The sequence below is a fragment of the Anser cygnoides genome, chromosome 6, assembly GCF_040182565.1.
Source record: "Anser cygnoides isolate HZ-2024a breed goose chromosome 6, Taihu_goose_T2T_genome, whole genome shotgun sequence".
Lineage (NCBI taxonomy): Eukaryota > Metazoa > Chordata > Aves > Anseriformes > Anatidae > Anser > Anser cygnoides.
The window spans coordinates 41617180-41680166 of NC_089878.1; the positions used below are offsets into that span (position 1 = coordinate 41617180).

At 52.7% G+C, this 62987-nt stretch overlaps 2 protein-coding genes and 1 long non-coding RNA gene across 4 annotated transcripts; 1 reads left to right on the plus strand and 2 right to left on the minus strand.

The window, feature by feature from the left end:
- Positions 1 to 18416: 18416 nt before the first annotated feature.
- Positions 18417 to 33134, minus strand: LOC125185027 (uncharacterized). Of its 2 annotated transcripts, XR_010832558.1 has the most exons (6): positions 24845 to 33134; positions 24441 to 24735; positions 23656 to 23851; positions 22673 to 22784; positions 21577 to 21709; positions 18417 to 20232 (listed from the first exon to the last, which is right to left on the minus strand). It is a non-coding gene; the product is annotated as an uncharacterized lncRNA (long non-coding RNA). The 2 variants fall into 2 exon arrangements; XR_010832557.1 differs by having other exon boundaries at positions 18417 to 21709.
- Positions 33135 to 34387: 1253 nt separating this feature from the next.
- GALNT5 (polypeptide N-acetylgalactosaminyltransferase 5) lies at positions 34388 to 51117 on the plus strand. The gene is given in 11 exon segments (XM_066999905.1): positions 34388 to 35037; positions 35039 to 36030; positions 39878 to 40044; positions 41440 to 41559; positions 42058 to 42193; positions 42570 to 42689; positions 43163 to 43280; positions 43833 to 44156; positions 46303 to 46383; positions 46902 to 47063; positions 49403 to 51117. Coding segments are annotated over 11 exon segments (2724 nt in total). The 5' UTR covers positions 34388 to 34674; the 3' UTR covers positions 49544 to 51117.
- Positions 51118 to 53400: 2283 nt separating this feature from the next.
- On the minus strand, positions 53401 to 58410 carry ERMN (ermin). Its single transcript, XM_048081044.2, has 3 exons — positions 56860 to 58410; positions 56445 to 56531; positions 53401 to 54261 (listed from the first exon to the last, which is right to left on the minus strand). Exons 1-3 carry the CDS (start codon positions 57104 to 57106, stop codon positions 53846 to 53848), a joined length of 750 nt encoding a protein of 249 aa, XP_047937001.2. The 5' UTR covers positions 57107 to 58410; the 3' UTR covers positions 53401 to 53845.
- Positions 58411 to 62987: the final 4577 nt, after the last annotated feature.

Here is a 62987-nt window from a genome sequence, read left to right on the forward strand (position 1 = left end):
GGCCGGCGTGACACCTGGTGGCTCACGGGACCGCGCCACCAGCACCCCGGCGTCTTCGCATCGCCAGCTGTCGGTGCGGCAAGATTTGTTCCCTGGCTGCGATGCTGCGGAGTTGAGCAAGTGAGAAAGGCTTGGTTGCCATGGCATGGAACTGCCCTGACATGGGAGAGATTTTTCTTAATTTAAAAATAATGTTTAATTAATTGTAATTCTTTTACGGGCTTAACCATGCCATTAAGGCAGAGCTGCTGAGGGCCCCGCAGGGAGGAAACGCCAGGGATGTGTGGGCCCCTCGCGTCCCCTAGCCCCCCGGCACCCAGCCCCGTGTCCCTTCGCCCAGCCCTTCTGCCGACTGCAAAGCTGCAGCAGCCCAGCCCCAAGCACTGTCCCCTGGTGCGGGGACGGAGCACACAGCTGGGGACCTGCTGCTCCACCAGTGCCCGCCTTCCCTGCACGCTCACTAACAATAAAGCAGGCTAAAATTATCATCAATATGTTATTTTAATTTCACACACAATAATGAAGCCATTGCAAAAGTGGTGTGTACACATGAAATATACCTTCTGCTATTTATATGTGTTTTTCTAAATTAAAGGGAATATAAAACCGGTGAGAAATCAACTTGGAAGCATTCCCCTTTCGGGTAGAACAAAATACATCGAGCCAAGCAGTACTAGCACAGAAAAGAGAGCCCACTGAGCGGCAGCTTCATGTCTTGCCACCATTCGTGCCGGCAGCAGGGAAGGTGAGGCTCTGGGCCCTGCAGCCTTGGGTGCCTGGCAGGCAGAGGCAGCACCGGCCGTGTGGGGACCCTGGCACGGGAGCCCCCCGGAAGCTGTGCCCTGCTCTGCCTGTGCTCAGCCAAGGGGATGGAAAATGAGCAGAGGGTGCACTGCTGAGCTAGAAACCACAGAGGGCTGGAGATCTTTATGAAACTCAAAATAAGCCAATAAGCATCCGAGGTGGTGCCAGAGGTGGCTTCAGCACCTCCAGAAGTCAGAACTCACAGGCAGGCTCACGGGAGCCCAGGTGCCCAGCACGCCGTGTGGTCTGGCTGCAGCAGGCTCACATCGGCCATCAGCTGGGAGACTTGTGGCTGAAGGGGGGTGCCGGGGACACAGGTGGTGACATTGGGGGTGCTGGGGACATCGGGGATGCTGAGGATGCTGCAAGGGCTTGGCCAGCCCTGTGGCGTATGCTGCTGCTCCCTGCGCTGACTGCACTCAGCCAGTCCTTCCTGAACGCGTCCGCAACCGATCCTTTTTGGATACAGAGCAAGAGATAAGCAGTACTTAGTGTGTTTGCAGGCCTAAGCTGGAGCTGACTGACAGATGAGAGCTGTTGCACCTTTCCAGCTGATTTATGCAGCAGGAAATCAAGTCAGCTAACGAGGACTTGGCTACCACCTTCTCATTTCACTCTTAGCCTCCTGAGCGGAGATTTATGTTTAAAACTACTGTGCTTTGCTTTATTTGAAAACTGGTGTTGTGGTTTTTACATACATACAGTTCATTCTGTTCATCAATATTTTACATATGCAGGTGTACATAATCTTCATTTTTATGCAAATCTCTCTGCAGCCAGACAGGTGCGTTTTCTGATCTCTATTCATCATCAAGAAATCCAATAACTTGGCTGTGTACTTACATCTGGTTAGGGGTTGACCCAATGTGCACTTAAGCATGGATTTCAAATATGGGCAGCAGGGAAATAGCTTATTTCCCCCCTGGCCTTTATAAAATTAAATGCAAAACCCCCCAGTGTTAATGCAATGTTAATGTTGCAAGATCAAGCATTTAAAAGTCAGGGAATTCCGTAACTTGTGGTGGCTCCAGCGATGCTGAGCTGATACATCACCCATCCCATGTCTTTTGTGGCATATGATAAAGAGTATTAGAATATTGCTAGTACTTCAGCTAATACCAAAATAAAGGAAAGCTTAGTAGAAAACGCCATGTCTACTAGGAGGCCCTTCAAGATGCCCTTCCTTGCTATAGATAATGGTCTGACAAAGCGGTTTTGAGGAGGTAAACTGGAGTTTTGACAAAGCAGTGTGCTCGGGGCTGAGAAGTGCCCTTTCACCATGGTGATTTTCCAATTTTCTTGCACGAAAACAGCTCAAAGGCAGAGGCCTGGGGAAGGTGCTGGGGTGCTGCTGCCCTCCAGGCAGCCGTGCTGCCTCCCGGCCTCCCCCTGCCCTGCGCGGCGCCGCCTGTGCCACCGCGGGGGGACACCTGCTGCACGGCTGGTTCCAAACACCCTAACTCTCCTTTCTCCCTTTAACGATATAACAAAAAAGAAAACGAAACAACAACCCAAACCAAACTTTTCTATGGGGGAAAAGCCCTGAGCTGTTTTCTCGCCAGCCCCACTGCCGGGCTGTGCCTGAATCTCTTGAAGCCTAGTGCTCGCAGGCGGCAGTGAGGAGTGTATCCACACGGCAGTTCAGTGCTGTTCTCTGAATTGTGATGCTATTGTTAAATCAAATCTGTTCAAATTCAGAGAAAGGCATCTGTCCTCATTGGGGGCTATAATGGAGCATGCCAAACCTCAAGCATGGTAATGATTCTGCTATCGCTGTTTCTTCAAAACACGTCTCTTTGTTTTTGTTTTGTTTAAGTGGGAAGAGTGTGTTTCCTTTATTATCTTGGAAATACATGAAAGAAGATCAAATTAATTCTTTGAAAGAAGAGGAGCAAAAGGCCACGTGGCTTTGGGAATGGGCCAGGTATGAAGCCCTTCAACCTAAAGGGGGAACATTTCCTAAAGACAGGCTTTAAATCCGCGACGGGTTGGCTCCGCTCCTCTCCTCTCCTGGGGGCTGAGGCTGCGTTGCTCGGCGCGGTACCTGGGCTGGGGCAGCTCTGGGGACACCGGAGGTGCCAGGGACTCTGAGCAGCGGCAGGTGGGCTCCTGCCCCCAGCAGGCACCGAGCGGCCCTTTGCAGACTGCGCCTCGTCAGCCCCGCTCACACCCAGCAGCAGAGCGGGTGCCTGGTTCCGCAAACCTGGGGGGCCTCAGGCAATGATTTTGGCAAAATCGTGCAGAATCATGGCAAAATCGTGCCACGTGGTGACCGTGTCTTCATGTACAAGCCTGCACAGGTCTCAAACGCCGCTCTTTGGCACTCCCAGACGCCGGTGTCAGCCGGAGAGCAGCAGGCGCTGGCTGCCAGCTCCGTGGGCCCTGCGCCTCCTGCGGGGAAGGGGAACGGCTCCGGCCCCACCGGCCTCTGAGAGGTGTCAGCAAGGTTTCGGGTCGGTTTTGAGTGCAGCTGCTTCAGAGCTGCAGTTCCTATCGGGCTGCCACATACAAAGTACAGGTCGCATGTTACGGCTCTGATATCTTATTAACTTTTACAGGTTCCTTTGAATAACCAAAAAGACAGAACTGCTTTTGTTTCCTGCAATTCACCAACTCCTCCCCCACAAGAAAAGAAGGGAGGGAAGAAAACCCTTATAACTATACAGTGGTCTACTGCTCGGATTAATGTAGTTCACCAAAACAGTGACCATTGTCAAATGCCTTGCATCTCCATGGAAACAGTTGCCTTGGCCATAGACAAAGGTCTGCCTACAATACAATGCCATAAGAGTTTCTGAGGATGTGGACCCCATGTTTAAATCATAGTGCAAAGGTATAAGGGTATATCTTATATTATTCCTGCCTGTCTGCTGCAGCTGCTACGCCTTCATTCCAAAATAATATTTTTTCAAATGAAGTAGCAGAAAACAGCTTTACATTTTTGTTATCCCTTCAAGCACAAAATAAAAAATGCCTGTGCTGCCACTACCTGATTCAATCAAGTGGAGTACATTGGATACCCACAGGCTACGAGTACTGGAAAAAGCTGACTTGTATTTTAATTAATAATGCGATGCAGTGTCTCAACAACTAGGCCTTTGGCAATATGCTGTGCTTTGTTCATTATTTGCTGTAAACAATTTCCAAGCAATGCGTAGACAACCCTATTTTTTAATTTCTGCTAATTCATAACATTATCAGAATGCAGGATTTTTCTTGTGCAATAAAGCAAGTGATTAAACCTCCTTTCTAGCATGTGAAAGATTTCAGACTGGTTCTCTGCGTGACCAAAACACGGAGAGCTGCTCAGCCCAGTTCCCAGTACCCTGCAGGGCGGCTGCTTGGCGATGGCCAGAGTGGGGAGCAGGCAGCGGGGAGCGAGCAGTGGCTCTGGCCCCAGCGACAAGCTCAGCCCCAAGCTGGGCAGGTCCGGGGGCTTTGGTGGCCAGGATCTGTGAGCAGGCCCCCAGCCTCCAGCGCCTCCCTGAGCTCTGCCTCTGCCGCACCTCCACGTCACGACCTGCCCGGCGCGGGCACAGCGGGCCATGGGCTCAGCAGGAGAGCCTCTCAGCCACGCTGACATTTTCTTGCAGAGAATAACTCATATTTGGAAACAGGCTGCACGCCTCCTAGTCTGCTTTCCCTGCTATTTGGCAGGCAGGGAAGCCCCTTCCAGCTTTTGCTGTTCTGCAAATCCTCGTGAGCACAAATAGCAGGCTCCCTGCGCACGGCAGAGCCCTGTTCTTAATTAACGTCTCTTTCCGGGGCCATCTGCTCAGCGAGGATGGGGCTCAGCCCCCCCAGGCCCCACGCATGGCCCAGCCCCCGGGCAGGGTACCGGGGGTCGCACACCACGCGCACCAAGCACACCGCTGCCGCTGCCTGCCCCGTGCGTGCCCCTTGGCGCGGTGCACGCAGGTGTGCGCTCCAGGACAGCACGACACGAGGCCGAGCCGCCCCTGCCTCCCGCGGTCCTGCCCCACACCTCGTGCGGCCCGCTCCGACGCGAGGCACGTCCAGCCCCACGTGCGCTCCGCTCTCCCCAGCGTGAATCAGCCCTTCTGCAGGCTCCCCGCTAACGATTTGGCAGCAGAGTTGCTATCCGATGCTACCAGGTAAGAGGCAATTGGTCAGAGCACAAAGTAAAATGTCACCCAAATGTCACAGCAATTTCCTAAGTGTCCACAAAATGGCAGATGCTCCCTCTCAGTGGCACATGGGCTTCTTGGAACAGCAGCACCTTGCTGGTACCTGCCGTCCCCGTTGTCATTGCTGCGCACTAGCAGTGGGTGCTGAGGGACAGAGCTGCCACCGTGCTGGAAGGAGAGGCATTATCCCACCAGGAGAGGCCCCTTCTGCTCAGCGGAGCAGCTGTGTCCGTCTCAGCCCCCGCCTCTCCCAGCTTGGCTGGGGAGCCGCTGGTGTCCACTCGGCAGCTGATGCAGACTGTTTCTTCTATCCTTGCTTTTCTTCCCCAGCTTGTTCTGGGCTGCCAACACCCTTCACCCAAGGCTGAACGAAGAAACAAGTCCAAGCTAATTTTAGCAGGGTGAAGCTGAAAGGTAGCACGCTGACACCAGCAGCAAGCATGCACAAACTGGTGCCCGCACTGGCCTCCGTGGGGCTGGGACACTTCACTGCTGTGCACTCTCATGTCCATGAATCTCTCTCATCTCCTAAGCCAAAGGCAAACCCTAAGGCACTCCTAAGGCACTGGATTAAACACCGTGGTCACCAAAAACAACCCTGGAGCCTCTTAAGCATTTCTCATGCTTCCTCCAGGATGGTTGCTCCCCAGCCTCTGCCACAGCTGTGGAGATGCTCTCTGAGGTGCACTGGAGTTCAGAGCCACGTGAAGTCCTTCCTGGAGGCTTCCAGGACCTGCTCACGGTCAAGGACCAGGATCTGCTGTACTCGTAGCACCACTGCCCCACACCTTCTTTGGACACCTGAGGTTGCCTGGGCTGCAGGGAGGAATAGGTGGGGAAGAGGGGAATTGCCTCCAACTTACTCTGTTCCCAAGCCCCGAAGGGCTGTGAGCAGGCAGTGAGGTCTCCCTGCCCCGGTCCTCGGACATGGGTGACATTTTTGTACTTCTGACTGGTGCAGGGCTGGCTTCCACTGAAGATGACTGGGCCAACCCTGTAACAACCAGGGCTCCTGTTAGAGAGCTAGCTCTTCCTTTTGGTGCTGTGCCTCCTGACTAAAGGTTTCCCAAGGCAGCAGCATTCACAGAGTCCAGGTGGTGACCTGGGGCAGGGCTCCAGTTCAGTGTCGCCTTCTCCTGTGCCTGGCCACCTTCATACAACCCATTTCTGGTACTGCACTTGCTTCAAAGGACCAAAGATGCACTCCAACAAACGTAGCCATGATAGCATGCTTGTGAGGTGGAATCATCTCTGTAACTGCTACATTCATGGTGTCTTGCTGTGCCTAGCACTCCGGGTACAACGCGCACTGCTGATGTCTGAACTGGAATATTTCTGAAGGCGCTGGCAGAGCTGCCCAGACTGCTCTCTCCTGGCAGCACACTTTCTTGGACATGACCTCATACGACTGAAAACACGTTGCACCAGGAACACCTCTCCTTCTATCCTGCTCATCACCAGAACGTATGCAATACAACACAACAGTGACACATGCTCACAATGTAAGACAAGTGTCAGAAGCAGCGAGCTCTGACTGCTCTGATGAATATGTAAAAATATCACTAAGAGCCACATAGGAAAATGGACCAGAAATAAGAATATGTATTCTGAAATAGCACACCATCTGCTGCATAAAAAATCTTACACAACCACAGCCAATCCATTGGTACGTGGTGATGGAGACAGATCTCCTCTTCCCAAACTTCTCCAGTGGACTACTCTAAAGCCTGGAGGAAAGCTACATCTTCTGCATGAGCAGAAGACCCAGCAGAACGTTCCTGCCATAAACGTTTTGTTCTTTCATCTGAGCCCTGCACTCAGCTGACAATGACCACGCTGTCACTTCCACCGCAGCATCAGCACACAGCTATAGACTTGGTGGGGGTAAAACCCGGGTCCTGTCCAAGTCCTAGCAGAGATCCCATTTATGTGGCTAGGAAGATGCAAATTCTCAAGCCGAGGTTGAGGCCAGCATGTAGAGCTGCAGCTGAGAACCGCAGGCAGTTGTTGTGCTGTTGTCTTGCCTGTGATCACCCCATTACTTTGTGCCATTAATTCATCAGATCCCTTCGTGCTTGTATGTGCATCTAATTCTTGTAACTTCCGGATCAGTTTTCTAAATCTCTCTATAAAGTATGCATAAATAGCTATACTTTCTATTTTGCCTGCTTAGCGTACTAAGGACTCCAAACACTGCTTTAAATGATTTGTCAGACACCTACGAAATGTGCATTGCCATCAGAGCGGGTTTGATGAGCTGCAGTTTGATGAGAGCCCCCACCACCGCAAATACAGGAAATGGTAGTGTTACAGAAGGCACAGCCCTGTGTGGCAGTGCTGTAATTACACGACTCCGAACAATTAAGTGCTTACTGATTATGTGTTGAGAGGAAGCTTAACACCATCAGATCATATCATTGCTGATTTATTGAGTTGTTATTGGACACATCCTGAAGCTCTGACTGTCCTTACTTGATCAAAACTCCTCATTTACCTGAATAAAGATGAAGAATTTTGCCCTACAGTATTTCAGGCAATAGTGTATAATCTCAGAACCTTTTCAAATGCTATTTATAATCCTGAAGCATATTGTTTTATGCTTGTTGAGTTTTATAAACAACTATTCTTCCTGCAAGGATAAAAATAAAGTCAGCCAATGGCTTCTGCATTTAAGTCAGGTCACCACAAAGTGCAATAGGCAGGATTTTAAAAGGTCTGTTTTTAGAATTTATTGAAGACGAAAGAAAGATGTCTCTTGAAAGCCTACTGATTTTGTGTGCACCACAGTACATTATGTATAAAACAAGGTCATGTATGTATTATCTTTATGTCATACATTGGGAATGAAATGAAACAAGGCTGACAAGCCATTTTCTGTGTGTTTCTGTTAATATCACAAACTTAATTTAGGTGCTAGAAGACTCTTTGCTTAGAACTTGTCATTGTCAAAAAAAGGTACTAGACAATTGTAAAGAGAACAAGGTAAGTGATCTTCATTATTATTATTATTTATTCCATCTCTTCTCTTTTTCCCCATTAAGCATTTTACTTGGAAATTCACTGGGGAGAAAATGGGAGGAAATGCATTCTGCTTTCCCATCTGAATATCCTTAAGTCACATATGTTATAATATATTTGCATTTTTAAATAAATACCCCTCACAAAAACAAATTAGAAATGATTATTTATGTCTTATGAAGCTATGTTACCCTGCAGTGCTGTCAAAAGGTCAACCATTGCCTCTAACTTTGCTGTGCATACAATGACCTGGAAGTACCATTGATAATGACCCTATGGCTGCAAGTCTTGAAGACTTAATCATCTGACATACAAGGAGCCCTAAGGCTCTTGTACTTGGCATTTGCCTTATTGAAATGTACACAGACAATATGCATTTTAAACAATTCAAAACTGCGTGCCTAAAATAGTCATTGGGCCACAGATCCCTTTCCGAAGCAGGCTTCTCGCTATTTCAGCTCTCTCACTTTGATGAGCAAGTCAGCTAACGAAACAATCTGATGCATCTGGAGCTAGAAACTAGCTGCATTTATTATTGGCATTTGCTCCATATTGCAAGGGAAAGTTATCATCTGCGTCATCTGGAACTTAATTACTATCTGCCACCAGCCAAATTTGATTTTAAGCCTCTTTAAGAGAGAGTTCATAAAACACAACAACAAAAGAGGGGGGAACCAGTGGGGAAGGAATTCTGCGTTAAAGAAGAAACCCAACCAAACCCCAGCAAAAGCAGCCGCCCTGGAAGCCTGCCTTAGCTTTGCTGGGTCAGCGGGTTCTGCCCGCGGGGCTTGTGCCAGGCATTAAAATGGATCAAAAGAAAAAAAAAAAAAAAAGGAAGGAAAAAAAAAAACCAACTACAAGGAGGGAGATGAAAACTCCCTTGAATACAAAAGCTAAAGTCAGCATCAGCCATTACGATCACGAAGGACATTATTTAATGATCCCCTGTTTGGGGACACTTTTGCAGGACCACCGTGTGTTGCTGAGTGAGGGCCTGGAAGGAACAATGTCCGAAACACAGCCATGGGCAGGCTTTGCTGGAGAGTGTGACCTCACCTGGAGAGCTGGCAGAGGCACAGGGGGGACTCCCCACCACCTGCTGCAGTTTCAGCCCTCCCACCAGATAACCAAAAGCTTCTACGGCAGAAGCCGGACCCGCAGGCTCCCCTTCTCTGCAGGTCCGTGCCAAGCCCTCCAGGGGCACCTCCGCCATCCTGACGAGGCCGCAGCCTGCACCCAGCAGGGACGAAGCCCCTCCTGGCCGCCCGGGGCTGTGGGAGCTGCCCCCACCCCGCCGCCCGCTCCCCACGCCCATCGCAATGCGCAGGAGGACGCGGAGATGTGCGGGAAAAGAGGCAGCATATGTCAGCGGAGTGGTGGCTGTGTTCTGTTACATGTTTACCCTCCTACATACCTTCTCGGAGGCTTGAAGGAATTATTCTTAATGCAGAAAGAGACGCGAAAAAAGTCAGAAAGAAATCTTCCCTGTTCTACCTACCCTTGAAAAATATGCCAAAGCGATGTCTCTTTCTGGTATTTCACATCGCTGGGAGTCAGGAAAACTAGCCCATGCACTTGCCATGTCTTCTGTTTTAATAAACTGCACATTAGTTTCATTCAGCAGCTCCAGCCTCTGGCTATCCATTGTACTGTATATTAGTTTTAAATACACATTGCTTGCAATAACACTGGAGCAGGAAGCTGTGCCTCAAGTTAAGAAATGGTTAGGATTGGTTTACATTTGCAGTCTCATTGAAAACATTTATTCAATCAAAGGGAAAAATAAATGTGGTCCCTCCGCTCTGTCAAGTATAAACTGTTATTGATCCCCTAAATGAAATTTGTCCATGCTGATCGATCAAACACATTATCTTTTTTTCCCCAGTCTATTACCAGCAATTGGAAACTCTCAAGCATCAATAGCAGCTTGCCCACACAAACTGCAAACTTAGCCTATCAGCTCCCAAAATGTGAGTTATTCCGGTCCCCCTCCTTTCTCTGCAAACAGCTGGACCCCTGCATGATGACTATATTTTTCCCGAGCTGAAGGTTAGAAAAAATTAAATTTAATAAAGCGCTGGAAATCATTTGTGTCGTGTTAAACTCCAGCCTCATGGTAATGGCTGGGCACCGGCTGCAGGGCTGGCGCACACCCTGGCTCTCTCCTGCAGCCCCTGCTCGGGCTGAGCTGTGCGGGGCTTGGCTCAGCGGGGCTCAGCCTCTGCTCCTGTGGCCCCAGGAAGCCGCTCCTCAGCCGCGGCTGGTTGCATTCCCTTCCAGTCCCTGCCCTTGAGCCAGTCCCCTGTGAGTGCCATGCGGCTCCCACTCCGCCAGAGAGCAATGGGATGGAGCACATCCAGTGTGTCTGGGCTGAAAATGCAGACACAGAGCATAACAGCACTTTAATGGGTCACAATGTTACCTACCAGCCCTCTACGTGGTGCTCCTCATCTTCACAACCTAGAGAAAAGCTGGGGAGGAGAGGAAGTTCATACATGCTTTTCTGACTAACGGGCCTTTTTGCCTAAAGGACGGCTGTGCAGACAGCGGTGCTCTCTTGACAAGGAGAAGACCAGGGACAAGGGGTACAAGCTGCACTGGGAGAGGTTTCACCTTGGTATAAGAAAGGGACGTGGTACAGTCACCATCACTGGAGGCTGTTAAGATGCGATCGGGCTGGGTGCTGGATAATCTCATCTAGGCTCCCTTTTCCCATGAAAGGTCAGACCCGGTGACCTTTCGAGGTCCCTTCCAGCCTGGGCTGCTCTGTGGTGCTATGATTCCATGATTCTATGAATTAAGTAAGGATGAGGAAATATCGTGCCACGTGAGCTGGTTTATTCCAGGGTTCGACAGATTCCTCTCCCAGCAGCAGCCAGTGCTTTCTGCAGGGGAACCTCCGCCACCCCAGGGTGAGGCGCATCTCACGGTGCTCTGGTGGGCAGTGCACACGTGTGCACGTGTATCTGTACCCACGTGCTGCGGGCAGCACTGCTCCCACGTGTGCACGGAGAGCACCGGGCCACCCCACTCTGCTGGTGCTCGCAGCACCACCACCACCTCCCGAGGACGCAGCCTCGGTGCACCTTTCTAAATCAATTTGCTTCAGAGACATTTTGAGGTTGTCTGAAGTGAACTCCCAGCAGCTCAGCTGAGCACCGATCTTCAAAAAGAACTTAATTTCAGGTAGGCTGTGAAAAAAAGGTAACTCTTGTCTCTTAATAGCCATCACGAGGGGCTTACTCTCTGCTGCTGTCAATAGCTCATATGTTTGTCTTCTGTCTTGCTGATAGGTAATAATTTCCCAAGCAAGCTTAGGGAGCAGTGACTCTTTATTAAAACTAATAAGGGTGAGAGTCACGGGTTTTTAAAAATCACTCAGGAAATTATTACTGACAACTCTTTCTTGACTCACCATGTAGAAGGAAAGCAATGAGTAGTTAAAATGCCTTTCAAGAGGTAAGCTCATGGTTTTGCTGCCACATACACTCAGGACATAGAAAACTTTATAATGTAATTCCTTGCAACAGTGGCAAACAAATACATTGTGAACAAAATCATCCTGAAATTTCACCTGGAGTAATAAAAGCTTTGAATGCAAGTTTTGTTGCAAGTGGCTAATTTCAATTAAATGACAGAAACAGCACATTAAGGAAGTAATTAACAGCGAAATATTTGGGGTGCTTTTAGCATCTGCTCAGGTACTGAACATTCAAACACAGAGAAGTAGTGCCAGACGGCACCGACAGCGTGAGGTTGGGCAGAGCCCTCGGCTGGGCACGCAGCGGCTCCTCGCGCCCAGGGGCAGTGGGAAGGGGGCAGCTGCAGGGCCTCGTCCTCCCTCGTCCCCCTGCTCTTAACCCAGCGTCCGGAGCACGTCTCCTCTCCAGATCCCAGACCAGTGACACCGCAGTGAAAGGACGCCCTGCCCTGCTCACGTGGGGGAAGCTGCCCCCGGCCTGCCCTGCGCAGGATGCTAGCATGCAGTCAGGGCTCTTTTTGCTCCCAGACTGAAAACTTCAGCCAGTGACTCCCAAATCAAGCTCGTATCTCCCGTTTCAGTGTATCTTGCATATCTTTGTAAAAAACAAAGAAACAAACACTATCTTGCCACAGCACAGGATCGGCTCCGTCCCCAGGCAGCCTGACTGTTAATTGCCCTCACAAACCTGGGCTGTGTTTCAGCCCGCACCGACCCAGCTCGCATCCCCCGGCTGCACTCCACCACGCGCTCTGCTCCCCAGGGAGGCACAAAAGCCCTGCCGGGAGGTTGCTGCTCCCCACCCGTGGAGCAAGCCATGGCAAACCTGCCCTGCCATGAGGAGCTTGTCTGGAGCTCTGGCTACTCCCACAGCTGTTTTCTGAGCTCTTTCATGCTTCAAAATCTCCTTCCCGAGGAGCAGAGCCCAGAGCTGGACACCGCCCTGCTGTGACCTCCCCGCCACCCCCCGTCCCCCCGGGCGGACGCCCTCACCCCTCACTGAGCTCCCGCTCCCCAGGTGCCCACCTTGGTGCTGGGCACTCCTTGGGGCAGCATTTAGCCCAAAGCTCCCTGCTGCTCTTTCAGAGCTCAGCAGGAGCCTGTGTGCCAAACCCTTGCCTTCTGCAACTGTACGAGCTGGTCTAATAAAGGCGATGACCTCTGCCTGTGCTTCAGCTGGGAATGTGATCTCAATGAAGTTACTTTTATCAATCAGACTTTTAACCTAATAAAAAAGATGGGGAAATGACATAAAGACCAGTTTCTTGCCAATATTGTTGCATTACATACTATTATAACAATCTTCTGTGAAAAAAAAGAACATGAACACGTGTGGCAACATCCATTTCTGTCCTGAAGGATGTTGGCCAAGGTGCTGCCTTATTGCCGCCCGGGATCGTCCCTCCGGAGGCAGCCATCCTTTGCTGTTACTGGCCAGGGCTCGCCTTGGTCACCTGCACGGGGCTCCTCTGACCAGCCCCACAGCGGGGTTTTCCACCTGTGCCATTTCATAACCAGGCTATCATACAAACAGCGGCATGATTTCTACTTCACTCACAGAGGGAAAAAGAGCCATTTTTTTCAGAATATTTTAAAATATTGATGTTGCCCTTGGAACAGCAGAAGCACATGGTGGTTCATGTACACACTTCTAAGCCACTCATGGTGCCCCCCCAGCATGGAAAATGGATCCCACAAAGCAGCTCAGCCCACTTCTGCCCAAGGGCCGGGCCATGGCACCCCAGCTGCTCCAGGGAAGAGATGGGGGAACACACTCAAACCCGAAGGGATGTTTCTGAACCATCTTTGAAGACCAAAACTTGCTCATTTGTCAGGAGCTATGAAAGGCTGCTGAAATATGGGGAGCAAGAGGCTTTGTGGCAGCAGCATCTTCATCCCCAGTCATCAGCCTAACAGGTTCAATGCTTTCGTGCTCAGTTGTATCTGCAGGCTGGGCAAGGGTGCCAGCACCTGACATTAAAACTACTTTATCTGCACCGCATGCTGTCAGGCGCTTCATTTAGAAAAATGCATGGGCTTTTTCTGCTTTCTTATTTTTGCACGCCTAGATGCAATTACTTTGGAGAGACAGCAAGGTGTTCCTGCTGTCAAATGGCTGGGGCAGGCCCCCCTGACAGCGCTGCCTCTGTAAATTATAACTTACCAACCGGAGCCCCATACCAGCTAATTTGCGGTGGGACTGACTGGGAGCGTCTCCAGTGCTGGATTCACAGGAGGAAGGAGGACAACGGAGAGGAGGAGTAGGATGCACTCCCTGCATTTCACTCAGGTGCCTGCACTTTGGAAGTGAGCAACATGACAGTGCAATCACAGTAATTCGCAGTATCAGCCCCACAATCCTATAAGGGTTTTGCATTAGTATTCCACTTTTCCACTGCCTGCCTTTTGTGTTTCATTTCCAGGCTATGGGAACATAAGTCCCCCGGGTTGGCGGCAATGCTAGTAGCAGCCCAAAGCGGAGAGGTCAGGGGCATGGGTTGCCACACATCCCCAGAGGGCAAAGAAAAGTGGGCTGGAGCTGCTGGAGGCACTTGGCTCTTTGGGGAAGGAGCCCAAGGCTTGTTCTTGGTGTCATGTAGGTTTAGGGGCACCTTGTGACAAAGTCCCCTATGTCCCACAGATGCTCCGAGTTTCTGCTAACAAAGACAAAAGGAAAACAAAACTCCCACGGGCAAGGTGACACTCGTGGTGATGCTGGCCTCGATTTGCAAACGGGCTTCCCCAGCCCCTGTCTCTCAGGGGGCAGCGGGGACAGCGCTCAGCAGCACGCAGCAGGTCCCGGACCGCTGCGGGTCCCCGCTGCCCCGAGTGACGGCCGTTGGCTCGTTCTTAACCACAAAGCCAAAGTGGCGTGGACTAAGTCCTGAAGCTGGACTTAAAAAACAAAAACTTCTAACTTTTCATATGCCTCTTGCTTTCCTCCAGATTGTCCAGCTATGTAAAACAAAGGGAAGTGATTATATTCCTGTGCCCTTTTGCTTGTGACCGCTTTGGCTTTTTAACAAATTGTCACAAAATGTGGACCTTCTTCCCCAGAACACCCCCTTTTCTCTTTACCTTTATTTTTGGCCATGTGCCTGTTCCATTTCCCATGCGAGTGCCAAGTCCTTTTACCTTGAAGCATTGCACAGCTCTCAGGATCCAAGGAGCAACAAGAGGAACCTTTCTCCCACCTGCATCATTTTTGCGGGCGGATTTGTGGGGTGCCAGGTGCCCGCAGCAGCTCCAGCAGAGATCCCTGGGTCTGGATTTGCAGAGGTAACATTTATTTATTCATTTTAAATTCTAAGCAAAGAGAACCATGCAGCATGCCGTGAACTCCTCTCGTGCTGCCAGTTTTGCCATCCGGGTGCGCACCTCTCGCTCCCAGCGCTCCGGCTCTGCCTCCCTCTTACACCCTGGGCTCGGCAGAGGCCTCACAGTGCTGAGAGCCAGAGCACACCCAAAAGAGACTTGGCGTTACCGGGCTCCCAGCATCTCCTAATTCCATAACTTATAATTATACAAGCTCTATAATTACAGAGTTAGCTTTGGAAAAAAAAAAAAAGAGAAAGAAACCCAGCAAAGTCAGTCAGGTTCTATATATGATATTTGCTGGTAGATAATTCAATTATTGTAAAAAATTATTTTAAACATTAAGATGCACAAAGTTCAGTTTTTCCCCGTTTCTACTACTATCATACAAGCTATTGATAAGATGTCTAAATTTATTGCAGAATAATTCTGCAGGAAAAGAGATAAAAGGTTCCTGAATAAAATATGAGGCGAGAGCTGTAAATTGTAGCAATGCATATCATTTCATTCAAATGTAGGAAGCAATTACCATCTGCTATACTCATCAGTTCCCTCCTTTATGACTTAATTATATGTTTAATGCTATCAGATCAAGGAAAGGGCACAATAGATGAATGAGTGAAAGAAATAGAAAAGATTCAGCAACAAGACAAAAGGCAGATGAAAAGTAACCCAAGAACAGAATTGATTTCATTTGTTGGGAGAGAAGTTAATTTAAATAGTATATTCTATCATCTCCTGTGCTGTGCCGAGATAATATAAATCATGTGTTTGTGAATTTGCTTCATACAATTTTAACAAAAGCATTCAAGTTTCTGAAAACCTAGGGTCTGCAGGTTTTGATTTATTTATGAAACGAGTAACATTTACAAAGAAAGAGCAGTGAGTGACAACCAAAGCATTTAAATTATTATTAACAGTACTTTGCTGTACAAGTATCAGATGACAGCGGAAAAGCTGACAAGCCCTTCTTGTTCCCTCCCTCTCCGGGTTAAATACCCGGGGCTCACCGCCGGCCCCCCCCCCCATGGGACCTCCTGCAAGCGGCCGGGTGCCGCGGCGGCTCCTCCACGCTGGAGGGGGTGCCCACACCCTGCACCCTGTGCTCCTGCACCCCCTACCCCTGCTCTCCCCACAAGTACAAAGTTGCCCTCGGTACCACCCTTTCCGTCCTGCTCGTTCTTCCCTTCCCCAGGCCCTGGCGCTGCGTTGCAGTCCTGGTCTCCCCAGGTTAAGACAGACCACATCTCCCACCTTTATCAGCGGAATAACCATTCACACATTGCAGAAACCTCCAGCACCACATGTTTTGCACTTACACACTTACAAATCATCCTACCTTTGAAGATCCCGGTAGTTTAAAACGTTTACCAGCAAAGCCCGACAAGGTACGTGCCTGCTAAATGTCCCTGCGCTCAGCAGGCTGCATACGCACTTACAGCCCGGCTCACAGTGCTGCCTGAATGAGGCAGGGTGACCTTGGAGGAGGTGGCGCTGCCCCAAACCCACACCTCCTGTCCTGCAGCAGCCCCCGGAGCACCGGAGAGGCCAGACCCCAAACCCTTGCTCGTGGAAAACCTCGCATTTCATGTGCCATGTGCCAGGGTGGGGCAGTGGTCCCACCTGCAACCGGGGCTGCTGATGGGGCTGGCACGAGCAACAGGTGTGAGTGGGGACCCCACCAACACAGCCCTGACTGCTCCTTCCCCTCCGAAAGCTGAAAGTGCCTTCTCCTGACATTTAGAAAGGATAAATGCTTGATTTAAACTAATCCACTTTAGCCAGACCTAGTCTGTAGGAGATTGTTTTGACAAAACAGCGTGGCACCCACCAAAAGCCCGGTAAAGCGGTCGGAAGGAGAGCGCCTGGCTCCAGCGCCCAGCCTGCCTCACAGGGTGCTCGCTGTGCCCCTGGGCCTTGCAGCACATCCCCTGCGCTCAGGGGAGCGGTTCCCAGCCCCGCAGCCTGCAGGGCCTCTGCCGGGCAAACCCTGCCACGGGCAGGGGCTGGGGAGCAGGGGGAGAGCGGCCGCAGGGGGTGCTCAGGGGGGACTCGATGCCCGAGCCACTCGCGGAGGGCAGGCGTCTGTTTTCTGGTTATCCCCAGAGCAAGCAGTTATAAGTGCCTCTGTAAGACAGCTCTCCCCGTGCTGCCGGTCTTCTTGCTGCTTCTGCCAAATTCCAGTCCGGGGGAACTGTGGCTGGTGGTGCTGGAAGAAGACAACCGTGACCAGGTCTGAGGTCCTCTTGTCTCCCTGGTCTTTGTCAGAAAAATTGGTTGCCTTCAGATGCCCTTGTTTTCACACCAGTTATCCTTTGAACCCATCTGAGTACACTTTGAATATCCAAGGCAAGGCAAGGGTACCACAACGGGCAGCCCAGAGCATCCAGAATCCCAGGAGAGCAGCCACCACCGGGCTGGTTATTGTGGTATGCTTCATGTGGACGGAAAGTTAAACAGGTTCTCTACTGCCTGCTATAGATAAACATACAAAGGCAAACCCACGGATGGTTTGAGATGGACAGAGGGGTGGGAACATGGGAAACCCACGAGAAACCCAAGCAGAAGCCATCCGTGCGGCACGGGTGAAGGCAGCCCTGTGGGTCCCGCCTGGGCTCCCACCTGCAGCTGGCAGAGATGGGAGCACGGCTGCGACGGCCCCACATGATGCTGCCCCTAGCAGAAGGGCAGCCGCCGCCTGCATTAACTTCATTTCCCCAGGGGTTTTACGGTATAGCCCCACGTTGAGCCTATTGCATTAATCTGTCCTTAATGGCGCTGCACACTCAGGTATTTCATTAAGTGATTTCGCTTTATGTATGTGCTCTCACTGATGCTGATGGGCCTGAGAAACTTGCCATTGATTTCAGCGGGAACAGTCTGCTCCTCTCCGTGTGAAATGCAGTCTCTTTTCCAGCTGCTATTGGAAACAAAAATTGAGGTACGGGTTCTCTCTTCCCACATTTCCAAGCATTTACAGAGCTGTGCTGGGGCGCAGCAGTGAGCTCCGTGAAGGGGAGGCTGTGAGACAGCAGGGCGTTTTTGGAGGGGTGATGTGGAGGGGTGGAGAGAGAAAGGCGTAGTGCTGAGGGATGCGAGGGGGCCCAGGGTGCTGCGGCGGGGATTGGGATGCCACGCACTGCTCAGCTGGAGCCTCGGCCAGCCCATCCCGTCCTCCTGGCTCTGAGCAGCAGTGGCAGCAGCAGCACCTCCTGGCCCTTGCCCCAGGCCCGTGGCTGCGGTCAGCACGGGAGCGAGCAGGCGGCTTGTGCAGTGCTGCCGCCCAGCAGCCTTCCAACCGCAGCCGGCCACAGAGAGAAGCAGTCATGGAATCGTGTCATTTGCTTAAATATCGCGTGGTGGGGTTAAAACACAAAAAAGTGTGTAGTCTTTTAACATACTTTCTGATGCCTTTAATTTCCCTTACTGGTTTCAGTAATGTGCAGGTGGCAATTACACTGCTGTCTAAAATTATGGGGTTGTGGGAAATAAAGCAGTAAGCCCTTTTAGAAAACCCAGGCAGAGCTGGAGTTAGACGCAGTTACAGGCACAGAAGCAGCCCCACGGGCTGTATCTAGAAGTGCTCATCCCAGGAGTTAAACATGATGAGCTCTGAGCGTTCCTTCAAAAGAGTAAAAAAATAAAAAATCAAAGTTTTTACTAGTTTTTATTTGAAGTTTGAATTCAGGTTGCACTCAGATCATAGCATCACACTGTTCCTTGCAAGCTCTAATGATACGGTGTTTGTCTACAAGTGATTTTCTCTCTGGAGTACATGAGGTGTGCATGACGTGTACCTTCTTCCAGCAGCTGATGGCCCCCCTGGGGTCTTCCACCCTGACAGACCAGACCTACAAGCAGCCAGGAATGCACTGGGGAGAAATTACGCCTCCCAGGGGACGCGTGGCGGGGCCAGCCCTGCCTCCCTCGCTGTTGGAGCAAGGGGCAGGGCCCGCAGGCGCCGTCCCCAGTGCCTGGCTCCAGGCTTGGCGCCCACGCAGCCGCCCGGGTGTGCGGGACACTGGAGGTTTCCCCGGGCCTGGTTCCTTCTCCAGGTTCTGCCCAGGCAAACTCTGACGGCTGCTGACAGACCACATCACGGCGCCAGCACCTCCGGGGTGATTTCCGTGTCTAAAGTCCAGGCTGGCAGGTGCTCTTGACCTTAATCCCCACGTGTCCCACTTCCCCCTCTACAAGGTGCCAATACTACTTTATTCCTGCTGTAAATACTTCGGGTGCTTAGCCCCGTGGCAGAGTGCCACGCCAGCCCGCCCTCGGTCCTCCCAGCACTCGACCCCGCTGCGCTGGCAGCACTCTCCTGAGCGCAGGCTTGCGTGCAGGACAATACATCCGTCACAGCTGGCACCAAGGCTGTGTGGTGGTGAACAAAACCCACATGGAGATGCTTTGGCTCCAGAATCAGGTCAGGGCTGGCTGAGCTGGAGGTAGGGGATAACATTTAGTGAAATGGCCTCGGTTTTGGACCGTCCCTCCACTAGCACTGCTTTACTCTTCTGTATTCCCACGGTACAACAGAGCACTGGTGGGTTTGGCTGCCAGGAAGGGCAAAGGTCCAGAGGACAGCTAAGCACAGACAATCCCGCTCTGCACTTGCGGCTGCGGGGCTGCCCTGATGCTGTGCTCTTGTTCCTACATGGACACATGCAGACCATTGCCTTTGCACAGGATGGCCTTACAGAAAGCACATGCATGCAAATATGCGCTGGGAAGTCTACGAAGAAAGAACGCAGTTTTATACTAATTCCCTTAATTTATTCACACCAAATGTCAGTGCGGTGTCATATAAAAATCTTTAATGATTTTAAAACAAATGGTCCCTGAGGCAGGAAAATAGTTATAGTGTCATTTCTAAAATTAATTTAATTCCTTTGGAATAGAAATAAAAAAGAGTGCCTGCTCAATTGCATATGCATTACAAATAGCATTAGAAAATATCTGAGGACTCACCCAGCCACGACCGAGCAGGGTTTCCCAGCCTTGCTGCCGGTCCCCTCGACACGTGGCCGCCGGCCCCTCGCTCTGCCCGCGGGCACGGGGCCGCGTGCTGCAGGCACTGCTCCCGCTGCCGCTCCGCACGCCATAAAGAGCACCCGGATTAATTAGTACCTGTTATTTTCTTTACACAGTAGCAGAACCTATTTTTATTACATTTCTAAATGACTCATAATTGTGTATCTTCTTGCCATATGTGCACAAGCTCAGGACAGCATTGCACTGATATTCTGGGCCTGGAATCCTTCCTCTCCGAGCTCATGGGATGATCATATATGGTCCCGCTTTGCTGCCCACCACCCCGCTCAGATGCTGCCGTACCTACTCACCATATGCTGTGCTGGTCTCACGCTGGGGCGCTGCTGGCAGCGGCTCCGACGGGCAGCCAGCCCCCTGCCCCGGGGCCGGTTCCCCGTCCTGGCTGCAGGCTGTGCTCAGCCGGTGGCCACGTGCCTTCCCGCAGGCACCAGGGCAATGCAGCAAAGGGAAGATAAGCAAATGTGGTTAGAGCTGAGCTCAACCCAAGAAACCGGTAGCAAAACCACAGTTCCTCAGCTAGAGCTGCCATACAAACCCGAGGTTTAACCGGCTGCATGGCAGCTCTACCGATCAGCTGGGACCTCTGGGGAAACACGTGATAAACACAGCATGGGCACCAAATGTTCAGGTCACATCACCACCCCCAAGCCCATGAGCTTATCTCAGAAATCAAGCACTTTTTTTAAAGATCACACTATGATACTGATTTTTCACCTGCATTTTTAGATGCTTTGTGTGCCTCACCAAGTCAGACCTTGCTGCCAGACCTCCTAAATGCCCTGAAGGAGATGGATTTGGAGCTAATAGTCCTCCACGCTGCTTATCTGTGCCAATTGCCTTCCAGCCTCTACCCAGCCTTCCAGATCCTAACTAGGATCTAGATTTTTCCTCTTCCCCAGCCCTGAAATTAATTACATATGCCTTGGTGGTCCCTCACCGAGAAGCAAAGTAACCCTGATATTTCCTAAATGTAAAGAGTTTGTCTTTGCAACCCAAAAGAACTGATTTTCTAGCTTTTAAAATGATGGTTTTAAATAAAAGCACCATTTATCCTCTGCAGATTGGCCCTCTGAAGTCAGAAGCTCTTCTGTGCTGCCACTGTTGAAGCTGCTGATTCACCTGCTCCTTTCCTCCGCTGCTCCCACGGGCTATCTCCCCTCAGGGAAATGGTTAACAGGAAAACTAGGCGAAGGAAAATTGCACTTCGCCAGATTCTGGACAGAAGCCTAGAAGGGGCAGCGTGAGATGGCACTGCAGAAATCAGCCGCCCCTCCCCGGCAGCAGTTGCGGGGTGGCTCTGAGGGCAGGGACACCTCCCACTAGACCAGGTTGCCCAAAGCCCCATCCAGCCTGGCCTTGAACACCTCCAGGGATGGGGCATCCACAGCTTCTCTGGGCAACCTGTCCCAGTGCCTCACCACCCTCTGAGTAAAGAATTTCTTCATCATATCTAATCTAAATCTTCCCTTTTTTAGTTTAAAACCATTCCCCTTGTCCTATTCCTACACCCCCGACAGGTGCTCCAGCCCCTTGTACATCTTCATGGGATCAGTCAAGGATATCCCTGCCTGAGATCTGGTCCTTGCAAGACAAGGCAAAGCTGTCTGCTAGGGAAAGCAAAGGGAAGTGTTGGCTGTAGTAATTTTCAGCACATTGAATAAAGAAATGCTTCTGCTGCCTAGGAGGCAGCTTTGCTAAAAGGCTCTGTTAGTAATTCCACAACGCCTGTAACTGGAGAGTTTGCTAGGGTTTTCCCACCTGTAGCTGAGATGACAAAAATGTGCAGTGCTTTCTTCCAGGCACAGAACAGTACCGTTATCCATGCTGCTGTTACACGGAGACTGAAGCCTTCATTTCATGTCCTACATGCATGGTTGCAGCATTAGACCACCTGTAAATGCAGACTGATATTAAATATAGCAACCCGCTTAGAGGAAGGTGTCTGTGATTAATAAATTGGATATTTGTTCCATAATTTCACCTTGTAAGTACATTTCTGGGAAAGCACAGGCACAGAGTACTGAAGGGTAAATCTCTTCCCCAGCCTTGCCATCATGGTTGTGATCAACCCATGTATCGGGCCAGGAGAGGAGGTGGGCTGCTGAGTATTTTCTGTAAAAGTATGCTAGTAAAAACAGCAGAGCTAACCCATACCTCCCATTGACGCGAGCATCGTTATGGGCACTGACAGGGAAGCATTAGGAGTAGTACAAAGGTGGGAGATTTCCTGAAAATTGCCAGCGTGGATAATTAAAAAAATACCCAAACACATAAAATTATGTTCAGTGACTCAGTCCACACACTCCCACTCTCTCCTCCCACATGCCTTCTGATGCTCTGGGAGAAATTAAGCGCTTAAGGTTTTTTCATGTTTTGTACTTACAGCCTTGCATTTTCTCTCTCCTTCTCATCTAAGGCTACCTTCAGCATGACAGTGAGTTTGCAAACCTACTGGAGATGCCTTCACCCATCCCAGCTAACCCGAAATGCTTCTGCAGAGAAGACTCACAGCAGCACAGCTGCATTTTTAAGATAATGACTTTACATTGCTTATGGTTTTATTTACAGTACCCAATTCACAATGGGCTTTTTAAAAAACCGAGCGATCATACAATTACCAGTTCCAAGGTTCTGAACAGGGCTCAAATTTATTGTGAATTATGCTCATTATGATTTTGATGGACTTTTTGCAGAATAATGTGGAATCCTTTTGCTTGTCTCCCACCTGTGTGGTTGAAGTAGTTCACAAATTGTTTGTGTTTTTGCAGTCTGTTGCTGAATGCTTTGTTAGTGGAGATATTTTCCAGAAATGTTCTCATGGTTCTCCTGGAAAACCTGAGAAAATCACACACACCTGACGCGATGCGAGGCTCCTCTAGCTGGCATGCTGGCCTTCGCCCGGAGCCAGCTCTTCCCATAGCATCCAGAGGCTTCTGTATGAGAACAATCACATTAAAGTCAGGAACCTAGAGGGAAAGAAAAAGGGAAAATTGCTCTTAAGTACTTTAGTTTGTTTTTATTTCTTCCAAATCCATTACAATATATGCAGTTTTATTACGGAGGTAACACTATGTTTAAAGAAAAAAAAATCCAAAAGCATAGAAGGCACAAGGTGCCTACATCTCTTTTGCTTTAATTAAGAAAAAGGTAAACAAATCTGCTTAAATATATATATAAAAGATCTGGTGTCAACAATTCAGTGTCCTTATTTCCAGCATTGCTGTGAAGTAAGTTAAATACCATGACTTTGAATTAGTGGCTGCACTTAAACTGAGGTGCCAGGTTCTAATTATTAACAGATTCGATAGCATCCATATGACAGTAGATTACATTTCAAATGGAGATTTGACATTTTAATTTCAGCTGTGCCTTTAAATTTATTCAGGTGGAAAATAGAACAAATGACCATCTCCAAATATATCATTAAGCCATATGTTCTTAGCCTGACTCTTCTTTCCTTTTAGTTTAAAAACTGGGCTAAAACGCAAGAGTACTCAGAAAAAACTCCAATCCCAGCGAGCTAAAACGCTTGATTTCACCCAAGGTGGCCACTGCACCTGGCTGCTTATCAACAGACAGGAGTTTCTGAGCTTTCGGGAAGCCTGGGGACTGGACAGAGGTGTCTGTATGCGGCAGCACACCTTGTAGCGAGGGCATGTGTGACATGAGCCGCCGTGGTGCCAGGAGCTGGACATCTCCCACGTGTCAGGCACCTTGCACATCTTCAGCCTTCAAGAAACCTGTCTGCATAGGATGGGGCTTTCCAAGCGCTGCCCAGCTCTGAGGCACAACCTCTTCTGACTCACAGAACTCCATCGGCGGTGTCTGCGTACTTGCCTGCTAAGGACAACTGTTCCTCAGTCACAACTGTGTGATTCGCTAGTCCTTGGGACAGGCCTCAACAAGGATTTTCAAGCTCATCACCACGCTGCAGTGAATATGCCTTGCAACAGGTCTTGTGTTCCACGATCCTTTAAAGCATTCTTAAAAATCTGTCCCTGGGGTCATCAACTCCTTCCACACTGGCAGACCTCTGTAGGATGGGAATAATTCTTCAGACATGAACATCAGGAAGATTTGAACAAATAGCATGCTGGACAGATGATTGATTATCATTTCCAAAGCCACCAGTTCCATCTACAATATGTGCAATTCAGCAAAATAATGGGGTGATTAACAGGTCAGGGCATTAAGTGCAGGTAGCATATTAGCTGGTGACACGTGGAGGGTCAGTCAAAGACATTTGTCTGTGCATTGGAATAGGCTATTATGGCTCCACACACACAGAAGCACATAGTTTTAGCTCTCAGATCTCTCTTGAAAGTAACTTTTGCAAAAAGTCTGATTCATTTTAACCCACTGAAAAGTGGTACTAGTACTCACCCAGGAGAGCCCCCCAATCTGTCTCCTGATGGAGCCGGAGGCGTTGTAAAATTAAAACAAATTTATACTAAACTCTTAGAAAAAAAAGAAAGCTAGCTAAACTTGGGACACGTGAAAAGAGGAAAGCAGTGTCGTTTCCACTCTGTTTAACATTTTTGGACAGAGCAAGCCAACTGTTGGAAGCGTGCCCAGCCACGACCTGGGAACTTGTTTTTTGCCGTAGCACAGCCCTTGCTGACCTGGTGTGGGGCTGGCTCAGGGCCGGTGGTCACGGCGGGGAAGGGGCACACCGTGGGGGTCTGCTCCCACCAGGACTTGTCCCTGTGGCCGTGGAGCAGCCAGGCTCTCAGGGAGTCCTTGCACCCTCGTGCTGAGCGAGTCTGAGCTCGGCCACGAGCGGCTCTTGCTCCAGCGCAGCACCGCACGCTGCTGCCAAAGGACAAGGCACGGGATTGCTGGGCTTGTGCCTCGGTGCCTGAAACTCCGCTGGAGTTGAATAGGAAATGACAGCGCTGGTGTAGGTACTTCAGTGTCCTGTGGAAAATAAATAGGCAATTAGAGCCGTGTTACAAAACATTCTGGGACATCCAATAACACAAATGGAAAATGTATTTCATTTACGTGTTTGCAGAGCACGGCTCACCTGGGCTGAGTCACTAGGAAATCCCGACAGACTTTCCCACACGGAGCAGGCTGCGAGGATTCGGAGTCGCTTCACTTGTTGTTTACACAGAAAGGCTGCACGGCGGTGACCAGCGCCCCGGTGACCAGCACCCCGCGCCAGGCAGAGTGCGGCCTGCGAGCCCTGCCGAGCCCCGGCCTGCTGGCACGGCCCGGGCAAGCGCCTCGGCCCGGTACCGCACCGCGCGGCGGGGGCTCTGCGGAGCCTGAGGACAACTGCTTTGGTCCCTAATGATTCTTCTAAAATTAAAGACTTTCGTCAACAGTTCCCGAGCTATTTTTGCTGTACTGCCAGGCTATAAAGAGGGCAAAAGCACCACCCTGTGGCTAGAGGAGAAATACTTTTCTCGACGAGGCACTCGGTTGGACAATCGCGTTTGTTCTTGCAGCAGCTGTTTTCTGAAAACACTGCCCATGTTCCTCGCTAAAAAGTGCGCGTACCTCCCTTGCCCAGAGCAGCATCAGATGTGCCGGGGGATGCCTGCTGGCTCCTCCAGGCTCCTGATCCTGCAATGGAAACGAGGTAAATGCATCGCGTTACTCTACGATAAACAGTATTTTCAGCGTAAGCCCTTAAATCCGGGCTCTGTCGATAGTCCACCAAAGACGTTCTCCCAAGAAGGCCCAGGGCTGGTGCCAATCTCTCAGGCTGATGCAAGCGGGTGTCCCGTGGGCAGCCCCTGCCTGAGGCAGCTCACACCAGCACCGACGGGCACGGCTGCCTGTCCCGTCATCAGCCTTGCTGGCTGCCAAAAAAAACTCGTTGCAGTGGTTTTGCATCAGTTTCCCTGTATGTACAGCTATGGAAGATCTCGCTCTGACCACCCTCAGTAGGAAGGACCAGTTTCTCAGTTTACTACCCCTACTGCATTAAAACAACTTTAAAATATCAGGCCCTGGTTATTTGCTTCTTCCTTTCTATGCAGGGTCAGCAGAGGTGGCCTGGTGTCCCAGCTCCTTGCTACAGGCACCCGTGTGCAGTGGGGACACAAGATTTTATTTTGGATGCAGCAGAAACAAGATCAGGAGTGCATTTTCAAATAACCTATGGGCTTTTGAAATTGCTTAGGAAACCATTTTGATTGGCAAGTCTAAACAGTACATTACGTATTACTGATTACTTTCCCCAGCTAGCAATAGATTACTGATTATTTTTACTTTCTTATGCATCATGCATGCGAATCGCTCAGCAAGACAATGACAGACTGCCTTATGGCGATCATGCTGACTATCTTTACATGACATATCGTTTCATGGCCATCAAACTACCAAAACATCGTCACTCATTCTCAGGACAGGACTGTCAAGTACAATGACCGCCTGGTTACCCCGGATTTCATGGCAGGTTTTTTTAGATCGATCCATTCCTGTGACCACTCTCGTTAAAATATTACATAAGGAACAGGCATTTCCTGCTATTAGCTCTTTTAACATTTAGAATATTTTTAAAATATTAACATATTGCACGAGCAATTGAGGACATGTAGCATGCACTGCCTAGTGTCTTCCAGGACAGATGAAGCTTAGCTCAAAGGAGCCACCGCAGCGGTGCACTGGGGTGACGTGCTGCTACACATATTTAGGGAACAGCTGGGCCTTTCTCTCCCACCTGCAGAAACTTCCAAAAGACTTTACTTCCTAAGTTACTTAAACGATTTTGCAAATTTTATCCAACATCACTCAGAGGGCAGGAGAAAAATCAATCGGTGGAAGCAGAACCTCCCAAAGCGAAACTCGGCTCCTGCGGCTCGCCGAGACACAGGGCAGGCAGGAGACGCACGGTGAGGCGGCACCTCCATTCAATTCAGGTCGCTGCCCATGGAATGAAATACAGGAGCGACTTGACGAGGCAGAAGTGTGACTGCAGCCAGACAAACGTCTCCTAAACCGTGTTTGAAGACATTTGTCTCAATTCCCGGTGGCTGCATAGGTCAGCCATGTCCCGGTCCCCCAGTATTTGCTATTCACCAACATGTGTGTGCCCGGTCCTGTTCACGCAAATATTAGAGGAGCGTTGCCTTTGGTGCTAATGTCCACTTCCACATGCAAACAAAGGTATACATGATTGCACACCTATAATTCATCATATATTAGCCAGCACTTGTGATACGTTTATTAACGGTTTTAGCCCTTCAGGCAGGAGGCAGAGAAAATAATGTATAACTTAGGAGAGCAGTCAAGTACCTCAAATATTAAATAATTATTTTGAACAGGCTTTGAACACCCTACCTTGTGAGCTGAGCACATACAGAAGTATATATTTACAAAAATCTGGATCCCTTCATGCATTAATTAGGATCAGAATAAAAGGTTGAGCTCGCCTGCTAATGTATTCATGGTGGGGCTGTCATCCTTGAAATACAGAGCGAGCAGCACCGTGAAGAAATGGCTGGGCTACGCGCTGTGCGCCCCGGCCTGGGGGCTGCCTGCAGCCACGCTGGATTGCAGCAATATTTTGGGGTAGACCATGCAGATTTCAATATTTGGAAGGAAAGAGGGAGAAAAAGATGTGCCAAGTAGGCAGGGGGCTGCTGGCAGCTGCTGGGGAGGGAACAGCGCAGGGAAGTCAGATGACTTCAGCGGGGATGTCAGATGAGGAGTGCCTTCATCGCAGAGCAAAGCTGAGGACAGGGCCTTCGCAGCACTGATGGGTGGAGGTAAGAGGTAGGATGGCCCTGGCAGCAGGGCTTGTCAGAAAGTCTTGGGTGGAAGCTTCTCATCAGAGAGCACCCATTTGCCCCGTCCTCCAGGAACTGCTGCATGTTGCTAAAATTTAATTTAGAGAAAAAAGGAAAACCAGCCCTAATTAAATTAACATGCTTATGCCAATGTTGTTGCACCATTGTTTCTCTTCTAAATTTCCTCCTTTAATAATTCTGAAAATAATTTCTCTTGTATTCTGCTTCATGAAAACGCCTAAAAGTAATAGTTAAATTAATACATTTTGAAGTTATTCTAAATGTTTTGCTTTTTTTTCTGGAATTTTCTTGCAAAGCTGGACACTTTTGACAATAATTTGAGCTCAAAGACATTGAAATCTCAAAATCCTCGGCAAAGGGAAGCCCTCCCCCTCTAGAAGCTGTGCTCGTTAGGCCAGCCCTGACGCGGGAGAAGCACGGGATGGTGATGCCCTGGGTACCACTTCAGCTGCGGGAGGAGGGGAGGGGCACTGACCTGGGCTGTTAGCAGGAGGGCCAGCTGGGCTGAGGACGCAGAAAGGTTGTGTACTCCGTATTTCTTCGGGTTTAGTCAGGTAGACAAGGAAAGACGCAACGCTGCCTGGCACCGGAAGAATGCCCTAAAAGCTGCCCAGCACCGGGAAGGAAAGCACGTGTACCACCAAGCACAGCAAACAATGCTTCCACTCCGGTGTGGTGTTTCTGCTGGCCTCCAAACGTAAGCTCTCCTTGCCGTAGGAAGGCCAGATGTGGAAGCCGAAGTCTTTCTTTCTTAGAATCAGCAAATCGCCCTGCCAGGGCCCTGCTGCTCTCGAAGCAGCTGGTACCTGCACGGTGCTATCTGTCTGGTTTTCTTCGCAGAGAGATGTCAGGACAGCAAATCGCCTCTGCCTTCGGTGCCTGCCGCGGGTCGAGCACCGTTTCTCCATCAGGCGTGTTGGCACCTTCCCGAGCTAGGCACCAGCCGTTCCCATCCCTGCTGCTCACGCCTCCTCGCCTCCCCGGCCCAGCAGAGCCAAACGCCGCCGACCACCGACCTGCCCGGGGGGTCCCGCGCCGCGACGGCACCTCCGAGCGTCCCCAGCGCTTCGCCGACAACTTGACAAATTTCCTTTAACTATTTTGATGTAATAACGTAATTAGGTAAAAGGGTTCAGCAACCGATTGCGTTTCACTAATTTCAACCATCTGCTTCAACATTTGTTCCTGTGTGTGCCAGATTTCAGAGTGTCTTTGCTCTAATAGTAATTAATGAAACTGTTAATAAGCTACATATATCATATTATGCTGCAATAATTTATCAAAGGATAATGTTATGAGACAAATTATATATAACAATTATAGAAAACGGCTTACATTACTAAACGTTGCACACTGCTAACTAGTTTCTTTACTCTTCTCTTCTTAATGAATTCCCTAATTAATTTAATGCATACTTTATGCATAATTTGAAATTTAAAAACATCTCTGGGTCAGGTTTTAACCATCCTCTTTTACATGCTGTCTGCTTCTACAAGACACATATTAGCAAAACATGACCTCTATGCAAATTACAGAGACCCGCTGCTATTTCCATTCCCAATCCCGGCGCAGGCGCTGGGGTGCACTCCCTCCCGCGTCGGAGCCCCGACCGCCCTCGCTGGCATCCCGGCATCCATGCTGCACAGCAGCACACGCACCCGTGCGTGGCCCAGGAGAGCCACTGTGAAAGTAGGTCACTATTTATACCAAAAAAATAAAAAAATAAAAAAAAACTAAATGGCTGTTCTAATCTTTTATTACATAACCAGCTCCGTTTTGGGGAAAGCTGTTCTCAGTTATAGTTTGTGCAAACAGACATCTAAAAATAGAGCTTCTCCACCATCATACATCAAAAATCACCCTGTCCCCAGAATAATGGGGTCAGCTTAAACATCAAGACATCTTTAAAAATGGAAATGTAAAGTTTAGTGTCTTAATCTTCGGATGTTTAAGCCTCCAACACATAGTTTTCCAATATTCGCTAGTTCTCTACATCTACAGCTTGGCAGCTTTACTGCAGAACAAGACCATAAACTTTCCTTTCAGAGCCAAAGCTTCTATTCTTGTCTGACTGTAGGACTAACTATTTTGTGTTGGGATTTCAGGAAAATCACCAGCACCCCGGCATTCCACATAAATTACAAGCATACTCCAAGTTTAATGTTTCCTATTTTTTTCTTCCTGAATTTCCTTAATAAGAGATAGAAGATACCGCTGAGCAGGACCTCACTCACCACAGACGTTACAGCGTGGTAACTTACGGACTGGACCACTAGCAAAATCCACAGAGAAGGGTGAAACTCCTTTTTGGCACACACAGGAGAAGCAGAGACTTGGCTCAAGTTTTGACACTTGTCTGTGACTTGCCAACTTACCGTAGGACACATCTGTGTTTAGGTACTGCACATACCTGCTACTTCATTACAGTAACACCATGTTACACTTTATTATATGTTATTTAATAAAGGGCTGTGAATTTTGTCTAGGAGCAGGCTCTCGGCGATGCAGAGGGCAGATGTTTGTTTCTGTAGCACAAACATTTGCTGACGCATGAACCATCCGCTCTGCTCCTCATTCCAGGGCTAACTTGTTCCACTGCTCGCTATGGAAAACTTCACGGGTTCAAGTTTCTGGACGCAGCGACGCTGCGCGGACGGAAAGCAGACGCTGCGCCATGCCGATCGGCGCTCGACGGCTTTGTGCTCTCTGCAGGCTGTGATGCCTGAAGCCTCTCTGCAGGGCTGCCTGTAAATACAGCCCGCGCTTTAATATCGAAAGGAGAGAAGCATTTCCTCCCAGCAGTAACAACTGTTCGGTAAGCAGGAGCACCGATGTGTTTGGGAAGGGCTGCACTACGAGCCACAGACCGCAGGACAAGTATCGCATCGGCCGCCCGTGCCCCGTGCCCGCCTCCCCCGAGCTGGGGGAGCCCCTGCCCCATGCCGCGGGGAGCACGGCCAGGTCAGCTCATCGCCTGCACGTCCCCCGCGTGGATTCCTGCCCCGTTACTCACTGCCTGGAACCCAGTCCGGCGCCCCTGCCAAAACACGCTCAGCGCCTGGCCAGGGAAAGCAGGAAGCAAGGCAAAACAAGTAGCTCCGCCACGTGGTTCTCCCAGCCCCTGTGCTCCCAGATGTCCCGTATCGCACTGAACAAGGTAACAGTTTGCTGCAGCACATCCTGCTGCTGAGCCCTTCCTACCAGCCCTCCAGTGTGGATTCTCTGATGCCTAATAGCGTGGGTGAGCAGTCGCCTTTTCGTTCAGCGGGGTGCTGAGCTGGGGCTGTCTGTCCTCCACTTGAGCACCTAAGGTCTTCAAGGTACGTACTGCTCTGTCAAATTCAGTAAAGGTTAATCAGCAGATGCAAAAGCTAGCAGACCTCAGAGAAGGTGCACGGACACAGAGAAAGATTTATCATACATTCTTAATTAGTATAATTAATAGCTTATGGAACTCAATATCTTAATAAACAAACCATTCACAAATAAAGTTATTACGGTGAGTTGATTATCATTTGGTAGGCACGATTGTATTTCAGAAATGAAAACGTGATTCGTAACTGGGAACACATACGAAGGTACGGCGTGAGCTAGATGGAAAGAGCCAGAGCGCTCAGGTGGCTTTAACGACCGAGATGCCTGGGGTGCCGGGAGGAGAAGGCGGACCCGTCTCATGCACCACCGCTGAGAAATGTGTACAAAATTTAACCTTCAAATGTAGCAAAAGTGATGATAGGATACATACACCAATTTCTGAGTAAGATCCTTAAATGCAAAGTTTTCCCTTCTTCTACTGGCGTTCATGCTTATGTACATCTAAACTGCTGCTGTCCCCTTCTGTGCACAGAGCAGGGTTTCTTTAAACGAAGGTGGTTCTCAGCATGGCTTGCTTAGTGCAATGCCCGTGTCCATATCCATGTCAGAAGTGATTAAGTCATCAAGTAATTAAGATATAGCAGATCCTGCCTTATGGCAAGAGGAAGAGCCTGATGGCTTTCTGAACTATCCATTTGCACTATTTTCTGCTATTTTCAGCCAAAAGGGCCCTTGTATTCTGCATGGTATGATTAACCACAGGGGTCTAGTCTTGCCATTTGTGGACCAAGGTGTTGTCTTCAGCTATGTTTGGTCTCTTATGCTCCAGAGCAGAAAGACAAGTTACCAAGCCAGCCTTTAGTATGGCATCATTCCTCCCCAACTGCTCTTTGGACAGTATTTTTTAATACATTAAGAAAATATTATACAGAGAGCCAGAGCGATGTATTGTAATGTTACCTCACCTTCTGGCACACCTCTGGCTGGAAAAAAATGTAGAGTTTTCATCTTCAAGTTAGCTTGCTTCTGTGCTTTTCAGTCTGACACTTTAGATTATTTTAATGATGGAGTAGCCTTGATTAAATAATTTCTCCCTACAGAAGCAGCTGTCTTGTGTCAAGGAATCTGTTCAAGTATCTGGAACGTTTATACTTGCCAAGGAGGAAAGCCAAGGCGTTGAGCTAACAGTGGGAATGCCTGACCATACCCAACCAGTGACGACTTTGTCGTAACTCAAAAAACTGAAGCTGAAGCTTGGGGAAACATTACAGACCTCCCCTTCCCACGGGTCAGACATCGTGGGGACAAGCCCAGGGGCTAGGGAAGCTTTTCCCTTCCCTTCCCTTCCCTTCCCTTCCCTTCCCTTCCCTTCCCTTCCCTTCCCTTCCCTTCCCTTCCCATCACAGAGCACCCCGCAGGGTCAGAGGGGACACGTGGCCTCGCAGGGACATCGCACCACAGCAGGACCCCGAGCACTCCTGCCGCTGGGACACGCAGACAGCAGCAGCAAGGGAAGAAACCAGAATAAAAACAAAGAACTGGTGCCAGCGTGGTAAAGGAAACCACAGTCTGTGGTCTCTCTTAAATCTTTACTTCTAAACTGAAGGTATTATTTGCGTTTAATCTTGACTCAGAGCTATCCTAGTCTCAGACAGCTACTCATTTTTTCCCTTTTAACAATCCCTTTGCAACCTTATCCTTCACTCCCTCTTCCTGAAAGTCCTTAAATGTGTACCACCCGCACAAACAAATCCTGCTGAAATCAGATCTGCCTGGCACGTCTGAGTGAGCTTGCTTTACAAAGAAAAGTCTTGGAAGAACAACAGAATTGCCATTTATTTCAAAAAGGTATGCCTTAGATCTCACAATGTAAACACAGGCTGGGCTTTGAAACTACTATTTTTTCTTAAATATGAATAGGAATGCAATTTTTTTCCACTTATTTATTTCTTTCAGTATTCATATATGCACTACAGTGGGTTGAAGACTTAAAAAATGCTTTAAAAATATGTTGTTTTGTGATTTGGGATACTGTGCATTGCTCTTGAATTTGTTAATACCAGATTTTAAGAGAGCTGCAAAATATTGACTTGAGCTTTTCCCTCTTCCACATCCGTACCCATATCCTGAGTTTTTGCAAGCGGTGCCCATACACCACGAGCGGTGCCCATACACCACGAGCGGTGCCCATACACCACGAGCGGTGCTCATACACCACGAGCGGTGCCCATACACCACGAGCGGTGCCCATACACCACGAGCGGTGCTCATACACCACGAGCGGTGCCCATACACCACGAGCGGTGCCCATACACCACGAGCGGTGCCCATACACCACGAGCGGTGCCCGTACACCATGAGTGGTGCCCATACACCACGAGCGGTGCCCGTACATCACAAGTGGTCTCAGCTCTTTAAGCTGACCGTGCCTACAGGCTGCACCTGCCATGACAGCGACCGCCCAGCGCCGTCCCCGCTCGCTGGCTGCCCTGCGCGTCGATGGATGCACCCCGACCCCACGCGGCACGTCTCCTGAACACCCTGGGCCCACGCAAGCCACCCTACGCGACCATCTCTGCAGAACAGCTTCTGCTGACGATTCAGCGGGCTTTGTCCACACGCAGCCTGGGGGCCTGGGCAGCGGGGGACATGAGGGGACACCGCACCCAGGCGTGCCCACAGCCGTAACCCTGCTGTGCCATAATCCACAGCCACGGCCGTGCAGACCAGCAGCACTGCCCTGGGGGTGTTTACGGAGCTCCAGGAAGCCCACTGTGTCCTCACCTGCTGCCCAGGGCAGGAGCAAGGCAGGTGCTTCCCCAGCCCTTCTTTTAGCCCAGGCTCAGCAAGCACGGCTTCTGTGCCAGCTGCCCGAGCCAGCGCCGTGCACTTGTGGCTCGCGTGCCCCGGAATTAAAGCGGCGTGGGACGAACATCCACATGTTCAGCAGAGGCTTAACCTACACGCTGCGGCGACAACTGCCACGTAAAACACACACCAGCGCTGCTCCGGGACCGGGCCGTGCCACTGCCAGGCAGAGCCCTGGCCACATCCGTGCTCCCCCCCGGGCTGCCCCGTCACCCGCCGAGCACCGGCTGCAGTACCTAAACCAGACACCTTGCATCCTGTTCCTCTTCCTCACCCGCAGAAACCCCGTGGGCTGGCCCGGCAGCGCGAGGGCCGCTTCGTGCCTCCCCCGCGAGCCGCTCCCGTGCGTGCTGCGGGAGCGCTGCGGGGAGCGGGGCTCGGCGGGGGCAGCGCCGTGCGGCCGGGCGGCGGGGGGCGGCGGGGGGCCGCGGGCCGGGGGGAGAGCTCCGGCTCGGGCAAAGCCCTGCCTAAACGGTTAACAGCCGGGAGGACCCGGGAGGTAAGAGCCCGGCAGAAAGTTTGCTGGGTAATGGCCTGAAATAGTTTCCTTATGCGAGGAGGTGTTGAGTTACAGCGCAGGCTTTGAGGGCTGGGTGGAGAGAGGGGAAAAAAAAAAAAAAAAAAAAATCTGCCCCGCCACCTTCCTTGCTGTCCGGACAACGTGTGCAGCAGCCGGGCCGGGGCGCGGGGCGCGCTGCGGGGCCGCTCTCCCTGCCCCGGGCCGGCCGCAGGATGCCACGCAGGCAGCGGCCGGCGGGCGGCCGGGGCTGAGGCTCCCCCCGCCGGGCCGGGCCGGGCCGGGCCGAGCCGGGCCGGGCAGGGCAAGGCAGGGCCGGGCCGGGGGCCGCACCGCCCCCCCCACGGGCCAGCGGCCCCGGCGCCGCCCGGGCGGACGGGGATCGCGGTGAGGATGCACAAGCTCCGGAAGCTTTTCCGCGGCAGCGGGAGAGCGCTGGCCTTCGTCTTCGTGGCCTCTGTCGTGTGGCTGCTCTTTGACATGGCAGCGCTCCGGCTCTCCTTCGGCGACGCCGCAGGGCAGCGGGCGCTGGCGGCGGCGGGACGGGGGCAGCGGGAGCGGGGCCGGCTCTGGCGGGGCCCCCCGGGGCCGGCGGGCGGCGGGCGGCGGGACCCCGACCCCTCCCGGGCGGCGGCGCCGCGGGGGCCGGGCGGGGGCCGAGCCGCGGAGAGCGCGACGGCGGCGGCGGCGGCGGGGAGCCCGGCCGGGGGCGCGGCCCGGCGGGCGGCGAGCGGCACGGCGGAGGCCCCCCCCGGGCGGTCCGCGGGGCCCGCGGCCCTCCGCTGCGCCGGGCCGGGGAGCGGGGCCGGGGCCGGGGCCGGGCCGGGCGGGGGGCTCCCTCGAGCCGGCCGCGCCCCGACGGGACGGGCGGCCCCCGGCTGCGGCGGCCGCGCGGAGCGACGTGGCACCGGCGGCGAGCAGAGCCCCGGCGCAGGCTGCGAGGGCGGCAGCGGGCACGGCACCGAGCGCCGTTGCGAGCGCGGCCCGGCTGCCCGGGGCACCGCCATCCACGGCAAGCGCCGGGGGACCGTGGGACGAGGCCCGGACCCCGGGCCTGCCGGCGCCTGAGCCCGCGGAGCAAGCCGGGGCTGGGGCGGCCGTGCCGCAGGGAGCCGCGCACGGGAGCCCGGCGCCCCCCGGCAGCCCACCGCGGCCGCCTTCCCGGGCAGCGGGGCGGGGAGCCGCGCCCGGGCACCGGGGAGCCCGAGCGGGAGAGGCAGCGGCGTCCCCTGCGAAACGCTTCGTCCTCATCAGCAAAGCGGGGGCGAAACCCGGCAGCAGCGCAGCGACCCCGAGCCTCGGGTCCGTCGCCGTGGGAAACTCCTCGCGGAGCCCCGAGCCGCGCCGAGCACCGCAGCTCCGAGCCACGAGGCACGGCAGCGCCCTCGCCACCGGCACCACCGGCAGGGCCGCAGCACCGCGCTCCGCAGCCCGCGGCTCCCCTGGGGCGGCAGGGGCAGGGGCAGCGGGAGCCGCCGGGGGGGCAGCCGAGCGGGGCAGGCAGGGGGCGGCGGGCAGCAGGCGCGCAGCCCGGCCGGGGGGCAGCCCCGGGACACACAGGGTCTTGGCCGTGGACGCAACGCTGGCCCCCAGAGACCCCCAGGCTCCCGGGCAGTTTGGGCATCCTGTGGCGGTCCCTGACGACAAGCAAGAAGAAGCTAAAAGCAGGTGGAAGGAAGGAAACTTTAACGTCTACCTCAGCGATCTGATCCCTGTAGACCGAGCCGTGGCGGACACCAGGCCTGCCGGGTAAGATGTGCTTCCCTGCGCAGGGGCTGCGCCGCGCTGCCGGGGGGCTCCCGGGGAGGGCAGCGGGCGCACCGAGGCCTTGGCTGCGGGCATGGCAGCAGTGAGAGGAGCTCGTTGCTAACTTTAAAGCTGGGTAAAATTCCCAGCTCAGCTATTCCCTGCTGTCCAAAGAGGCTGGGGCACATGAGGGGCTCGGGCCTTTTTGTGCCTTAAAATGTTTTATTTGTCTTATTGCACCGAGCACTGCTTTGTATCGCTCTCCGTGCGTTTGGTTCCTCAACCACTTCTGCACGCCACCAACGTGCCCGGGCAGCTGAAGCCCTCCCTGCCCAGGAGCACTGGTGCTCTCATGCCTGGAGCTGCCGCTGGCCGTCCCTCTCCCCCCGCGGAGCTACCCCGCTGGCCTCACCCACCTAAAGGGCACGGAGGGGGCTCCTGGGCAAAGCCACCTGACGAATGCTGAGACAAGGACTCGGCACGTGGCTGCCTGCAGCTGAGGCAGCGCTGGGATGTCCGTGGGATTGCTCCTTTTTCCCCCCAGCATCGCTGGCTGCTGCATGGCACTTTTATTCTTGTGCTGCCCAGCACCACGTGGGTGTGCGCTGTCTGAGCTCGGGACCCGTGGGCAGAATTGTGATTTGGTAAGCAATTGCTTCACAGCCATCCCCCTGCAATGCGTGGCTGAGTCTGCAAATGTCAGTATTGCACTTTGAAAAACAAACCAACCCCCTGCCGTAGTCCACATACAAAAGCAAAGCAAGATGTGGGCAGTACCTTGCCAACAGAAGGGGCAGACGTTCACAGGGCTCCTTTCTAGAGCAGCTGTGCCTGAATAACTGCAGACAAGGTCTAGAACAGGTGCAAATTCAGGTGAATCCTCCTGCCCCCACCATGGGAGCAGTGGCACGGGCTTTGTGCTGTGACCCGTTCCCCATCACACAGGACAGTACGCAGGTGTTCCTGTGCCGCTGTCATTACTCGCTTTGTGAGCCAAGGTGGAGTCCTGGAGAGGCAGGAGCAAGGCAGGGAAGGAGCTGCAGCACCTTTCCAGCGTGCAGAAGATGCCAGCTATGGGAGCCAGCTGCATACAGAAAAAGAGCCGACGTGGCTCAAAACCAGACTTGAAAGACGAGCCCTGGAGAGCTGTAGAGCAGAACACCTGCCTTCCAGGAGCACCCACCCGCCTCCGATGAATCAGGCACCTGTCGGGAAGGAAGGCGTAGCCGCTGGGGTATCCGGGATAACACCTTAGCCAAACAGGGGCTGGTCCCAGCACCCTGGCTCCGGGACGTGTGCTGCCACATGGGGTCAGGCTGCACCCTACGGATGGTGACGTGGGGAGCACCCGCGGGCACCCCAGCGCTGGCAGGAGCTGTGCAGGCTCTGAGCACGCAGCCTGTTGGCACAGGGAAAGCCGGATGTGAAGGCCAGCTCACCGCAGTCTGTCTCGATCTTGCTGAGCATTACTGACCAGCACTGGTGCATGCTGAGCGCCGTCTCTCTGCAGCGATGCATGCAGGCAGAGTCCCGCCCACGGAGGGGCAAGATGCAAAAGCCACGCAGCCTGGGTTAAATGTCCCAGGGCAGCCGTGACGTTTGCAGGCAGAGCACTCGATGCAGAGCCTGGTTCAGGAGCCCTGCACCCTGCCTCAGCCCAGGTGCTGGCAGCACAGTCCCCTGTATGCCCCAGGCTTCTCCCAGGCTACCACGGTAGTTTCCGTGGAACAATCAATTTACCTGGCTTTAGATAGGGACCCAGATTTCATGGCTTGGCAAAAAAAAAAAAAAAAAAAAAAAAAAAGGTGCTGCAAGCCACTGTACAGTTCAGTGAGTCAGCCCTGGGTGCCAGCAGGCATGGCATGCTGGCTGCGCTGGGCAGGTGGGGCAGAGCAGGGCTGCAGTGCCAGGCTGCTGCCGGGCTCGGGAGCAGGAGACCCAACGTAAAGATCTTCCAAAGCAACTTCAGCAATGTAAGAGCCTGCACTTGATTGACTTCAAGGATGAAGTTAGCCAAACACAGAGGCTATGGACTGTTTTTCTTTAGAAGCCTCTCTGGGGGTGGAATTCCAACAGAATTTGACTTCTGCTTAATAGTAGTTATATATTAAGCATTATACATACATATGTAATATGTGTATTTATGTAATTAGCAAAGAAACAGAGCCCAAACTCATATAGAACATTGTGAAAAACCTTTAGCTGTGGGTCAACAGTAATGAACCCACCACTCTGCCTAGAAGGCCTATTTTTTATGTAATGGAGAAGAAGGCACTCCTCACGTTGAGGTTGCCTCAAAGAGCTGCTTCAGCCTGTTGCAGCCACTTCCCTCCACCACGTGCTGCCTTGGCCCCGTCCCGCATCCTGCACGGCTGCCCCTTGGAGGCAAGGGCCCGGTGCTGGGGAAGCTGCCTTGTGAGGGGTCTGTAATTCGGGGTCTATTTTCACTTACCCAGAGCACTCCTGGTTAGCTAACACCTCTGAGTTTTCTTCAAAGCACCGCGCGTGCTGGGCTGTGTGGTGCCTTGGTGTCAGCATCTGGGCCGGCACCAGCCGAACCCGAGGGCCCCTTCATCCAGACGAGAGGAAAAAGTCACTTCTCTGTACAGGCCCACATATATATATATGTGTGTATATATATGTATATGGCCCTGTTTGCTGTCCGCTGTTGATAACAGAGTGAACAGGAGCTTTCATTCACCATTGATAAATTCGTTTTCTGCATCCGCAGGCAGGCTGTTGCCTGTCCTGCCTGCAGGAGGTCTGCTCTGGAAGAAAGAGAGGAAAACCTGTTATCAGACCTCAGCTTATGGATGAGAGAAAGCAAGTCCCAGTGCGTCATGAATGTTCTGGATAAAGCGGCGCATTCGGGGGCGAGCAGCTCTTCCTTGAGGCGTCCCGGGTGCCTCGAGATGCCCTTGGAGATGGATTGCTGCAGGAGCCCAGCTCCCCGCAGGCAGGCAGCGAAGCGGTGCTTGAATTGCAAATAGCGATGAGAAAAGCTGCTCATCGACCTTTTGTTCAAACACTGCAGACACAGGCCTGACCCAGCCGTTGCGTTTTGGGCTGTCACAGAAGAAAATGACAAACTCACAGGCAGGGGAGAGATGTTGTCGCTCCCTCAGCCCCCGGGACGTGTGCTGCGGGCGGTTTGCGGGGGACGTGGGTGCTGCTCGCAGCCCCTGGGCAGGGCTGGGGCACGGCCGGCGGCGCTGGGTGTTCCCGGGGAGGTGTGGGTGCTGGGCCATGAGATGCAGGGTGCTGGGGGAGCGGACCCGCCAATGCCAGTACACAACAGGTGGATTTTTGGGCATCTTCCCGTCCTGCACGGCAGTTAGGTGCGGAGGTTGGGCCGGGAGACCCTTCCTCACCATCTGCCGGCTGCACAAGTTGCCCTGCCGAGTGGCCCCTCATGGAAATGGCCATTCCCTGCACTCTGAGCGTGCTGCTGACTTTTCCCTGACAAGGCAACCTCCTGAAGCCCGGGGTCCCACGCCTGCAGGTGCTCAGAGCATCACAGCAGGGCACCCTGTGCACAGGGGTCCTTTCCCCGCAGGTGTCCCCAAGACCAGGGTGCAGAGCTGGGACCGGCCTCGCTCCCCAGCACCTTCCTATTGCTCATAGGAAGGAGATGTTGTCACCTGGGGGTGGGGAGGAAAAGAGAGGTCCCTGCTGGAAAGAAAGGGTGGGTGCATCCTGTCCCCGCAGGGCTGCCCCCTGCTCTCCCGACCCAGCCCCGTGGCGGGCCGAGCCCCCATGTTCCACGTTTCCCACTTCCCCCCCCTGCGCATTTCGCAGCAGTGCTCAGCCCGGAGGCGTTCAGGGCACAGCAGCTGTGCTGCCGTTGCAGGTGCTCCGAGCAGCGGGTCCATGACGACCTCCCGACCACCACCATCATCATGTGCTTCGTGGACGAGGTGTGGTCCACCCTCCTGCGCTCCGTTCACAGCGTCCTCAGCCGGTCGCCTCCCCACCTGGTCGAGGAAATCATTTTGGTGGACGACTTCAGCACGAAAGGTAGGCGAAGCTGCTTCTACCTTTATGAAACTAATATAACTTGAGGCCAAAATACAATTTGTTCTCCGTAATTCAATTCTGAATTGCAGGAAGAAATCGCATTTTCTTCTTTCGATGTATTGAAGTGCTTACGCAGCCTGCGCACACACGAGGTGTCCTGGCTCGAGGGCACGTGCGTTTATAAAGATGTTCTCGGCCTTCTCTGCACAGTTTCCAGATGGGTGCACGTGGTTTTCAGTGCTGGTGGCAGGCGCACACGTCCAGGGATGCTCAGATGCGGGGGCAGTTGTGATAAAAGCATTCAGAATCTGTCCCTGTCTGCATGCACAGTGACTTCATTTGTGTAGTCACAGACATTTCACATCATATCAAACCTCTGCTGTGTAATACTTTGGCTCCCTGCTGTCTTCAGCCCTTACAGTTTTTAAAATGATGTAATTTTTCAACTGCTGGTTCTTCACTGAAGGTGCTGTCTCGACAGCAAGGCTGATGGCAGCACATAACGTTTTCCGAAAGAGCCCATAATGCAACAAGGCAATACATGTGAGAGACAAGGAAAAGGGCTCTGTTTGCTCATTTCTTAAATAATTGTTAAACATGTTCATACCATCTCCTCTCCAAAATGTCTCTGCAGTTTTCCTCTCTACTTTCCTCCTGGCTTCCCTAGGTGTCTTCTCATGAGCCAGTGAAGCAGCAGAAACCTCGCTAGCACGAGTGAGTTACGGGGAGCCGTACTCTACATTGCTGTCACCTAATAGCAGCAGCAGTGACCCCCTGCAAACGTGTCTGCAAATGCTTTGCTCGTGGAGCCTTTCGAAACCTGTGGCTGGCAAACGGCTGCGCCCTCCTGCAGACACAAAGCAGGGGTGGGACTGCCCGCGGGGGAGCTGGGCCCTGCCCACGCACCGTGTGCCGGGGGCAGACGGAGGCAGCCCTGCGTGCCGGCCCCGTGCCACCTTCCTCACACCCTCTTTGTCCTGAGTGTTTTCCACCAGCTGTCCCCACAGCATGGGAAGCCGTGGCAAATGTGACCTGAAAAGCAGTGATGTGCCACAGCACACCCTCGTGCTGGGTCTTCAGATGTGGTGCGTAATACCAAGAAATTTGTAAAGCACACACACAGAAAGTTGTTTTAGCCAAAGGGAAAAAATTGACAACCAAATTTTAATTGCAGTTATACTGCAATTAAAAATAAAAATATTTTTTGGAGTCTCTGACCCAGTTAAATACCCAGTTAAATACCCATTTTGGATGATGAACTACCCCAGTTTGCGCCCCAAACCTCTGGACCCCCGTGTGTCTGGAGATGCCCCAGGAGGACTCTGCCCGCGGCTTCCCACACCTGGAAGTAGGCATAGGACAGGTACATCAGCCTCGCTCTCTCCTTCTCCACAGAGTACCTCAAGGAGAAGCTCGACGCATACATGTCACAGTTCCCAAAAGTGAAGATCCTGCATCTCAAAGAGAGGCACGGTCTGATACGGGCCAGGCTGGCGGGAGCGCAGGTTGCCAAAGGTAAGGCGAGGCCCAGCCACAGGCCTGCACAAGCTCCCCGCCGCGCCGCATCCCGGCTGCCCGCACCCCGCTTCGCTGCCCGAGCTGAGCTCGCGTGGCGGGCGGCTGGACACCGTGCTGAGCAGACGGACAGACACCGTGCTGAGCAGGCACCGTGCTGAGACAGACACCGTGCTGAGCAGACGGACAGACACCGTGCTGAGCAGGCACCGTTCTGCAGCCCTGCCCTAGCGGCACCAGCCTGCAGAGCTGAGGGGCTGGAGGCACACGGGTGGCTGGGAGGGGGCATTTTGGTGTGCCAAACCCAGCAGCCAGGCAGAGGCTGTCTGGCACCTGAAGGTGTCAGCAAGCGGCCATTCGGATCTGCAGCTCCACTTGCTGTAGCTCTGCTTCCCGGAGAAATTTCGGGAAGTGCCGGGGTGCGGGGCTGTGGCACCGTCAGCCCATGGGGTGCCCGGGATGTGAGAGCCTGATGGTGCCCGTGGCTTCTGCCCACAGGTGACGTCCTGACCTTCCTGGACTCGCACGTGGAGTGCAATGTGGGGTGGCTGGAGCCGCTGCTGGAGAGGGTCCGCCTGAGCCGGGCCAAGGTCGCCTGCCCCGTTATCGAGGTCATCAGCGACAAGGACATGAGGTAACACTCTCACAGCACCGGGAAACCCAGAAATTCCTACCATTGCCCTGAGAAAACCTCTTACCCTGGCCATAAAAATGTTAATTTTAAAAAGACATACGTACAAACATTCTAACCAGCCTTCCACAGTATTTCACAGGAGATATGCAATATAGCTGACTTCTACACAGTCAAATTAACATTAGCAGCAGCCACGGCCACTTTATTTACTGCACACACCTTTTCACTTTTTCATGAATTTTAAGCAGGATTCCTGATGAAATTTGTTAGAATCTTGTTTTAATTATGTACAGATATTCCTCTTTGCTCATTAAGTGTGACATTTCAATCAGGAATGTGACTCAGAATTAGTCATCTCCATCTTTTCTGTGTTTAGCTACATGACCGTGGATAACTTTCAACGTGGGATTTTTACTTGGCCCATGAATTTTGGATGGAGGCAGATTCCACAAGAGGTCATTGAGAAAAATAAAATCAAGGAAACTGATATAATAAGGTAAAGAAAGTGAATCTGAGAGGTTTGTGAACCAGCCTGTTCTGCTGTTACTGATTTAGCCACAGAGGCTTCTTCCAGGCCAAGCATTTTGCTGGTAAGGACGGTGGATGCAGTGGCCCAGCGCAGCAGATCACCTCACCTCACCAAAGCCCACCAAGTGTTTCCTGTTCCTGCAGCCCTGTGGGTGCATCGTGGTGCTGCCTGGACGTACCGTTGCGTGCTGTGCCACCCTGTGTTTCCCTCCCATTCCCATTACAGAGTTCAGGCTCCGAAACACCATCTTTTTAATCTTGCATTTGTCAGGGGGCACTGAAGGGACAAATCCTATGGTCCATGCTGTAAGTGCAAATTTGGGCACCATCCCCGAGCATTCAGTAACTGACATTTTCTTGATGATTCCTTTGTAGAAGCAAGGTGAAAGGGACGGGTATTTTGTGACCGACTGATGTGCCACCTTGCTCGTCTGTTCCCAGGTGCCCGGTCATGGCGGGTGGCCTGTTTTCCATCGACAAGAAGTATTTCTTCGAGCTGGGAACATACGACTCAGGACTGGATGTTTGGGGAGGTGAAAATATGGAGATTTCATTCAAGGTACGTTGCTCTCGGCAGCCTGTCCGTTATCTCAGAATCACAGAATCACAGAATGTTAGGGACGGGGAGGGGCCTTGAAAGATCACCTAGTCCAGTCCCCCTGCCGGAGCAGGAACAGCTAGGTCAGGTCACACAGAAAGGGTTTTGAATGTCTCCAGAGGAGACTCCACAACCCCCCTGGGCAGCCTGTTCCAGTGCTCTGTTACCCTCACTATGAAAAAGTTTTCTCATACTTAAGCGGAACCTCCTATGTTCCAGCTTGCACCCATTGCCCCTTGTCCTGTCACTGGGTGTCACCGAGACGAACCTGGCCCCATCTTCCTGCCACTCACCCTTTACATAGTTATAAACATTAATCAGGTCACCCCTCAGTCTCCTCTTCTCCAAGCTACTGTATGTCTGGTTTGGGTGCTTGGGGGACCCTGTCCCTCCTGGCAGGGCACAGCCCAGCGAGCCCGCTGCTGGCCCCCTCGCTGCTTCTCTTCCTGGCGTGCGCAAAGCCAGAGCACAACCCGGGCCCGTGTTTCTCTCAAAGCAACCTCTGCTCCTCAGGTCTGGATGTGCGGAGGAGAGATTGAGATTATTCCGTGCTCCAGAGTTGGGCATATTTTCAGGAATGACAACCCTTACTCCTTCCCGAAAGATCGGATAAGAACGGTGGAGAGGAACTTGGCCCGTGTCGCAGAGGTCTGGCTGGACGAGTACAAGGAGCTGTTCTACGGCCACGCGTACCACCTGGTCCTGAGACGCCTGGATGTGGGCGACCTGACCCAGCAAATCGCGCTGCGAAAGAGGCTTCAGTGCAGAAGTTTCAGGTGGTACCTGGAGAACGTCTACCCGGACCTGGAGGCTCCCCTGGTGAAAGCCAGCGGGCTGGTACGTACCCGAACCACTTGGTGTTCTTCATTTAAAAGTGCTTTCAGCTAGAGATGCGGCAGCATCCTGGTGCGCCTGTCTCTGTACGCCTGGCATGTGGTAGCACTTTTGAGTACCCAGCCTGTCACAGCGGTCGGGATCCCGGTAGTGTGTTTGGGAAGAACTAAAAGCCCCAGCTCCAGGGTCTGACTTCCTGCTGGGAACCTGCCCGGGGTCCAGCAGGGCACAGCATGGGGCCGCTGCCACCACCCGGGGCCCTGCATGCCGCGGGGCCGCTTCGGCACAGGCAGGAGGGGAATGACACCGGGACAAAGCGTGGCTGCTGAACCCGGCCCGGGCCTAGCCCCTGGCAGAATATCAGCTGCTGCTTGGAGCATCCTGAAACCTGAAATGTGCTGCTCAGAAAACACGCTCGATTGCTTGCAATTTATTTATAATTGCAATAATGTAAGTTAAATACCTGGTTTGTAAGACAAATTGCAGTGATGCCAGGATTCAAAACCAAAGGGCTTGCTGCCTTCCGTGCCCGCCCCGCGTCTCCGAGTGTAGCCACAGGAGAGGCTCTTGCAGAGAGGTGGCCAGGACCCTGTGACCACGGGGCTGGCAGTGAGAACAAGCACTGCCTGTCCCCTGCCTCCCTGCCAAGGCATGCAGCCTCGAACCTCTCCACAGGCTGCTCAGGGAGCCGGGGAAAGCACAGCAGCCTTTTGGCCACGCTTCAGGCTTGTCTGCAGGCCAAGGGCGTAACGTGCAGGCTCCCACTCACGGGCATCCCTCGCAGCCCAGCCAGGCTGCCTGCTGGCCGCGGTCCGTGCTGCGGTTCCATGGCCGAACCGTAAAGGCGCTGGGCGGTGGCTCTGCAAGCACGGTGAGACCTCTCACTGCTCATGGAAAAGGCGTAGGAAACCCCTGGGGTTGGGCACGTCAGCGCATTATGAGCAGCTCATCCCTTCGGAGGCCGCCGTCCGTCCCAGCGTGCCCGCAGCCTCGGTCGTTGCCTCCCTGCAGCCACGAACACACGTGCTGGGCACTGCCCGCAAGGGCAGCCCGTCGGCCGCTGGTACCTGGCCCCCTATGCTTTCTTTTAGGAAACACCATTTGGGTTAGAACAAAGGTTTCAGTGAAACACCGGCATAGTTGACTTTTTTTTAAAAATGGTGACTTTTTAAAAAAAATGATTAGCAGTAATAATCTTGAGAACGTCAAAAAAAATGAATTTTTGGAAAACATCTACTTTTTCAGCTCTTTCACTCAGAGCAATAAAACCTTATGTCAAATCAGTGCAAAGCAGTCAGACCATGTATAGAGACCTTTGTTTCAATAGAAGCAAAATCTCCACTTTTCAGTTTTGTGTTCATGAAAATGTTCACAACGGTGCCTTGCTTTGTCCTGATTCAGGTCACCTGAATGGCTCTTTTATCTTCATTCTCAAAATTTAATAGGGCAGAAAATCTGTTTTTCAGCTAGCTCTGCAAATTCCAGCTGTGCTGAACTCTAACCAAATTTATTTGAGAACTTTTTTTCTGAATAGCCTACTTATTCACTGGGATTAATTCAGAAATTCTTCAGCAATCTACATTTGCAAGGAATCAAAGACAGGCCTGGCCTAACCACAGCTGCGTTCCCCCTCGGGTGACGGTGCCGGGGCCGCCAGCCTAGGTGACAAACAGGCCGGTGGGGCAGCGAGCGCGTCAGGTGCAGCACTACACGCAGAAATCCCTCTGCTTCCTGCCAGGGGAAGAGGGAAGGCAGGTCCCTGGGGGTGGCAGCAGTAGGGGGATGGCAGTGGGGGATGGTGTCCCCAGGGGGGCCGCACTCCTTCCCGGGGTGGCAGCGAGACAGGGGTCATGGTGGGCAGCTGGTGCTCGGGGCATCTGCAGAATGGGAACATCAGCTGTGTCCAAAGGAATCCCAGGAAAAAGCCCGTCTCATCCAGCTGTGGATGCTCCCAGAAAGGGATGGTTTCAGGCTTCTCATGCTAGAAAAACGTGTAACAGAGCACGTGTGCACTTACACACCCCACCAAGGACTGTGACACAATGCTTCTGCTTCGCTCCGTTGGCAGTATTAATCAGTGTCTGTATTGTAACAGCCTCTCCTCTTTCTTGACAATTTGTGTCTAAATTTGCATTTTGTTATTTTCTAGCTTGTTAACATAGCCACAGCAAGATGCATCACTGTGGAAAACACCACTCTAGCTTTTCAGACGTGTGATGTTAACAACGAGGTAAGGATGCCCTGCGTACTGAGCACGCAACAGCACCTCCCCACACTGACCTCACCTCGCCTGCAGGGCTGATGCTGACCGTGCCGTCCTTCCTGCCCCAGACGCACCAAGCGGAGCTGGGAGCAGCGAGGGGCAGGATTTGCCTGCTTGCAGGGGCTGTAGCCAGGCACAAGCTCCCTGCCCCAGAACTAGCAGGAAGGTCAGATAAATCCATGAGCCTGCACGTGAGAATGGGGACAGACACACACAAACCGTTGCTTAGTGTGCTGCGGTAGCACCAGCTGCACCCCGCTGAGCACTCGCCCCGGTGCACCAGGGGGAGCAGGCACTGCCGAGGGGCACACACGTGCTGGGTTCGGGCTGCCCTGGCACGAGCTCTCTCCTGAGCTCTGCCAGTCCCTGAGATGTCCTCTCCTGGGGCACAGCTCCCACGGTGGGTGCTGAGAGCATCGGGCGGGTGGGCTGCGGCAGGGCAGCGCAGGGCGCAGGCTGACAGCTCCCTGCCATCCCTCCCACAGGACCAGAAATTCAACTACACCTGGCTGCGGCTGCTCCGGCACAGAGACCTGTGCGTCGCCCCGGCAGGCACCACGGGAGCGCTGGGGCTGCGGCCGTGCGCGGGCTGGGAGAGCAGCCTGGCCTGGCAGCACAGCAGCCTGGCGGCGGCCCGGCCGGAGCTGGTAAGTGGCCTCGGCGGCGGCGGTCCCACCACGCACACGCGGAGCGGCACGAGCCCACCGTGGGGCCCAGAGCCTGGGGGCCCGCTGGTCTCACCAAAGCCAGCTGTCACCCAGAGATGAAGGCAGCCCCTTCGGTCCCCTGCCCACACGGCCTTTCACCGCCTGGCTGTAAACCTGCGCTCTGCTGTAGGTTTCGCCACCCAACACGAACCGTAGCCTGATGCTACTGCACAGCACGGCCAGAGAGCGAGATGGAAACTTGCTATGCCAAGGCACTCGCTCCAGCGGGGCTTTGCCATTTGCAGCACAACAATAGCAGAAAGTCCTGGTTTTACATAGAGGCGATCAATAGCACTTACGTGGATATTACTTGATATCGATTGGCATTCAGTTCACAGTGTTGTTTTTCTAACTGAAAACATTTATGAAAAGGAAGAAAATGGGTACTTACATTTATTACCTGCACTGCAAAAAGACAGAAAGTCATGGCTATATCTGTGTCAGCCTTCTGTAAGTGGCGTTCTCCCTAAAAAGCTATAAAATGGCATACTTTACAACACTTAATTTAGGAAAGAAAGAGTAGCTGTTAAGTAGCACACTCATCCTATAGACAAGATCCCATTCCTCTTTAGTCTAAAAAGATAATACTTTCAAAGCCAAAACACTGCAGCATCAAGGCTGACAAAACCCATGATATTTTGTGAAAAGTACAAGAAAATTGTCCTCCACTTAGGAGTCCAGAGAGCAGTACAGGTACACAGTCAATCGTTGTCACCTGTTCCAGACTGAGCTCGTGTTAGTCATGTCCGAAGGTCCCAGCCAGCACGGGGAAAGCCATGGTGCCCCCCGAAGCCCGGCTGCTCCAGAGGGGCTGGGTGCGGGCAGCACCCGGCCGTGCCCGTGCCCCGGCAAGGCTGGCCCATCGCCGGCTGCAGCGGGTCCCCGAGGGCATGGGCACTGCCACTCTCCCCAGGGTCAGTCCCGTCTGCTGGTCCCAGACACCCGGTGCTGCCGCCCTACCTGTGTTGGTGTGCAAGGCACGGCTGGAAATAGGAGCCAAGTGAATGTGCCAGGCTCTGATGTGCTGCAGTTTTACCATCTCTGCACGGTCACTTTATTCATCTCAAGTTGCGGAGCTGGCTGACCTCTGTGCTGGCATTCACGGGACAGTCCCTGCACGAGCAAAGCGGCGGGGCGGTGTCACTGCCACTGAGCCCAGCCCCTGCACACTGCTGCCCCAGCAGTGACAGAGCCGCAGCCCGGCCGGGTTCACGCTGCGCCTCCTGAGAAGCCCTCCTGAGCTGTGTCCAAGGGTGGCAGCAAGCGAGGGTCAGTGTGTTTGCATCAGCCTTACTGGCCGCAGAGTGGGAAATCTGGAGAAAAGCTCAATTGCTGAGGAATCATAGAATGACGGAATCATTTAGGTTGGAAAATACCATCAAGATAATCAAGTCCCACCACCGACCTGACTTGCCAAGTCCTATCACTACACCATGTCCATTAGTGCCATGTCCACACGTCTCTTAAATCCCTCTGGGGATTGGGAATGTGGGAATTACGATGCTTTACCTTCTGATACTGCAGTGATTGTGTCAGATTAATGATGGGAAGCATATTTGCCACTTATAAAAAGACCCGATTTTTGCCCAGACAACAATTTACTTGTCCTTTCAGGAATATTCCATCTAGGTATTAGCCAAATGATTGTAAGAACCATTGCAATGCTAGGAAGTGAAATGGAGCATCCCTTACCTTCAGCAGCACTGATCGTATTGCCTTGCTGGCCACATGGGTTAAGTAGATAAAGATGAGCAGATGTGAAAACCAAAAGGACTGATATCACTCAAATTCTTCATTCTTTCATAATCCAATTTACTACCCCAGCATTTGAAGTTCACTGCTGAATTACCTAGTGTCCTTTTCATTGCAGTAAATGTGCTTTGAGTTCATTAGCAGAGAAACTCCAAAACACAAAAATCCATCTCCTGCCATACGTTTCCCTATATTGCAAATACCATCTGGAGTGATTTCCTTTGCATGGTAATTGCCACTCGGACAGGGAGAGAACTAATCTTCAGTTTCCAGGGAGCTAAAAGCCACGAGGCACAGAAGGTATGGTGTAATCGTAGCTCAGCAACAGGTGTAAGTGCTGGATCCCACCCAAAATTCCTTTGAGTCAGCAAAGAGACCTCGTGTTAGGGAAATGCAGAAAAAAAAAAAAAAAGCATATCATAAAGAATCAAGCTCTCTCAGTAGAAAAGCAGAGCAATGTGCTTTCTTGGGCTTCAAACAGCATTTGCTGCGTGAGTCCAAGGACCTACCGTCCCTCTCCCCTGCAGGCGGACCACCTCGTTTCAGAGCACCTCCAGCCGCCCGCCTGTCTGGAAGTGGATCCGTCTCTCCAGGCCCTGAGGGTGAGCGCCTGCAACTCCGCAAATCCTTATCAGAAGTGGCAGTTTGGCAATTACTATGCAGACTGAAGGGAACACAATCGAACCAGAAACAGCGTGCTTTCATCTTGTGAATTCAGCAATGGCATCTGTGGGACTTGTGACAGCAATTACAGAACTGGAAGTTCATTTCCAAATGGTAATTGAAATCCGTAATTTAAACCGGCATATTGAGAGATCAAAATACCAAGAGTAGCACATCTGGTTTAACAACGTTTGAAATGTGGGTTTCCTTCAACTGTGAGACACTTTGGCAAAAACTCAAATAATTTTTCTGTTACTAAATGGAAACATTTCCTGAAGTCCCCCCCCCCATCCTACTCTAAGCAAACGTTCAGTAGTTACCTCCAGACACGACATAAGCTAACAGAAATAATTCCAGGGCTCTCCAGTCTGTAAACAGTAAATTGGGCCATTTGTTTTTCAACGGCCTGGGGAAATGGAAGCTTATTGAGCAATGCATTACAAAAATCCATCCGACATGCCCATGCTGGGCCTGGTGGCAGGATCCTGCCCAGCAGGACCTGTTGCCTCTGACAGTTAAGCATCAGAGTTCACTTAGGAATTGATTGTGCATTGAAAAAGCCTGTTCTTGATAACGCAAGGCAAGCGTGGGTTGATAGCCAGCTGGGGCAGTGCCCCCCACCCGCAGCCCTCATGGTGACGGTGCAGGTGGCCCCGTGGGGCCTGGGGCAGGCAGCAGCCCCCAGCAGGACGCTTCATAACCCATGGCCGCTCCCTGCCATGATCAGGATGGACAGAGGCACCCACGGGAGCCAGCAGGCACTTCTGGTACACAGGCGGCCGTGAGGGCGCGCAGGCCTTGCACAGGGAGTGTGGCACCGTGGAGTTCGCCCCTCACCGGCCCTCGTGTGGCTGGGCCGTGCCGGGCCGCCAGGCCCTGCACACCACAAGTCCCTCTGAACTTGGTGTCGCAGGCAGCTTTTGTTCCTACTGTGAAACTTTCATCTCCAAAAGCTATTCACGTTTTTTTAAAGTCTGGATTAGACAGAACAAATGCAGATGTGACAAGACATGAGCTCTGAGATAGGTGACGCTGCAGCGCCACAGAAAGGACATCGCCAGCCCGGTGTCACACAGCTCCCAGGGGCTCGCCACAAGGAGCTGCCACCCGCACACGGCGGTGTCGCCAACAGGAAGGTGGTGCTGCTTCCCCGGGTACCAAACGGGCTTCTCCAAAGACGGGCCTTCTGCTTTGCACCTCGGGATCTGCAGGACTGAGCACTGCCCTGGCTCTGACGCTGCTGCTTACGATGGCCGAGCCTTCACCATCCAGCATTTGCAGGCTGATACAAAGCAACTCACATCTCTCCTTTGATTTTTCAAGTGGCACCAGCATAATGTTACCTCTCACGTCAAGGATCAATGCTGACAGCACTTGACAGGCTGCGTCTGCCAAAATATTGACTGGCCTAACAGATTTTCACAATTGGCTCCTGTTCCAAATGTCTTCCTGATTTTATCTCCCTCCTTTGGTGCTGCTCGCCTGCAGTCACTATCAGAAAAATTACACAGATGTTGTTTGTGCAGTCATGTTTTATCAGGAGCATGAATTTCATTAAATGCTGTTTGCTGACATTCAATCATTTGTCACTGAATAGGCAGCGAGTGTTCTCATGTCATGGTCACATCACATCTCCAGGCTTGTCACTTGCACTTTTATCCCCCGTTGTGTAAATGCTCACTTCGATGCTGGTATCTTTTACTTACAGACCTGAGCATGCCTTCAGGGACTGCTGGCCATGAACTTGGCGGCGCTGTTACACAACACCCAGAAACACCCAGATCTCCCCATCAACCGGGTTTTCAGAAAGGAGAGCATTTTCCCAGCACGCTCACAGGCGCGTGGGGCACATGCCTGCCCATCCCCTAACCTAGCACTGCGAAAATAGAGAGGAATTATTTTCAGAACAAGTCTGGGCCTGCTGTTATAGCATCCTAGAGCTGGTCACCCTTCTCACCATCCCCACTCTGTTTTCTGTGCAAAATTTCCCCATGTGGAGCAGGGGCGTTTCCAGGGTCCTGTAGCACACTCTCCCCCCAGCTGCTCACAGCTCCTGCTCCAGCTCTCTGCAGACGTGCTTTGGGCAGAAGCAGCCCCTGCTCTGTGCTGTGCCCTGGGGTGGGCTGGGTGGCAGCACCCATGGGAGAGCATTCAGCTCAGTACTGCTCACTCGCTGCTGTGTGCCCCTTGATTTCCGTTTTCCAGCTCCCCTGAGGGTTTGGCAGGAGGTCTGTCTGTAGAAGAGGCCCTCAGAGCATCCCCAGAGTTTACATTTTACTTTCCAGCCACCAAGCCAAGCAGGAGAGGGGGGTCATTGCTCTCAGATGATCGAATTTGCTTTCCACAGAAGCAAAAAACTCATCCAAGCCTCAGTGGGAGGCCATGCTCAGCTGGAGCCTGACCCTACAGTCAGCACAGCAAGCGTCCCCACCATGCACGGCCCTGGCAGCGCGGGGAGCGGTGCGCTGGCTGGCTCCAGGAGCGTAAGCCGATGTTGCAGACCGGCAGGGACAGACACGGTAACTCCAGGGACGTCTGCCTTTTGTGCTACACCTGCCCCTGTCTTCCACCCAAGCCCCCACTGCTCCTCCTGCAGACACCTGCATGCACCTCCCTGTGCCATACACATCCAGGCATTGGCCTTACCCTCAGGTTTTTGTTTCACCTGGGGTCTTTGCCGTTTTCTTCCCCATTACACTCTATAACTGCGGCTGAGCACATCTGCAACTGGCCCGTTGTCCCGGCGAGCAGAGCTGGCCTCGCTGCAGGCCGGGCTGTGTGCCGGGAGGTGACCGTCAGCAGGTCACGGGGAGCTGTCGGCGCGCCCCGTCTCTCCCAGACAGCCCAGTAACAATCTAATCGTTAGGAGAAACGTGTCGTCATCCTTACAGGAATCGCTGAGAGCAGAAGTGGGTGGGGGTGCGGGGCAGCTGTTGGAGAGCAGGCGAACAAACTGGCAGTATAAGTTTATACAAGCAAACCTCTGAATTTTTGCGAGCCAAAGAGCAAATAAACAATTCTGAATAGTACAATGAGGACTGTGTTTTGTTTGTACAATACAGAATTGCCATTTATTATTTTGACGTTGCCAATAAATAATTGCCTTTATGTGGAACAAAAAAAAAAAAATCAAAGCAATATTCAGTGCTGCTGGAAATGTAAAACTAATAGTTTAAAAAAGCAATTGTGGCTAAAGGAGGCCTGCAGTTGAAGTCACAGCCTAACCCCCATTCTTACCTCCTCTCCCTTTTCAGCTTCTCTCAACTTTCCCCAGTTCTTTCTGGGATGACATCTGCAAAGCTTAGTTCCAACTCAAGACAAAGCTTTCTGTAAAACAGTTTGAAAGAGACTAAATGAACAGCACTGTAGTTACGCAAAGATTTTTCAAAATGGAGAAAGGCTGTGTTCAGATGACAAAAATAAATCGTGATAAAAATCTGCCCTGCCTTGAAAAAAGTCTTTAAATTTTGCATCTAAACTTACCCTGGAAATTGAGAAGAAATGTATGAAAGCAAAAACTCACCATCCAAACTGCTGGCATTCAGGAGAACAGATTTCTGGTGCCAGCCGGTTTTATTGGATGCCCAGGTGGCATGCGTGAGCTGCACCAGTGTGTGTCCGCGCTGCACCGCGCGGCACCCATGCAGCACCAGAACTGCCCCGGCCTTCCGACAGCCACAGCAGACTTACTGCCTTCTCGGGTGAGAGCTTGCTTAATTCCTGCCCGCTGCACTTACCCAGGAATGCAGCCAGCCCTCCGTCCCACCAGCACAACGTGGAGCTGAAAACGCGTATGGTGGTTTCTAGCACAGCACGAGAGGCACCGGATGGCAGCAAGGACAGACGGCAAAGGAGCGCGCTGCAGTTGCAAACAGTCGTGGCATTTATTATTCACCCTGTGCTGCCCAGCGCCACTGGGACGGCTGCACTGCCGACTCGTTACCAGCACGGCTGCTGGCATGGATCACCTGTGTGCCTGCAGCTACAGAAGCCCCAGCTCATTCCAGACATACCAGAGTTTGAATATGGTTACAAAAAAAAAAAAAAAAGGATAGAAAATAAAGGGTAAACTTCAAATCAAATGGTATTACACTTAGTGAACTGATTATTCTCCTGTTCTACGGATGCCTCTGCCTGCTGGCAAAGTGAAGCACAGAAGTTAACATTTTCACAATGTTTTATGAAATCATACAAAAAGCCAAAAAGCGGTGACTTCATGTTGCATGAAGAAATATGTCGGGGGGCGGGGGGAGGGAGACAAAAACCAAAGTGAACTGTTGTCTCAGTAAGCAATTCTCCACCTCAGTTTATAAGTGCATCATGGATTCAAATTCATCAATTCTTTGTTTGGTGTTTCCTTTCCTAATCTTCCGGTAGGAGATGGTGTTGTACCGGGAGTAGCTGTGTCTGGAGATGTCATTTTTTTTCCCCAGGCTGGGCTGCTCCCCAGCTTTCTCCGCCTGGGCGTTGCAGCCGGGGCTGGTGGGGGGCGATACCTCCTTGCCGCTCTCTTGCTGCTGCCGACGGGACGCCTCGCTGGTCTCCTGCATCTCTATCACCTGCACTTCGTCCTCCTCGGTGTCCTCCTCTTCTTCTTCCACCTCCTCCTCCTCCTCCTCCTCAGCATCGTTCCCTCTCTGCTCGGCGGTGCCCGCGGGGGTCCCCGCCATCTCCCCGCTGGGGCCGGCCGCTGTCCCCAGCGCTGGCTGCCCGCCGCCCGGCCCTGCAGCAACACAGAGGTGTGCGGGTGGGGGCTGCCCGCCTGCATGCCCCGTGCCGCCCGCCTGCTGCCTGGCACCGCTCCTCCCGCCTCACCCCTCCAGAGGCCGCCCGCGTTGGGCGTGCGACATCTCCAGGCTGAATCCCACCGTGCCCGCCCCTGTCTCCGCAAGGCTTCGCACGCTCACAGCCACGTCGTTCACGGCCACCTGCCCCTGCATTTTTTAGTGACCGCCCCTCCTGTACCACCTTCCTGGGAGCCCTCCCTGCAGCCCCCTGTTAACGAGAGGCGGTGCGGACCTGCGGGCCGTGCAACGTGCCGCTCCTGCGCCCCAGGACCAGAGGCGTCGCGTCTGTCTGCATGCACTGCATCTCTGCTCACCCTCCTAGAGCTCAGCTGACACGTATCCCCATGTGGGGCCCTGCTACAGTGCCTCCGCATGAGCCGTTTCACTACTTTGGAAGGAAGGGCAGTCCCAAAGCTCTTTGGTTATTGGCCTGGGCAGGTACCAGCCCCTGACGTTTCCATCAGCTGAACTCCCTGTTCTGGAAGGGCATCAGAGGTGTTGCTCAGGTGTTTCATAACCCGCTCCATACCCTGTGCCACCTCCTGGCTGCTGCTAGCACCCCTGATGCCCCAGTCAGGACGTTCGTCCCCGTGGGAAGGTTCGGCAGGACGAGCTGCTCCCACCCACCCCAGCTGGGACCAGAGCTACAGCCCCCAGGCAGGCTGCGGTGTCACGGGTGGCACCCCCAGCTGCAGCTCACCCGCCTGCACCCGTCTGCGTGGCCGTGGGGCGGGGACCCCACCGCAGCCTTCCCAGGGACATGGGCACACGCACGTCCCTGCTTCAGAGGTGGCGGGCGACACTTGGATGGCTATCTGGTATTTGTCCTGTTTGGCACATCTCTGCTCCAGTGTCACAACAAACAGTCTATTCAACATTTTGCCTGTGGAGTCCTGAGTATTAATTAGACTAAATTGGTTAGGTACTAAAAAGCTGCCTGCAATTTAGAGATAAAGTGCTTGTGGCTGAGATGGATGGGGGGCTGTGCAAGATCGTTTAATAGGTTTTATTGTGCACTTGTAAAGCAGCACAGCTGGAGTGTAGATGTCAGCTCCGAGTGGGAAAGCCACCATCATGATTCACCTCCTCAAAGCCCATGCAGTTGCTAGGAAATATTATTTTGCCCAGGACAAATGTTCATACATTTTTTTTTCTTTTCTTAATCAAAGCAGCACCAGTTTCTGTTTACAAGGCACGACCATATATCTTTTATAGCTCTGTTCAAATGACTTTAAGCTTTGCCAGCACCACGACAACTCCTCTGAGTTGTTAATCTGCTCTTCCATGAGGAGAGGTTCAATATTTATGCGGCAGCTGACATATAGACACACCAGCTTATCGCAGCCTGGTGAGTGCGCCAATGGAGGGAGAGATGCGGGATGGCTGTGGCCCGAGAGCATCCTGCCGGCATTTGAGACATCTAAGAGGATGTCCCAAATCTTCAAGAGGACTTCACCCTGCACCATCAGCATGCAGGTCTGTCCCCAAGGCCATAAAATACTCCTCCTTTTTCAGTGACCTTTCGCATGATATAACTAAATATGCTGATAGACACTGACTGTATTTTGGCGTACCCACAGAGACAGAGAGCGTGCCGTGCCCCCAGCCCTGCTCTGTGCAGGGGCGGGGGGGGCAGGCTTGGCTGGAGCATGCTTTTCTGTTTCCACCCAGGTGCGAGTGGAAGGACACAGGAACAGCAATTTTCTGCTAGTTACTTAGGGATCAGGGCATTTTAGACATGTCATAAATTGTGAAGGAAAGAGTTTGGGTTCTGAGGATGCAAAATTCAGACTTACAGCCATCCAACAAATCAGCAGGTAAACGTTATCCTGCATGGAGCAGAAGACGAAGCATCTCCCATCCTGACAGGAGGGCTGGAGACCCCGTGTGTCAAGGCCCCAGGGTGCTTCGACCCCACAGTAAAGGTGTCATGCACAGACCGCGGGAGGAGAGGCAGCAGCTGCTGCGATCCTACAGACGGGAGTGAGTCACCCTCCTCTGCAGCACGAGGGTTTGAATGAATTTGAAAAAGATAAACATCTGTATAATATCATCTCTGAAGGCTACTCATTGCTATGCCTCAGAAGAACAAGTCACATCACACAGCATTCTTCATTACCTTCCTCTGACTCCTGGCCACCGGTTCCTGTGTCCTGGAGATCAACTGATCCCTGCTGTAGCGTCGCATCATTTTCCTCTTGCTTTTCTTTAGGAAATATAAAGCATGAGAAATGTACTTATGGGGCAGTTAGTGCCAATAATTAGGTTTTAATGGCTGCAGATTGGCAGCAGAATTCTAGAGCAAAGTGAAAAAATTGCTTTTTTTCTTTGGTCATATACTTTTCATTTCAGCCTCTGTAACCTCTAGCTCAAATCTGTCCCCGACTCTCCATTATTCTGAGCCGTTGTTACTACTAACTGTAGCTTTGGAGTTCTGAATAACACACATAATACATGCCATTATTCATAAGGCTATACATAAAACAGAGGCTTTTCTGTCCAAATACTCAAATAAAGGCAGCATCATACTTTACCTTCGCATTGCTTCTCTCCGTCAAAATCTCCACACACACTGTCCTCCACCAGCGAGTTTCTACTTTCCTCCTGATTTCCTTTTGCGAGCGGCGCATCAGGGCTGGTGTCTGCATTCGTGTAGGGCCCCGTCCCGACAGACCTCGCGATGTCATCGATGATGCCAATGACCTGGAGCGGTCCCTTCTCAGGAACCACGCTCCCGTTGCACTCGGGCATGCTGGGCACCACCGGCACGTCCTCGGTCATGCTGAGCACCGTGCCCGGGGCACTCAGGCCGTGCACCTGCCGGCCCCGTCCCGCTCGGCTCGCGGGCTGGGCCGCTGCTCCGGGGGTGTCCTCGCGGTCACCGCGTGTCCCCTCTGTGGTGCGGCGGCGAGACGGGGCCGGCGGTGACAGCCACGGGCTGGCGGGGGCTTGTCTGCCGGCACCGCCACCGGGGCCCAATCAGCACCTCGCCCGGCGCTCGGGCTGCTCCGGCCTCATAATTAGATGCGCCGCTGAAATTTACATAAACAAACAATCTGAAGCAAGGCAGCTTTTGTGCTGGCATGTAGAGCGGGTCTTTCAGCATGTCAGCCCGCGGTAATACACAGGGATTTTGTATCCTGCACACAACGGCCCTTTGTGCTTCCCCCTGCGACAGGAGCACCGACTGTTCTCGCCTCCTAATCCGCGGAGGGTGACCTCGCTCCTGCCACCGCCGTGTAACCGGCTTAACGCAGCCCCCGGTTCCTGCCCCGTAAGCCCCATGGGCTGCGGCCGGACAAGGGCCTCAATTCGCGCTGCCAGCGTGGTTTGAGGGGCACGTGTGGCCCACGGCTGGGCCCAGGCACATCCTGTGTGATGCCCAGTGCCTGCAGAATGTAACGTGCCTCCGCGAGGCAGCTTTGGGCCGCGGCAGCTGAAATGCTCCTTAAAGGAACGTGAAAGGGGCAAGGCAAAAGATAAACACGTCGTGAACCAGCAGACGGACCTACAAGCTAGCCGGGGTGCGAGGGTCGCGTGAACAGCGCTGGCCATTTCCTGACTACAGCTGAACTCATCTCAACTCTGCCGAATGAAGCCAGGTTTACATAAGAACGTAATCGCCTGCTCTGAATGATTTTTTGTTTTCATACAATACAACATTTTTGACATCTTTGGGCTTTGGGATTTGGAAATCCTCTTGTTGAGATCAGACCTTGATTAGAAACAGAGCCAAAACGCTTTGACTGTTCTTGTTCATCTGTGAGTTTGCATCTTTTAATCAACAACTTTTCACTGTGCTGTAAACGAGTTTGGTGTAATTGATTTAAAAAATCGATCCTTGGTTGGAAAACTTTGTCCAAGACAAATGGATGATGACATTTGGAAGCAGTTGGCAGCGCCCAGTTGCAGGTGCCCTCATGAGGAGAGGGGTGGGTACGTGGCACAGGCTGACAGCTGGAGGGCAGAAAGATCATTTTCTGTTCTTCCCAAGCTATTTCCACAGCCCTGAAATAATCTGAAGAGCCCTTGCATGTGATTCCTTATTTGCCAGGTCCTGTCCCTAGGGTTCCCGTGGTCTGGAAACACCATTGAGAAAGGCCTGGCGGCTGGGAGGCACCTCAGCACCTCAGCACCGCGCTGCCAAGGGGAGCAGCAAGGCTGATCCACAGCGTGCGGGAGGCAGGGCTGTGAGCACGAGCAGCGCGGGGTCCCACGGGTCGGGGCGGCCCCTGGGAGCCGAGCTGTCCCCCGATCCCGGTGGGGGCAGGACAGGGACAGGTCCTGTCCACCTCTGCCCAGCACCTGCCTTTCTTCCTGTTGCAAAAAGCTCCGGGAACATGTTGAGATACTTCCTGGTGCCATCTATTGGTGACACAACCAGCTCTCACCCATTCACAACGTCCCAAATTAGCGGCTCGTGGTTGAAGCTCCGTTTGCATGAATCTATTCTAAACCATTTTCCGAGTGACCTTTTAAGAAGGAAGTTTCCATTCAACAAGTCCTCCTTTTTTCTAAAATTTTGTAAGTAGCACCTGTGATTGCAGAGACACCAGAGCACAGCAGGAATTTGAAAGTAGGTGAGCCTCATTAGGGCCACAGTAACTCAAATTCATATCAGAAATATTAAGAAGCAGGTGCTGCAGGGTATTTGCAGGGTTCTTTAGGCTCATCTATCATTAATCGCCTACCCCCCCGTTTCTGCTCCAGTCACGCATTCCTAGGAGCAGCAGTGTCCCCACCTCCCAGCCTGGGAGGAACACGTGCACCGTAGCAGGTCCCTGTAGCAGGTCCACAGCAGAAGCTGCGTAACCCAGCGTCACCGCTGGGGATGCAGTGCCACCCAAAGGACAGGGCAGGGTGGCTCTGGAGACCAGTGTCCCGCAGCTGCACAAGCCAGGAGAGGTTCACCCAGAGACCGAGCGCTGTGCATCCTTTCAACAACCTGCAGCGAGGCATTTCCATTTTGTCAGCTAGATAAATACCTTACGTTTATGAAAAAAGTATCTTGGGATTCCTCTCCCACAGAAGATTTCAAAATCCTAACTTGCCACCCCACCAAGGGATGAAAGGAAACGTAAACGTGTGAGTCGTCCCCAGCCGAGCTGTGTGAGAAGGCACACGCGTGCGTGCTGTCCTCGTGTGCGTGCTGTCCTCGGGGCTGGATGAGGCTGCCTCCAGCCGCTCAGCGCCAGAGGGGACGCCGTAGGAGGAGCAGCTCTTTGCCTCTCTTCCAAACAGGAATGCGTTCAGGAGTGGCAAAGCAGGGGCACACTACCTGCAGGTCATGGGCACAAGCAGAGTAGTTCAAGTGCTGACACCCTGAAAAACAGACCACTGCTGCTTGCTTTCTGGGAAGCCCGGTGAGAAGAGACTGAAGCGGTGGCTGACGGTGGGAGAGCATCCCACCCGGCCACAGGCACCGCCGGCACAGGTCCTGTGCCAGAGCCACGCCAGCAGCAAGGAGCTGCCCGCCCCATCCCCGTCCCCGTCCCCGTCCCTGTCCCCGGGCTGCCACGGTGGCCAAGGGCCCGGCGCTGCTCAGGCACCGGTGCGGTCCCAGCTGATTTTCACGCAGGCGGAGTTGGAGCTGGACACAAGGGAGAAGCAGCTGCAGGTTCCTCCCACCGCTGGCAGCTCTTTATAAATAGAGCCAGGCAAAAACACGTTTCGAGCCTACACAAACATTTCATTTGCACAAAACGGAAGTCATCACATTTCTGCCTCTTTAACCTTTTAAGAAAAATGTTTTTGAATGAACAAGGCGAACCTTACCAAAGCTGTTCCAGCTGCAGATCCCCCGAGGCAGAACACTGTCTGGTGCCACGCTGCCTTGTGGTCCCGGCCACTTCCATCAGGTCTGTCCCCACTTGCTCAGGGCAGTCCCACATTGCCGGCAGCAGCCCCGGGTGCTGCCTTAGCTTTCCTGGCCCAGCCCGGCCGCAGGTTGTGCACCTAGCAGGAACAAGCAGGCACGCGGTGCGGTGCTGAGACACGTGCGGCAGCGCTGGGGAATGCAGCGGGCATGGGGCACGACGCAGAGGGGTGCAGGGGATGCATGGGCACAGGTGGAGACCCCATGGCTGTGCACAGCTCACCCGCAGTCAGCCAAAGAAAGGAGATGGGCAGAGCTGGCCTTAGGGGCTGCAAAGAGAACAGGAATTAGTATCTAACATGCTAAAGGCACCACGCATAGCAGACACCCTACTTCTTTTTGTATCAGTTGGGTCCAGATGAATAATTACATCAGATTACAGTGTTAAGAATTGAGTGATATTAACAATGAATTCTTGGCTTTATGCATGTGCAAGGCGTGCTTGCTATTTGAGTTGCAGAGGCAGGCAGGAACATAAGCACGTCCCGTGATCTTCTCACTGCTACAAGAGCTAGGTGCCACCAGCTGCTACGGAACACTTCTAAAACAGCTGCACGAGAAAGGAAATGTCTGGTCTGAAAGCAGAAATTACCAGAGCAGAACCACATGCACGAAGGCAGAAGAAATGCAGCCATCCCTGAAAAACAGTGAACTGGCCACCGAAACGAGAGGTGCCTGCCCCAAGCAGAACTGAAATGGAACAAAACCAAGGGCATGCAGAAACTCGAGTCTGAGACAGGGAAATGCAAAAGCCTCACGTCTGTCAGTAGCTTCCAGGACTGGACCTGTAATCTGCGAGGGGTGAGTTTTTGTAGGGCAATACAGCCTTGAAGCCAGCATGCTTTTCCACTGCACTTGAAATTTTCCCAGCAGAAGCCAGAATGCGCTTCATGGCTTTGTAGAAAAAGCTTCAGCAATATGAATTACAGGCCAAGAGAGCCGAGCACAGTAACTGCAAATTGGGAAGGTCACTAAAAAGGGGCACGGCTGACTGGAGAGCTGCAGGAGCGTGGAAGAGGCGAACAGGTCTGAGGAGCAGCAGACGAGGCACTGCCAGGCCCTTGGAAAACCACACTGAGCTGACAACAGCCATTGCCTGAGCAGCAGACACCAACCCATGTAACCAGAGGGAACTTCGCTGCGCCCCGCTCCCGCCGGCTCCCCCCTTAGCGCCGCAGCACGGGCAGTGCGGGGCGCGGAGGCGCTGTGCCAGCCCTGCTGCTGGAAATGCCACCGCATGCTCGCTCCCATCACCTCAGGCAGGACTTCTGCCCATTTACTGCTAAACCAGGGGCTGATAACGTGACCTTGTCCTTCCTGTGGTTTATGCACGATCCGGGGCTCAGGGTCACTCTGACCCGGGCACCGGGCGGGGCAGACTTTAGACTAAAAGAGGGGAGATTTAGATTAGATATAAGGGAGAAATTCTTCACTCAGAGGGTGGTGAGGCACTGGCACAGGCTGCCCAGGGAAGCTGAGGATGCCCCATCCCTGGAAGCGTTCAAGGCCAGGTTGGATGGGGCTCTGAGCAACCTGGTCTGGTGGGAGGTTGGCAGGGGGCTGGAACTAGATGGTCTTTAAGGTCCCTTCCAACCCAAACCATTCTGTGACTCTTCACCGAGAGGGTGGCTGGGCACTGGAACAGGTTCCCCAGGGAGCCTGCTAGAGTTCAAGAAGCATTTGGACAATGCTCTCAGACAGGTTTGATTTTGGGGTGGTGCTGTGTGGACCAGGAGCTGGACTCGATGATCCTTGCGGGTGCCTTCCAACTCACATTATTCTGATTCTGTGACTCTTTGATTCTTTCTGTTGTCAGCTCGGATTGTCCCCTTTATCCACGGGGGAGAAGAAAAGTCAGTCCCCTGGCTCTCAGGAAGCCAGGCAGCCCCATAAGCGCCGTGCTCAGAGCCAGCACGTCCCCAGGAGCTGCGGCTGGCACAAAGGCTTGCAGCGCCGCACGCTCCCCAGCCAGCACGTGCTGCCCCGTGCCCCTGGGCGTGCTGGCCCTGGCCTCGCCACAGACCCAGCCCACACCACTGCGACATCCCCGTGCACGTCCCGGGAGCACAGCAGGAATTGCTCCCAGCTGCTCCCTGCAAGAAGCAATGCAGTTCTAGAAGCTTTCTCCTTCTTTTTGCTCTCTCTTTAGTTTGCCTGTGTGTTTCTTCTTCCCCTCAAGAGGCTGTGGCACCTTTGATCTCCAGCCACACTGCAGAGCCCCACAGAGCTTGCCGATCACCCACATCCTGTTTTTGATCAGCCGCGCAGCTCATGGCCCTCAAAACACCGTGTTGCGGTCACACATCATGTTGTAGCAACCCGAGTGTCCTCTCACCACCACTAGAATAGCATCATTTATCTAACTGCCTTTCTTACGCTTGTTGGGTGCCCAGGCTCACTGGGCCTTCCCAATGCTAAAAGCAGGCACGTATCTCCCAAGATAAGGCAAACTAACTTTCCATACCAAAAGGAGTCACTGCTCTGGGCCATACAGCTGCCCTCATTTCCACCAGAGATGCAGCCCTAGGGAGCAGAGTTCATACAGCATTGTAAATACCTTTTACATAAGATGAGGAGAAGGATATACGAGAGCAGCGCACCCTATCCAGCCCCCGCCTCTGCCATTGCAGTCTTTATAAACCAGCTGCAACCAAGGCAGGAGGCAGCGTTAATGCAGAGCTCATTTCTGAGCAGTTGCAGGAGGCAGGTGAAGCACACCCAGCCTGGCTGCTGCACTGCTGTCAGCCCGCAGAGCCCAGCCAGCCCCGCTCTAGGCGAAGGGCTCTG

Excerpts from the sequence above, each read along its gene's own strand:
- ERMN (XM_048081044.2), bottom strand. The coding sequence starts at position 57,106 with ATGACCGAGGACGTGCCGGTGGTGCCCAGCATGCCCGAGTGCAACGGG. Across the intron at positions 56,532-56,859 it reads CGGAGAGAAGCAATGCGAAG|AAAAGCAAGAGGAAAATGAT; the intron begins GTAAAGTATGAT and ends TATTTCCTAAAG. Across the intron at positions 54,262-56,444 it reads TGGCCAGGAGTCAGAGGAAG|GGCCGGGCGGCGGGCAGCCA; the intron begins GTAATGAAGAAT and ends GTGTTGCTGCAG.